This window comes from Ananas comosus, linkage group 7, assembly GCF_001540865.1.
Source record: "Ananas comosus cultivar F153 linkage group 7, ASM154086v1, whole genome shotgun sequence".
Lineage (NCBI taxonomy): Eukaryota > Viridiplantae > Streptophyta > Magnoliopsida > Poales > Bromeliaceae > Ananas > Ananas comosus.
The window spans coordinates 7036597-7108685 of NC_033627.1; the positions used below are offsets into that span (position 1 = coordinate 7036597).

Below are 72089 nucleotides of genomic sequence, written 5' to 3' on the forward strand. Positions count from 1 at the left end.
TCAATTGTATATTGAGACATAGTATCATGATTAATAGAATATCATTGCTATGTTCATGCATTCATGATTACAGAGACATAGTAGCATGTGTATATTTCATTACTATGTAGCAGCTCTTTTCGTACCTATCTATCTATCTGTTGCTTATGCCTGCTTTGACCTAGTGGGAAGATCGGCGGAGTCGGCGGCCGAACCCACTGGGAACTATATTTATATAGTTCTCACCCCACTTTGTTGCAGGGCCTAGCGAGAGAGCACCGGCAGAGGACCGTGGTAAGGGCATAGCGCCCTAGCTAGCTAGTTACCTCCTATATGCATTAGAATCGGGCACCATTTTGAGAGGTTATGTATTATGGTTCGAGCGACTTATGCACTTTGATGGTGAGGTTGCTAGTGATGTATATATTATGAGAAGAATATGTATTCATTTTGGGAGAAGAAAGTTGTAAATCTCTATGTAAATGTTGAATGTTAAATGTGGTGTAATAGTTAGAACTATCTTGCTCTTGTTGGTATAGCACTTGTGGTGGTTCGTTGAATCATGTATGTTATTTGAGTTTATTCTGGGCAACTCTTGTACATGATTGCTTGTTGAGCCATGGGCGGATAGAGGAGGTGATGTCCGTTCGGCGTCTGATCGAATGCCTGGATCCGGCCAAATTGGCGGGTCGCGGGGCGTGACACACACACGCACACACACACATTGGTAGAGAGAGAGGCTCTCTCCTCTCTCTAAATCTCTCCCTCATCTCTCAAGAACTCTCTCCCAAACTTTGGGATTTGGAGGAGAAGGAAGCGAGGAGGTGGAACTTCATCTTCATCTTCTTTTTCCTCGCCATTTGAGCAAGCTGGAGAGGTAAGCCTTTGTGTCCATTAATGGTAGAACTCTAGGGTTTCGATGTTAAGCTCTAGAAATGGACTAGAAGGAATCCTAGCATGCTAAATAGATGGAAAATACTTGATTCATGAATCAATTTGGAGTATTTTACAATAGTAGCATACTAGGGCTCTGAAAGGGGGTTTTTGTAAATAGTTGAGTTTGATCTCAATTGACCCTCCGTAAACCTAATTGCTAGATATTCTGACGCGTTTGCGAAGTCGGTTCGACGATTCGTCGAGCCGGTGCGAAGATATTAAAGAAACAGACTATTTAGCTTTGTTTCCGCCTGGAGGGCCGAGGCGATGACTAAAAATCATGGAAACGAATCTAGAGCGCCGTGGAGGCAAATCGTAGACCTATAATTTTCGGAGCTGCGATTCGGCGCACGGTTGGTGCGCAATTGCAAAATTGGGCCGTGCCGGATACGGGTGCCGTGGGAGGCCGATTGCAAGTGACTACAAGCAATCGGAGAGCGAATCGAGGTGGGTTGTGCTCATCGAAGCAACTAGGTCGCCTCTATGTCTAGGAGAAATGTGAATTCATGTTGATGCATATAAATGGTAGATGAATGCAAGGATTAAATGCTAGGTGAATGCATATTATAATTGCTATGCTATGACTACCATAGAATGCATGATGAGCATGTTATAGAAATGCTAGCTAATTGCATGATGCTAGGAGAAGCATAATAACATAGTGACTCTTAAAGAATGCATGTTGGCATTGAGATGAATGCATGACTATATATATGCATATAAACTAGATCGATAACTCTAGAGTGAGTAGAGAACTCGATATTAGAAATAGAAACACGAGAACTATGAAATACTCGACTGGACAACTAGGATGTCAAGTAGATCGAGTGGTATTGAACCTAATGTTAGTAAACATAGGTCGAACACGAGTGGCATCTAACCTAGTGTTATTAAACATAGGTCGGACACGGATGACATTGAACCTAGTGTTAGTAAACATAGGTTGAACAAGTGAACCTAGAGTCAAGATCTAGGTAGAGATAACATGTGAACCTAGTGTTGTTGAACCTAGGATGAATCATAAGCGGCATCGAACCTAGTGTTAAAGAACATAGGTTATGGATTAAACCTAGAGTTAAAGTAAACCTAGGTTATGTGATAGAGGCGTTGAACCTAGAGTCAGCTAGACCTAGGGTGGAAAGGATGTCGGACCTAGATAGGTCGATACTATAGGGTTTGAGATCAACCTTTGAGTTGTGAAATGGATTCTGGAATCCCTAGTGATGGAAACTTGCAGCAGAGTGCAAGAGATGGCATTTAGAATCATAACTGCAGGTATGTGTGGTTCTCCTCGCCCGGCAATGATTCAACGTGTATGTGTGGTTCTCCTCGCCTGGTATGCCATAAGAATAATGATCCAACGAGTATGTGTGGTTCTCCTCGCCCGGTAAAAGCTCAAATGGGTATGTGCGGTTCTCCTCGCCCATTTAGCTTATTGGATGATGACGCCTAGATTGACTTGAACCATTGCTGGGTAAGGGCGATGTGGTCGCTGCCAGATGACTAAGTCACGGCTTGAGCCATTGTTGGGTGTGATGCGATGAGTTCGCCGCCGGATGGCTAAGTCATGACTTGAGTCGTTGTAGGGTTTGATACGATGAGTTCGCCGCCAGATGGCTAAGTCAAGAGGTGCAGTGGGCTGTGACGGCAGCCAGGCTGGGTGCAGCCAGTGCGCGGACTATCCTCGGATGATTGACTCGAAGCCGAGTCGGGTGGATAGCTTGATTAAGGTAGTGAAAACCTTGAAGGCTAGTGATAGAGGCAAGAACTAAGGTGATAGAGACCTTAGAAGCTAGTTGGACATGAGTTAGTTAGCGTGATAGAAGTAGAATCGATAGATTTACTTCTTTGGTTGCATTGTTGCATAAATTGCATATGGAATGGCATTATTACATTTGTGAGGCAAAGCATGATATATGTTAGTTGCATTTAAATTATGATTTTATATCTATCTATTGCACTAATATGTTGTTGCCTCCCTTGGACCTACTGGTCGAGCTTTTCCCTTAGGTGGCCGTACCCACTGGGAACCATGGAGTTGGTTCTCACCCCACGTTGTTTTGGGGTGTTACAGGTTCGCACATGAGAGGCGCGGCGGCGCAAGACAAGGGTGTAGCTCCATAGATAGCGCCCTACCCCGGAGATCAGGGATAGCGGTACCCCGAGGAGGCATAGTCTAGGGTTATAGGAAAGGGAAAAGAACACAATGTATCAAACTTGTAAATAAATGATGTAGTAACTTGATTGTATTTGGAAGTCATAAAAATGTATTATGCAAGTGTGATGTAAAAATGAATCTAATGGGAATGCTTGTAATAACATAGGATGTGTTATGTTGTTTGATACCTTCCTTATGCAATCATTGTACGAATATTGTTCCTATTTGAAACCTCTTGTATTGTACTGTTTGTTGAGCCNTTCGGGAACCGGTCTCTCCCTGCGCGGGACCGGTCTCTCACTGCGAAGACGCGTTCGGGAACCGGTCTCGCCTGCCAGGGACCGGTTGCCTCAGGCTGCCTCAACACTGCTCACTGGGGGGACCGGTCTCTCCCTCCAGGGACCGGTCCCCGAGAGTAAAAACTCTCAGGACTTGTCCAAAGTTTCAGTTTTCGAACTTTTCGGGTCGGGGAACATTTTACAACCCTCCACCAAGTGTGGAAGAGCTCGAAATACAACCAAACACTCGAACCTCGCAATTTGCAAAGGTCCAGTGTGTTACACGAGGACTTGAGACTTGGGCGTAGTGCTGCGACGGAGGAGCAGATCAAGGAGCTCCATGAGTTGTTGGCACGGCAGGCTGCGGCAGCTGCGCCGGTAGCAACACGCCATGTACCGACAGTAGTGGCGATGGATTCGGGGGCAGTGGCCCCTAGTTCTGTCGAAATGGAGGCGGAGAAAGAGCGGGCTTTGGCGGCCCTTATGACCTTCAAGAGGTTTGATCAGCCTGTCTTTGATGGAGAGAATGTCGATCCGTGGATCGTGGAGATGTGGATTGACTCTATGAAAACGCTCTTCGAGGAGCTGTACACCTTGGAGCGGGACAAGGCGCCCCTAGCTGTGCACTATTTGAAGTTGTCGGCAAAAGTGTGGTGGAAAGGCATTCGACAGAATCGATCGCCTAGTCTCCCTCCTATGGCATGGTATGAGTTTCGGGGATTGGTGTTTTCAACTTACTTCCCCGACACTGAAAAGAGAAAGCTTCAGGACAGGTTCAGGAAGCTGCGACAAGGAAACCGCTCTATGAGGGAATACAAACGGGAGTTTTCCCGCATCGTGAATTGTGTCCCGGATGTGGTACAGGATGACAAGGATAGGGCCGATTGGTTCCTGCGTGAACTTCGACCGGAGATTTACAAGGAGGTGCAAATCTTCAAGCTCACAACCCTTGTGGAGGTGTTGGATCGAGCATTGTGGGCAGAACACGGCGAAGCTTTCGTGCGTGAGGAGCATGAGTCTTTTGAGCATGAGCGGGGAGGGGTGAGCCCACTGTCGAGCAGTTCGGGTGGACAATCAAGCTCTAGACGCCACTCGAAATAATCCTCTACCCGGTTCTCCCTAGGATGCGTGATTTGTGGTGGTCCCCACTGGGCTCGGCAGTGTGTACTCCGCGATGGAAGGTGCATTCGTTGTGGGTAGCCGGGCCATACACGGGACGAGTGTCCGCAAGGCGATAGTCGAGCCTTAACATTGGCGACAGCCTTTTCCTCTCCAGGACAGTCTGTAGGTGTGCCACCTGCGGCATGGTCGGAAGAGCGGCCGTTGAGGATGATGCCACCGAGGGGTTCACGGCGGGCATCAAGTGGCCGTGGATACGCAACCCAGGTGGAGGAACCTACTACTACCGACGATGTTATGGCAGGTATGAGTTAATTAAGCAAGCATATGCTACTACCTGATATCAAGTTGTTGCATAGCATGCATTTTATTAAGTGGTCAGTTGCTACTATTTATACATTGCATAGTAGGCACCCATTGGACGGGTAGGTAGATACCCGGGCATGCTTGCATTATGAGAGTGTGGTGCCTGCTGGAGCAGGTAGAGGGCCATGTGGCACTGACAAATTGTTAGTGATGGTTCCTGGACAAGAAATGGGACTCGTGGTGAACGTGAAATGGTGAAGTGACTCTTGAGGCAGCGAATAGTGGATTTCGAGAGTCGAGTGGTGACAGATAAGTGGTAAGAATACCCGAGTAGTCCAAGGATTCGGATATAGTTTTGGTAGATCAAACAGTGAAGGCGAACCACTGTTGCGAAATTGGTTGATTAGCGCCGAGTTTGGCCTGTGGGCCTAGTAGTACCTCGAATTGAGGTAGGTGAGTAGTGCTCGTATAGTCGGTGTGTATAGGCAAGGTTGCCTAATGCTTGACCTAGTTGGAACGCTATAGGGGCGTGTAGAGCGCTCGAGTGTAGATACTCGTAGAGTGCGGATTTGATTCAGCCGAGAGAGTGAGGTGGTAGTAGCACTGTAGCATTGCTAAGTGTGAAGCGGGCAATGGATCACTCGAAGGGCTGATGGCTCGCACTAGGTGCATAGGAGCCGATAGTAGCGTATGTGTGACTCGGTAGAGCATGTCGTGTAGGACGACGACAGCGGGTATTGCTTGGGGATGACCCGTGCCTAGACCATTTGTGTACTATAGAGCCTGGGCCCTTTGGGCAGGCGCAGTCAGCTGTGAGTGACAGCGGCCCGGTACCTACAGGAAGGGCAGAGTTTTGGTCAGGACGATAGTCCGAGCTTAGACCTGGGAGCGTGGAATGTCACGTGTTGGATCTCGAAATCGAGGATACACCGAGTGTGTAGTGACCTAACCTGAGGATTTGGTGAGGTTTGGGGTCTTGGTTGCTCCTGGTTGGAGTGTGTGCGAATTCCCAAGTGAAAATTTCGCCCAGTGCAAATTGGGTCTACGCCAGTGAGCGAGGGACGCTATGCGTAGTTGTGAGAGGTTTAGGCGGTAGGCCTACGTAGTATTGGTGACCATTGGTCCATCTGTGGAAGCCGACGTAATCGGTTTAGCCGATAACTATGTGGATGAGTTGGGATTAGATTCACGAACGGAGTGTTCATGTGAGCTCGTTGCGACAGCGAAGTTGAGTTGGTCGTGGCTTCTGATGGCAAAGGATGATGTGCTCTTGTGAGACATTGAGCTAGTGGAAGCCACATGAGAATTAGAGCTTGAGGATAATGCTCTTTTGTGGATTGAGATTGGAGATGTGCCGGAGTGTGCCATCTCGTGATAGAGCAGGGATCCAGTTGGGAATTGGAGCACTCGCGATTGGTGTCGAAAAGGATTTACTTCTCAGAACATGATGGCCGCATGCTCGTTTCACCACCAGTTTCTATTTGTATGCACCGGGGGGAGGGTTCTGCAGCTGATATGAGGGTACTGCGATAGTGTTGCGAGAGTGGCGGTTTCGCAGTCCCGGAAGGTAAGTAATGATTTGCAAATTTATGTGTTTCTCAGCTTTTCATTGTTCTAATTTTCATAAAGTGCTCTCTGTGTAAGAAAATATTATCTCGTTGATTTTGGATATGCGAATACTGATCGCTTCCTCGCACCCTATCGAGGGGAACGATATCACTTGAGCCAATTTGATGTAAATGCACAACCCCGAAGGCATCGAGGACCTCGAGATTTATATAATCATCGTCATGCTCAATTGCGAAATGTAGTTGAGAAAGCTTTTGGGATCCTAAAGCGGCGGTTCAAGGTGCTCCGACAAGCAACACCCTTTCCCTACAAGGTGCAATGTCACATTGCCCTCGCATGTTGTGTCATACACAATTTCATCAAAAGGCACCAAGGGACCGATAGGTACTTCAATATGCAAATGGACTCATTGCCGATGGACGACGCACTTGATGAATCATTAGCTCCTGTTGGGCCAGACGAGTCTCGGAGAGGAGACGCCCTTCGCACTATGATAACAGGCCAACTTTGGAACAATAGATAGGAGGAAATATTGAGAATGATGTAAATTTGTTTTTTTACTTCATGCTTTTTCTTTGTTGTATCAACTTATGTGTTGTGTCTTTAAACTGAATTTATTGCGTGTTGTTTTCCAAATCTTTGTAATTGGAAGTTATGTTATGTTCGCACTGATTACTTTAAGTCATAAAATGCTCTGATTTATTTTAATATAGAAACTTTGTTTTAGTTAATTGGTGTGTTTGATCATTGGAGTTGTTTTTTAACATTGGTTCTCTGCATCAGTTTTGCAAACTGATTATGTTAGAATATTTTAAATGAGAATTATTCTTTGTTATTGTCGAATGACATAATTAAAAAATTTCTTCTAGGACCCTGTAGGGTTAGTGGTGTGAGAACTACAACGAAGTTTCCAGTGGGTTTGGCAACCGACCTCGCCGACTTACTCACTAGGTCTATTCAGGCATAAGTATTTCAAAGAAATGGAAACTATAACCAATGCTAATGCTAATACTATGCCTGCAAGAAAGATGTCAGTGGATATATAATCGAATAATGAATGCCCATGCATGCATGCTTGTTCCATACTTTACTTTGGCTTTTACCCAATCTTGCCGGTTAACCTTGTTAACCCCAATAACTCACAATCCGAAATTTCTTAATAACTGGGGACTCGAACCACCCTAGGGACCGTCCTTTGGGGGGACTTTACTACGCCCAATGGTGACCAACTCCGGTGTGCACCGCTCGAGGGGGAGCTACCTCCCTCAAGCCAAGACTTATCGTGAGTATCAATCCAACCCTCAACTTGAGGATACATAGCCACTAATCACAATGCCATTATCATAATAGGTTTCTACCTATTTGTTCATGCTACTCTCCAAGCCATACTTGTCACAATGTCACTATGGTTAGACTATATTTAACAACCAATTTCTCAATGCCAATCATGTCTCTATTGTCAATATCACCTTTGTTTACTATTGTCCAAGTCCAAGTCTCACATTCATACAATTTTAGGGTTCTACCATACATGTCCATTATGGTTCCATCATTCTCTATGTTCAACTACGTTAGAAGCATGTAAATGCAAACAAACTAAGGTTCACATGTAATTTAACCCTACTATGCATGAATGACTATACATCAATATGCTCAACAAAAAGGTGAAATAGACATAAAGGGAAATTCGATGATTCCGGTGTGCAGCTCCCACCTTGAGTGGTAGTAGATGAAGAATATGATGACTCCCGAACTTTACGAACGCCGAATCCGCGTCCTATAACCAAAATAGTGCCAAATTAGGCCCTATATACACAAACTATACTTAGACATTTTCGTAACGTCGAACGGAGTTATCCAACGCATCAGGAATACCCCCGATTAGGTTTCCAAGTGATCAATTTGCCTCGGAAAAATTCTAGGGCAAAAGCCCCAATTTTGAGCCCTAACAATGCCATATGAAGATTGCTCCTAGATTGATCTTGTTGCTAAGCAAAAGATGGCTTAGAATCCACTAGAAAGCATTCTAATAAGGTTTCCAAGCCTTTAAAACCATCCCTAGGGCATCTACCATGAACCCTAGAAGTTCACCATGAGAGCACCTCAAGAAAACCATGCATTTCATGGATTCAAGGTCTCTAGGGGTTTCCTCACTTATAGAGAGATCAAAATCCAAAAATCTAAGGTCTAAACCCAAACCCTAGACTCATGTTTGCATAAGGACTCACCTTTGCCCAAGCTCCTTCAAAGCCTTCTTGTTAGAGAGCTTCTAGGTCTACCAAAACCCTAAAACTCCACCTTCTCCAAGCTCTTCTCCACCTTCCTCAAGCTCTAAGGCTTGCTTCTAGAGAGAGAAAGAGAGAAAATGTGAGAAAGAGAGAATGGAAGTCCCTGCGGTGAAGAGAGGGAAGATGGGCTCCTATATGGTGTGCAACAATTGCAACTAGGCCCTCCAACATTGTATCTCTCAACCTGCCCAGACTGGGCAATTTTCGTGCACGGGGACCGATCTCTCTAGCAGGGGACCGATCCCCGAGAGCACAGCTCTCAGGACTTAGCCGATTTTTTCCACTTCTAGGATTTTACGCGTACGGGAACCGGTCTTCCTACCAGGGACCAGTCTCAGGGGGACCGGTCTCTCAACCAGGGACCGGTTGCATCAAGGGGATTTCCAGCTTCGGGCTGGCTACGCGTACGGGGACCGGTCTCTCCCCACAGGGACTGGTCCCCGAGAGCTCAAAAGCTGCAGTTTGCAGATTTTTGATTCTCTAGCACTCGAAGATCCCCTACAATGCACTTTTGGTCTTTTTGACGCCTTCGGCTTTTTCGAAGCGTACCAACCTTGCACTTTGGTCATTTAGACTAAAGTTCGATGTTCGCTTACCGAGGTTTCGGTATGTTACATATAACTAGCTATTACATCCATTCATTCACAATTTAAGGCTCTTTTACATTTACATCACATTGCCCTTTTTACATCTTTCCCAAAATGAATACATAATCATTTTCCAGATACATAGGTGGCTCTCCCAAAATATAAAGCATCGAGATACATAAGGGTACTCTAATGCAAAAGGGAAGCTACCAATTTGGTCAATTTGCTCTTAACTCGCTCTGATACCATCTTATCTATCACGCCCTGAGATCGCTATCAATTTGGTCCGGCTCGGGTGCGTCGAACAGACGCCGGACGGACGGCACCTCCCCTGTCCGCCCAAGGCTAAACGACATGATCGAGTACAAGAATTTGCCCAGGAAAAGAAATTCAATACATACACGATCAATAAGGAGCACCATAAGTGCTAACAAGTAAGAGCAAGACACAAGTATACAATACCAGTGAAATAAAGAGAGATATAACTAGCTATTACATCCATTCATTCACAATTTAAGGCTCTTTACATTTACATCACATTGCCCTTTTTACATCTTTCCCAAAATGAATACATAATCATTTTCTAGATACATAGGTGGCTCTCCCAAAATATAAAGCATCTTAGATACATAAGGGTCTCTAATGCAAGAGGGAAGCTACTATACTACCTGCGTGGCGCGCTATGCCCTTGCCGCGGTCCTCGCCGGCCGTGCTCGTACTTAGGCCCTGCCAAAAAGTGGGGTGAAAACTATTGTCCATAGTTCCAGTGGGTCTCGGTCGCCGACTCTCGCGATCTCCCCACTAGTCGAGTGGCATAAGCAATAGATAGATAGATAGATAAATTCGAAGCTGTAAATGACATAATAGGAAAGCTATGCTACTATGCCCAATCAATATGTTCATATATGTATGCATCATATATGTAAATGGTTTACATAACATGCCACTATGTCCACTTCCAAGTCCAACAAGCAAATGTTCAAATAACAATGCCATTTCATGTTCAATCAAATCCTTGGCGATCCACTTGGGTTCGCCCATGCTCACCTCAAACCTCGTATGGTAAGGAGACACACCTCGCTCTCAAACCAGAGGCCGCCTAGCAGGCATCAACTCTTGCCCTCTCGCAGCAAACTCCGGAGTGCACGAAGACCTGAGTGGTGCGACCACCACAAGTATGAACAGACTGTGAGTATGATCAATCCTCTCAACTCGAGGATATCCTATCTGGCTAGGGCTACTAAGTCACTCGGGAATCCACCTATCCCAAAGTCCACAATACGAATGTTTGGCTACACTATAGTCGTGTCCAACGAGTCATTTTACAGGAATCACCTCCCTAAGTTCACATGCACTAGTGTCATTTACACTAAGTTATTATGCACTCATTCTTGTTTGTTCAACCGTCAATGCCACTCATTACGTCCGTATTTACATCATCGAGTTCATCTCTGCTTCTCGGCACTATAGAAATTCAATGTCTTAAGACCCAATCCTATCTAACATCATCATTGCATTCAATCTTAGATTACTAAGGGCTACTCTAATGCAAGAGGGAAGTACTATACTACCTGCGTGGCGCGCTATGCCCTTGCCGCGGTCCTCGCCGGCCGTGCTCGTACTTAGGCCCTGCAAAAAGTGGGGTGAAAACTATGTCCATAGTTCCAGTGGGTCTCGGTCGCCGATCCGCGATCTCCCCACTAGGTCGAGTGGCATAAGCAATAGATAGATAGATAGATAAATTCGAAGCTGTAAATGACATAATAGGAAAGCTATGCTACTATGCCCAATCAATATGTTCATATATGTATGCATCATATATGTAAATGGTTTACATAACATGCCACTATGTCCACTATCCAAGTCCAACAAGCAAATGTTCAAATAACAATGCCATTTCATGTTCAATCAATCACTTGGCGATCCACTTGGGTTCGCCATGACTCACCTCAAACCTCGTATGGTAAGGAGACACACCTCGCTCTCAAACCAGAGGCCGCCTAGCAGGCATCAACTCTTGCCCTCTCGCAGCAAACTCCGGAGTGCACGCAAGACCTAGAGTGGTGCGACCACCACAAGTATGAACAGACTGTGAGTATGATCAATCCTCTCAACTCGAGGATATCCTACTGCGCTAGGGCTACTAAGTCACTGGGAATCCACCTATCCCAAAGTCCAAATACGAATGTTTGGCTACACTATAGTCTGTCCAACGATGTCATTTTACAGGGAATCACCTTCCCTAAGTTCACATGCCACTAGTGTCATTTACACTAAGTTATATGCCACTCATTCTTGTTTGTTCAACACGTCAATGCCACTCATTAGTCCGTATTTACATCATCGAGTTCATCTCTGCTTCTCGGCACTATAGAAATTCAATGTCTTAAGACCCAATCCTATCTAACATCATCATTGCATTCAATCAGTACAGGGGAAACCATGTCCGTTCGGCGCTGTCGGCGCCGCGACCTCGGCCAAATAGGCGGGTGGTCGCAGGTCGTGACAACTAAGACACAGAGAGGAACCCGATTGCTTTGGGATGACACCACCCACCTTTCGACAATGTCGGGGTTTTAAGAACGCTATTCGTCACTTGCTTCAATGTCGCTTCGACCTCCTAGGTGGAAACGAAGCTCGATCGGTCTAGTTTTGCCGATAACTTTTTACCAACTCGACGAATCGTCGAACCGTCTTCGCCGACGCGTTTAGACACCTAGCAATTAGGTTCACAACCAACCAAATAAGATCAAACTCATTGATTTCTCAAAGCCCTAAGTTGGAGCCCTAGATTGCAATTAGTGCAAACTACTCCATTCAAACCCTAAATACATGCAATTAGGATACCACTAGCATCATAGGGTTTAACCAAAACCATTTCTAGAGTATACGGATCTAACCCTAGAAATCTACCATGGAAGTTCATTGAGCTCACCTCAATAGCTAGCTACAATAGTGCAAGAGAGGAAGAAGAAGATGAAGATGCCCTCCTTTGCTTCCTTCTCCACCAAAACCCTCTCCTTCTTTACCTTCTAGAGAGAGAGAAAGAGAGCTTAGAGAGAGTGGGAGAGCTCTTTTAGGGCTAACTTGAGAGAAATGAGAGGAAAAGAGAGAAACCTCCTTCTCTTTTAACCCCCATAAGGCAGAATTACATTTAGACCCCTCAACTCTCCAAACATCACCCAGCCCATTTTGGGCATTCTCGTGGTACGGGGTCCGGACCCTAAAGTTAGGGTCCGAGCCCCGAGAGTTGCAAAAGTATGCAATTTGCACACTTGAGGTTCTCAAGCCCAAGAGGGCTTTTTTCGCAGCTACGAGGTCCAGACCCTACAGCTAGGGTCCAGACCCCGAGAGTGGTAAAACATGCAAATTGCAGATTTTGCAAACTCCAACTCTCCAAGGTCCTCCCTCAATGCACTTTTCGCATTTTTGCCACATTCGGACCTTCCGAAGCACGGCCAATCGACAATAAGTCGATTCCAAACGAAGTTCAACTATCGGATTTCGAGAATTCACTTCTTTACATTGTAACAACTAGAATTTATTTTAAAAAACATATTAATTAACTTAACATTATAACCAATTAAATAAAAAAGTTTATCAAATTATCTATTATTCTAAACCAACATGTACTTGTTTGTGTATTATTAACCATATATATGAAATAGCACCCAAGGGCAAAATAGGTATATAAAAAATGTAACAGTCATCTTTTTTTACTATTCTCAACTATTCCACCAAATTAACTAAACACAATTTCAGCTAATCCTTGGAATACCAACTTTACCAACCAAACGGTATTTACATTTAATTCCTAACTTGTCTGGTTGGGGGTTAAGGGGTGGAATAACCCCTTAACCCCATGTTTAATCCCAAATAGCATTTAAATGGGGTGGGGTTGCAAACCCCACCCCATATCGGGTTATCCAGGATAACCAGATAACCCGATATGGGATGGGGTTTGTTAACCCCACCCGCCCTCCCCCCGAATAGCCCTACTCTCCCCAAATACCCTGCATAACACTGTTCCCTTCTCCCCAAATACCCTACGTAATACTGTTCGTAAAATATTAAAATAGTTCGTGAAATGCAAATGTTCGTGAAATTTGAACTTAGCAAAATTTTAAAATAGTTGTTCATAAATTTTAGGTATTTTCAAAGTCACAAAAGAGTTGTGAGAAATATTTTTTGGTACAAAATAACGCTAAAATTAATTTAATTTTACTCCTAAAAAATAATTGCAATCATAGAATTTTAAAAGCCAAAAAAAATAGTTTTTATTTCAATAGTTTAATGTGAGGGTATTTTCATCCTTTTATCTCTTTACCAATCACTATCCTTCTTATCCCACCTACTCCAACCAAACACTATTTTTCTTAATTCTGGACTAACTCCAATTCTCAACCAAACATAAAAATACTCTAACCCCACCTTAACCCTGAACTTAACCCTATCCCTGAAATAACTAGGTTTTTCTTAACCCCGAACCAAACGGTAGCTTTTTAAGTATTCCGGAATAACAAACTATCCTAGGGTTAAAAAAATTTATACCAAAGTTTTTAATTCCCCAACCAAAGGCAACCATAAAAGAAGGCATCAAGAAAATGATTCTTATTCTGAACGTGGTGTGTCTGTTGGGCAACCCCTCTTTTTATTTTTTAGAAAAACTTCAAAAACCCCCCTTATGGTTTCAATTTTTTTCACTTTAGTACCCTGTGGTTTAAAATGTATCAAGTTAGCACCATGTGGTTTCTCACTTTATCACTTTAGTACCCTGTGGTTTAAAGTGTATCAAGTTAATATGTCACGCCCCGAGACCCGCTACCAATTTGGTAAGGTTCGGGCGCGTCGAACAGACACCGAACGGACAAGAACTCCCCTGTCCGCCCAAGGCTAAACAATGAGATCATGTATAACAAGTTTCCAGGAAACCACTTGAATACATACACGATCATACAACAATAGCGAGAGCACAACCAGTGCTAAACAATCGAGAGCAAGCATCACAAGTAAGATACAGACAAGTGAATAAAAGAGAGAGACTTAACTATTACAAACATTCAACCTTATACATTTGATTACATTTAAACTTTCAAAATACCACATAGAGTTTACAATTCTTCACATCACCTCACCCTATACATCATCGACTCTCAAGTACAAAAGGGTGACTACTAATGCAAAAAGAATGTACTACTATAACCTCTAGGGCGCTAAGACCTTACCGCGATCCTCGCCGGGTGTACTCGAGCTCGGTCCTACAACAAAGTGGGGTGAGAACTACGAATAGTTTCCAGTGGGTTCGGCCGCCAACTCCGCCGATCTCCCCACTAGGTCTAAGCAGGCATAGATAGATAAACAGATAGATAGATAACTGGAAAGCGATAACAATAAGTAGATATGAAAGTAATCTACCATGCCTCAATCTGTAAACATGCATGCAACATAAGTAAAGGCTAACTACTAAGCTATCATGCTCAATAATGATGTAATTCATTAGATTACCCAATCATTCGGCTAACTCGAAGGTTCGCCGCCATCTCACGTCTCGAAGTCTCATAGGGGAGGAGATTTTGATCACTCGCTACCTCCGAGACTGCCTGCGGACAGCTAGCTACTGTCCGGGCAGCTCACGACTGCCCCTCTAGTGACCAAAACTCTGGAGTGCACAACTTGTGTGGAGCTACGACTACAAACGCAGACAGGCTATGTGAGTCGATCCAATCCTCGCCAGCTGAGGATACCCTACCAACTAGGGTTATCACCATCAGGGAATCAATGTGTTCCTGTACTCAATCTCATAGTGTTTCAACTACACTAAGGTTCTCATGCCACTCGTTCATGTATTTAACATTAACTAGATGTCACTTATTCTCGTTACATGTTTCCAATACACTAGATTACACTTTACTAGGTTCTCATCTACCTAGGTTCCAATCCATTACATATCATCTCATATAGGGTTCTAAGCCACATCACACTAATTTCATGCATACTAGATTTAAGTACGAAACCAAAGGAGCTACTACTAGCATGCAAGAATAAACACAAGTATTAAAACCCTATGTGCATCATGCTCAATATGCAACATAATCGACAACAACTTAGACATAGGGAGCAGTTCAACTGCTTCGGGATGGTCACCACCCACCTGTTGGTGATGCTACAACTCAAGGAACGGAACTCGGCAATCTTACGACGGCGTCTCGACCTCCTAGGTGAAAACGAAGCTAGGAAGGTTCCTTTTGCCGATAACTTCGCACCAACTCGACAAATCGTCGAACCGTCTTCGCCGACGCATCCAAATACCTAGCAATTAGGTTTACGACCAACTAATTTAGATCAAAACCCTCGATTTCCCAAAACCCCACTTTGGAGCCCTAGGTTTCAACAACGAAAAAATACTCTGACAAAACCCTAGATTCATGCGATTAGGATACCACTAGCATCATAGGGTTCAACCACCACCAATTCTAGAGTATTTAAATCTAACCCTAGAAATCCACCATTAATGGGTTTAGAGCTTACCTCCAAGAACTCCTCCAACTTGAGGAAGAGATGAAGAAGATGATCCTCCTCTTCTTTGTCTTCTTCTCCTTCTACTCCTTCTCCTCCTTCAACCTTAGAGAGAAATAGAGCAAAAGCTTAGAGAGAGAGAAAGAGAGAGAGCTATTAGGGCTCTTGTTGGGAGGAAATGAGAAAAGAGAGAGAGCAAGAGCTCTCATATAGCTCCACTTATGCAACAATTGCATAAAAACCCCTCAACTCTATAAGTATGTAACAGCCTATTCTTGAGCATTTCGAGCTACGGGGACCGGCCCCTCTAAAAGAGGACCAGTCCCCGAGAGCAATTCTTACCAGGTGAGCTTCAGCTCAACCTTTGCACGCATACGGGGACCGGTCCCTCTTAAGGAGGACCGGTCCCCGAGAGCACTTAGGCAGGTTGAGCATGAGCTCAACCTCCACATGCTTACGGGAACCGGTCCCCTCCCAGAGGGACCGGTCCCCGAGAGCACAAAATCTGCCATTTGTGCAGATTTTACACAGCTTGCTCTCGCGGGTCCTCCTCAATGCACTTTATGCATTTTTGATGACTTCGACTTTTCTGAATCACACCAAGTCGACAACAAGTCGATCCTAATTGAAGTCTAACTCTCGGATTTCGAGAATTCACTTTCTTACTTCCTCCCCACCTTAAAAGAGTTTCGTCCTCGAAACGAACTCAGCTTAACTAAACTTAATCTAAACTCAAACTTTAAACCCATACCTCGTCTCAATCCTAAAACAAGTGAGGATGATGTGCCTTCATCTCGGCCTCGAGCTCCCAAGTGGCTTTGCGATCGTCGTGATTGCTCCACCGAACCTTAACATAGGGAATCTCGCGGTTTCTCAACTTACGCACCTCCCGAGCAATAATCATCACAGGGAACTCCTCGTAGCTCATGTCTTCTTGAAGTTCCGGCGGCTCGTACAACAATGCGTGGTCGGGGTCATGAATATACTTACGAAGGTTGGAGACGTAGAATACGTTATGCACATCTGCAAGTTTCGGCGGCAATGCAAGCTGGTAAGCCACCGTTCTAATCCGCTCCAATACCTCGTAGGGTCCAATGTATCGGGGACTCAACTTCTCCCGCACCTCGAACCGCTTCACACATCGCATGGGCGACACCTTCAAAAAGACCTGGTCGCCCACCGCAAACTCCAAGTCTCGCCGGCGCCTATCTGAATAGCTTTTCTGTTGAGACTGCGCCGTGAGCAATCTCTTGCGAGCAAGACGGACCTTTTCTTCCGCCTCCCGCAAAACGTCGAAACCGAATTCCGTATGTTCACCTATATCGCTCCAATGAATGGGAGATCGACACTTCAGCCCATAAAGAGCTTCGAACGGTGCCATCTCCACGCTAGCATGATAACTATTGTTGTAGGCGAACTCAGCCATCGGCAGGTGCTTACACCATCTCCCCTTGTAATCAATGACACACGCCCGCAACATATCCTCCAGGGTTTGAATGGTCTTTTCCGTTTGCCCATCTGTCTGAGGATGAAATGCAGTACTGAAATCGAGCCGTGTGCCCAAAGCTTCCTGCAGGCTCATACAAAAGTATGAAGTAAACCGGGGGTCTCGATCCGACACAATTGACTTCGGTACCCTGTGCAGCCTCACTATCTCGTCAAGGTATACCTGTGCTAGTTTATCACTTGCCCATGTAGTGTGGATCGGCAAAAAGTGTGCCGACTTCGTTAAACGATCCACAATAACCCAAATTGCGTCGTGGCCACCTATCGAGCGAGGCAAGCCAACCACGAAATCCATTGAGATATCCTCCCATTTCCAAACGGGGATAGGTAAACTTTGAAATTTTTCCGCTGAGAATCGACGCTCCGCTTTCACCTGTTGGCATACTAAACACTTCGCCACGAAGTGCTCAATATTAGCCTTCATTCCCGGCCACCAATACTGCATCGTTAGATCATGATACATCTTGGTGCCGCTCGGGTGAAGACTATAAGGAGACCAACAAGCTTCTTGCTGAATCAGCTTGCGAAGCTCCTCATTCTCGGGTACACACCACCGGTTTCGAAACCGGAGTGCACCATCGGCGTCTACACCAAAATCTCCGCCACGTCCCTTTTAAGGAGGACCGGTCCCCGAGAGCACTTGGGCAGGTTGAGCATGAGCTCAACCTCCATATGCTTACGGGAACCGGTCCCCTCCCAGAGGGACCAGTCCCCGAGAGCACAAAATCTGCCATTTGTGTAGATTTTACACAGCTTGCTCTCGCGGGTCATTCTCAATGCACTTTATCCATTTTTGATGACTTCGGCTTTTCTGAAGCACACCAAGTCGACAACAAGTCGATCATAGACGAAGTCTAACCCTGTGGTTTTGCACTTTATCACTTTAGTACCCTGTGGTTTCACACTTTATCATTTTAGTACCCTGTGATTTAAAAGCCACAGGTACTAACTTGATACAAATTGAAACCACAGGGTACTAAAGTGATAAAGTGCAAAACCAAAGGGTACTAACTTGATACACTTTAAACTATAGGATACAAAAGTGATAATGTGAGAAACTACAGGGTACTAACTTGATACACTTTAAACCACATGATACTAAAATGAAAAAGTGTGAAACCACATGGGTTTTTTTTTGAAGTTTTCCTATTTTTTAAGTTCCTGCGGCCTCTTCGATGTTCGCCGACGCGTCTGTTCATTGCCTGACATTCAGCGCTCTAGTCTCCGTCCTCCCGTCGCCATTTTTTTACTTATTCCAGTCCAAATAGCCGAAGGCCGGCGGAGCGGCAGAGCCCGTGCATAATAAGTAATAAAAATAAATATTAAAGGGAGAGAGAGCCGAAGGCCGGCAGAGCGGCAGAGCGAAAGAAGATAAGATGAAGGTGATGCTAAAGGGCAAGTACGGGACAGACAAGTCGGCGGCGGCGTCGGCCTCCGCCACGCTCTCCGCCGCACCCGCTGGCGACCTCCGCCTCAAGGCCTCCGTCACTGACGCCACCTTCCTCCGCTGTGCCTCCTTGGACGGTCTCTCCTTCTCCCTCGAAAAGCCCGGCTCCTTAATCCTCGACTTCAACGTCCCCAAAAGGGTAATCCATTCCTTCCGTCCCTCTTCCCCAGATCTCGTTTCTCTTTTAGTCATCAATATTATTATTGTTGTTGTGCGGAGGCCTGGAATTACTAGTTCCGCAGGATGTGACGTTCCAATTCATGAACTCCGTGTGCCTGGCGGAGAAGCTGGTGAGCCTGACCTACAGGCACGCGTGGCGGGAGAACCGCACCGCGCTGGACTGCTCCGTGGAGTTCGACCCGGCCAACAAGCTCGCTGTGAACTACGCCCTCCCAACGGGCTGCAAGGTCAAGTACGTGTACGCCCATGGGGAGATGCCGCGGCGGACGGTGCTAGAGCCGTCCTACGACCTTTCCAAGAACGCCTGGGACTTTGCGGTCTCGCGCAAGTTCGACGGTGGGGACTCCCTCAAGGCCACCTACCTGACCTCCACCAAGATCCTCGGCGTCGAGTGGAGCAGGGACTCCAAGATCAACGGATCTTTCAAGGTGACTGATTCACTTCTTGAATTTCTCTCTTTGTTTTTCTGGGTCTTTTGTTATTGTTTTTGTTTTTTTGTTGTGTTGGGGGGGTGGGAATCGATTGTTTTTTGCTTTTTGTTGCTTGTTTGTTGGAAAGAAGATATTGCAGACTGTAGGAGGTCAAAAAATTTTGAGGATGATGAGAGAAAGAATGCTATAGGAGATGGATTAATATAATAAGGTTAGTATGCGAATCCCAAAGTTTCTTTACGTTGTTTAGCTCAAATTTGGCACAAATTAAGACTTTATAAAATCCTTATTAGTAGTGATTGTATGAAGGCTTGTATTGTAAATAAATTTATATTTCAAAAACTAATATCAGATCCTATGGCTTTGGTACCCTCTGAATCTGTGGCATCAGGACATTCTTTGAGTGGTCTTACTCACCTGGTAATACCGGCTTGCCACAGCTGACTGATGTTCCGTTCTTCTACTAGGGCTTACATTATCCTGCTTCTTCATGCTATGATGTTATCGTGATGCAATTTCAATTTAGAATTTGAATTTTAAATTTGTTTAAATTTTGAATTTTTAGATAGTTTGTTAGTGTTGAAGTAATAGGGCGGTGAAAACTTAAAACTGGATGGTCAATGTATCCGGAAATTGAAATTGGGTTGGATTACTTGTTTTACAAGCCTTCTTGTATCGTTCTTGCCTTTAATGCTTTTGGATTTTCTATATATCTCGTCTTCTCTTACGCATTGCAGATTAGGTGTGAATCGGATTGCTTGTTTTACAATCGTTCTTGGATCGTTCTTGCCTATGATGCTTTTGGATTTTCCATGTATCTCATCTCCTCTTACGCATTGCTGATTGCTTTGAAACTTGAAAATAAAGAGAGGAAGAAAGAAGGAATTTTTTATTTTCTCTTTTCGTATATTTTCATGTCTCTCCAAACAAATCTAGTAGGTACATATAGAGCCGAAGGAGGTCTATATAGAGCCGAATGAATAGGCTTTTGAGTTCAAATCTATTTGAATTCAATCTTGTTTATATCTTCCTAAACAAATCAAGAAGAAATATGATAAACGAAGAGATAGGTATGAATTTGAACTCAATCTTATCCACTCTTCGCTTCGCTCAACCTTATCCGGAATATAGTTGATCCCGATATGGACGAAGCATATTGGGTCAAATCCAAATCGATTTGGTTTTATCGAATTGATGTGGACATACACCAGATAGCATTATCTCCCACTTGGCCACATTGGCTATCTGTCTCTCTCATATTCTACTCTTCATACAATTAATGTTGTGTGACTTGACGAAAAGCACCACACAACTCAGGTCATCACCAAACTGACATAACACATCACTAACTTGATCGTCTATGCGCTAGATGTTTTAACACGCTCCGGATCAAGCAATGTCCTTTTTCTGTAATAACAGGGTTCGACCTTACAATCATTTCTTCGTACTCATAATTATTTCAAGTAATACAACCGAGTTAACCACCAAGAGAACGGGTCATAAGCTTACATGGTGTGTTATCTAAACATCTTTCTCAACCCTTTACATTAATTTGTATCGGTACACGCACTTTATTAGACATGCTTCGTAAGCAGTGTTTGAAAAGGCGCAAGGCGCAAAAAAGCGCAAAGGCCTTCTGGAGCCTAGGCGCGAGGCGCACCGCGAGGCGCACCGCGAGGCGTGTGCTTCAAGAAGGCGAGGCGCACATTTAAAAAAAATAAAACACTCTTAACAAGACTAATTTAAATGGATGTTTTATGTTAAAAAAATTCAAAATAGCTATACAAAAACCAAATAATCATAAAAAGTAATGAAATCATATATATATAAATGTTCTCAAACTAAAAGGAAAAAAATATATTTCAACTTTCAACTTAAAAGTGCTTGTTGCTGGTTCTTGCTTTTTGTTTCTTGCTTTTTTATAGCGGCTGCTTATTGCCATTAGAGGGTGGAAGAGAGAACGACCAAGAGAAAAGGAGAAAAAAGCCGTTCAAATTAGGAATCTTCTTTTCAATTCCTTAACATTTTAAAATATATTGAAAAATCCAAAACCCCAAAACCCAAACCCTAGACACATTAAACGTAAGTATCATGAGGCGCGTCTGAGGCGCGCGCTTCACTTCCTGAGGCGCTGAGACCTGTGCCTCACGCCTAGGCGCTGAGACCTGTGCCTCGCGACTAGGCGCTGAGTCGCGCCTAGGTGCTGAGGCGCGCCTTTTCAAACACTGTCCACAAGATAGTATTTTATCATGATCTTGAGATACATGCTAAGTTATACCCTCTATTTCATAATGTAGTTCTAAGTCAAAGGCAAAAAGGGGTTGGTGTGCACACAGTGACATAGAGGGATAAACATATGTCACTGTACTAACTGATCGACAAACATATGTCACTCTACTAACTGGTCGACAATCACATACAGTATAATATGTATACTATGGCAGAGCCCGCATTCCATGGGTCCTGTGATGCTCTCTAACGCCATACAAATCTTGGTCGCAGCACCACTAAGGTACCTAATCCTTGCAAAACTCGGGTCATCTCTCTAACCCAATTACTTAGATTCGACTACTGTACAAGCTCGATATGGAATTTCAGAAAAGACTTCTCACATCCAACTCATAATCTCATCTTAAACTAACTAAGGCGACTTTAAAATTATGTCAAAACTTTATTTATAACGTACATGAACAAAGCAATTTATTACAACTATCAAGGTTTAATATGATTATCTAGCCTCATGATTATGTAGTCTCATCCTGCTCACCATCTAGGTGCCAAGGCGGCAAACCGTCGTGAAATTATCGCAATATATGCCTATTAGTATCAATTATGCAATCACATAATGGAAAAGTATATTTCCATTAAGAAACTATAAGATACAAAAGTATTAATAATGTCCATACATCAAAATTTGTGAAAATTCAAACTCCTAATATAGGTTTGGAACACATTCCTAGCTATCGGTTTGGTCAACGGATCAGCCACCATCCTAGTAGAGATGTCTATAGGTGACCTCTCGTAGCCTAAAATCTCTTGAGTGTAGTAAAAACGAATATCTATATGCTTGGTCCTACTATGATATTTAGGATTCTTTAAGTACTCCAGGGCAGTCATCCTGTTGGAGAATATCTCAATAGGCTCTGCTCAAGTCACAACATCGAGGTGCTGGAGAAATCTCCTCAGCCAAAGAGCCTCCTGAGCAGCTGCCGAACAAATAATGTGCTCCACNTATCTATATGCTTGGTCCTACTATGATATTTAGGATTCTTTAAGTACTCCAGGGCAGTTATCCTGTTGGAGAATATCTCAATAGGCTCTGCTCAAGTCACAACATCGAGGTGCTGGAGAAATCTCCTCAGCCAAAGAGCCTCCTGATCAGCTGCCGAACAAATAATGTGCTCCACCTCAACCAGCTCTGTTTCTTACTACACTAGGAAATTGCCAACCTCCAAACAAAAACATATAACTTGAATTGGACTTGCGCTCATCTCTATCACAGTCCTAATCAGCATCACCATATCCTTTTAATCTCGTCCCTAACTTGAAAGTGGAGAACAAGATCATTGGTTCCCTCTAGGTATCGAAGGATCCTTTTGATTGCTTGCTAATAAGCATGTCGTGAGTTGCTTTACTAATGACTTACCAAGCCAACAACGAAGTAGATGTCGGGGCGAATATACATCATAGCTTACATCAACCTGCCAACTTTATTTGGCGCGTAAGGAACCCTACTCATTTGCTCTTTCTCTTTATCCGTTTTAGAGCATTGATCAAGACTCAGGAGATGATTTTTCTCCACTGGAGTGTCAATGGGTTTACAATTATGCATCCTATTGCTCCAGGACTTTCGTAGTACAAGTTTCTTGAGACAAATCAAGAAATCTCCTAGAGACCGCTTTGATGATCTTCACTTGGAGCACATAGCTCGCCTTACCCATCTTTTATCTCAAAGTTGAGAGACGACGACTCCTTAGTGGTATGATCAACTTTATGTCATTTTTAGCAAATAGTATGTTGTCGACATATAGGGAAGAACAGAATCCCTTTCTCTATCTTCTTAACATATACGCAGTTGTCTTTCTTTATTATGGATACACCAATAAAAGTGATGGCTTCATGAAATCTGAAATACCATTGCTTCGTCGACAGCTTGAGACCATCAATGGATCTTTAGAGACGATAAACTTGGTCTTCTTGACCTTTAAGTGCAAAACCCTTGGGATGATTTCTGCTAATTCTCCATTAAGGAAAGTTGTCTTGACATTCATTTGGAATAATTCTAAATTCGGATGTACTATTAAGGTTAAAATCAGACGTATAGAGGCAAATCTCATAACTGGGGCAAATACTTTTGTAATTAACCTCTTGCTTTTGAGTGTAGCCTTTGGCCACAAGTCGAGCCTTATATGTGTCGATTGACCCATTCGCTTTGCGCTTAACCTTTAAAATTCATTTATTTTCAATAGACTTGCACCGAGGTGGAAGGCCAACCAACTCCAACACTTTGTTCTTCCTCAGAGTCCATTTCATTTCTCATAGCAGCCATCCATTTACTGCAAGCTGGCATTTACGACGTTTTTTTAAGAAGTTGACTCATCATCATTGAGCGGAATACACATGAAAACATCCCCTTCAATCCCGAAATACCGACGGGGAATATTTCCACATTCACTTCTACGCAATTGAGGGCCTAGACTGTTAGCTTTCAAGGGTATGCTCCCGCTCATGGAAGCGCTCCCACTAGTAGGAGAATCGCTACCACTTTAGCAATTTTAAGAAGTGACCGATCGCCCTCACCAACAGATTGGGTGGGCTCATCATGTAACCACTGTTTAAAAAAGCGCGCCTAGGCGCTGCGCCTAGGCGCCTAGGCTCTAGGCGCACAGGCCAGCGCCTAGAGCAGCTCTAGGTGGGCGACATGACTCAGGCGCGCGCCTAGGCAGCCTAGGCGCGCGCCTGGGCCTAGGCGCAAGGTGCCCTCAAGGCGCGCCTAGGTAATATTTATAGTAATGGGTTTGGATCCAGATTTTATTGGTCTAACGGGTTAAAATATTTAAAATAAACCCAATACCCTAAACTAAACCCTAAATAATCATCAATTATCTCTCTATTCCCCTCTCCCTGTCCGCTCTTCCCTCTCCCTGTCCGCTCGGCCCCTCTCCCTGTCCGCTCGCCCCCTCAGCCATCTCTCTCTCTCCGGCGCTCCCTCTCCGGTTGTCCTTGCTTCCGGCACTTCCTCCTTGCTTCTTCAACTCAATCGCCTCTTCTTGTAAGGTTTTTTGTCTCTCCCTTGGCCTCTCTCTAGTTTCTCTTTTAATTTTTTGTGCGCCCGACCTCTCTTGGGCGCGCGCCTGCGCCTTGCGCCTTGCGCCTAGGCTCCAACAGGCCTTTGCGCCTAGGTGCGCCTTGGGCTTTTTTAAACACTGCATGTAACTTACAAAATCGGATGTCTCTCCGCACCAATGCTTGAAAATTCCTTCTCAAGGAATGTCACATTACACTATCTTGAATTCTCGATCATCCCACCATCTGGGTGTTCACGATACATCACATTGCAATTTGAGTTTTTAAGGTACCTGATGAACATATGTTTGCTTGCTTTAGGGCCAATTTTTTTGAATCTATGTGAAAAGCTGTGAACATATCCAACCCCAAGGATGTAAGTAGTGTAAATTTAGTTTCCTACTACTCCACAACTTATATGGGATAGAAGGCACTGATTTACTAGGGACTTGATTAAGGATGTAAGCTACAGTCAAAAAGTATCTTCCCCAAAACTTATGGGAAGATGAGCCTGTGCCATTACCGACCTAGTCATGTCCAATAGGCAACACCATTTTATTGCGGAGTATCAGGGATATTGAGTTGTCTACTAATGTTGTTTTGCGCACAGTATGTCTTGAAATAATTAGACAAGTACTCACGATCTTGATCAGTACGAAGCGCCTCAATATTTCTTTTTGTTTGATTCTTAGCCTTCGCAACAATGTGTTTAAAGCAATGTAAAAGCTTTAGAGCGGCGAAAAAGCAAATGCATATAACTTGAGATAATAGCACGCATTATGTCGGGTCCTCACATTCACTGACCAACAAATGTCCAAGTGAATAAGCTCTAGGGGATGAGAGGTATAAGTAGCCTTACCAAAAGGCTTTTCACATGCCTTCCCAGCCAGACAAGGCTCACAGACAGATAAGTCAACTTTGGTGAGAGACTCCAAGCACCGGTTTGGTTCGGGGTTAAGGGGTGGAATAACCCTTAACCCCGAAGTTATTCCCAAACACCCAATTTGGGGGGTGGGGTCCCCACCCCACCCCACTACTCCAACCAAACAAAACACTATTTTACCCACTATCCTTCTTATCCTATCTACTCCAACCAAACACTATTTTACCTATATCTGGACTAAACCCAATTCTCAACCAAACACAAAATTACTCTAACCCCGCCTTAACCCTGAACTTAACTCTATCCCTGGAATAACAAGTTTTTACTTAACCCCGAACCAAACGGTGGCCAAAAGGCTTTCTCGATCCAATCTATTCATTCTTTCTTTATCTATATGGCATAATCTGACATGCTATTTAACGGATTCATCACAGATATTAGAAAAAAGAAGAAATAGAAGCAAATACAAACAAATCATCTTCCAAATCCAAGTTAAGAAACCATCCTCTGATGTACCATATTCAAATAAAATACTATAAAATGAAATGTCTAGACGGTCATTGTAAAAATTGAAAGGAATAGCCTAAACGTAGTAAAGCTAAAACTGAATATAGATTATATTGAATTCCGGGTGCATATAGCGCTTTTCGAAGAAGTGTGGCCGCCACATAACTTGAGTCGGCCCGAACCAACTCCGAGGACTTCCTCTGTCATGCCCCGGATCCGTTTGCTCGGATCTGAACTACAACAACCGGCCACGAATCCGGAGGAAGAACCCCCGAAAATGGAAGGCCTTAAATAGATCCAAAGCCACCATCTCAATTAAAGACTAAATAAAATAATTTATTAAGTAAAAATAAAACCGAGCGATAACCACAACAATTGGCCACGAATCCGGAGGAAGAACCCCCGAAGATGGAAGGCCGTAAATAAATCCAAAGCCTCTCAATTAAAGACTAAATAAAATAATTTATTAAGTAAAAATAAAACCGAGCAATAACTACTAGATGTCCAATTAATCAAATCTCAAATCAAAATAAACTATATGTCCAAAAGATAAAATCTATCTAATGAGTCCTCATTGACTAATTGTCTCACAAGCCCCAACTCTCGGTACATGAAACGGTAGACAACAAAAGTAAAGCGCAATGTTTAACAAAAAATCTAATTCAAAGGATAACGATAATTTTTAATTTGAAATCACAACAGTCATAATTTGGAGCATCTCCGCCAAGGTTTTAAGTGCCCGTCAGCACGGGTAGTATCCACCATGCTGTACCGTGCCAACAAGATATCGACATGATACAGACCCCATGCCGATGACACAGCTCAAAACCCTCTATTCTTTAAATTAGTAAGTAATTTTCTCAATAAAGTTCAAAAGATGTGATAAAAAGACATAATAAATAGTTAGAATATTTTGTTGCTAAAGAAAATAAATATTTCATGCTATTACGTGTCGGCACACAAGAATTTTTTTGACCGACATCCATCGGCACGGCTCGGCACACACCGTGCCGTACCGTGCCGGCAAGTTTCCGGCACAACCCGTGCCACGGCACTTAAATGCTTGATCTCTGCTCCCTCGCTGTAACCATGAGAGCTACAATTACTCATCGTTCCTCCTCCCGAACAGTGTACAGAATAAATTCCTCTCCTCCGAGGTATCCGACCGAAACGGTCGTGGACGGTAGATTATTTTAACAACAATAAGAATATGCAAATAAATAAGCCATACCCAACAATAATTATAAAACCCACTCGGCTGTATTGGCAACTAGTAAATAAAATAGATAATTATGGTGCCTCGGACCCACTCGGATTTGCACAATTTTTACTGTTTACGAAAAAGTAGCTTAACCATTAAGTGCTTCGGATTCTTTGTGCTTTGCTGAAACTTCAAATTTAAAGCCCAGAGCCTTGTAGTTGAAGTTTGCCCAAGACTAATATTCAGGTTGTCCTACATGTCCTTCGTAGTTTTGTAAGTCTCAAATTGTCCAATAAGGTCATCTTGCATGGCACACAACATAATGTACCTAACAATTCGATCCTCATTGAACCACTTATCATAGACCTCCCTATCACATCGGAGCTGTGTAGAGTGCCTATCAAAGGCACAATGAGGGTTTCCATTAATCCTTTGTTCGTTTAGCAGGTATTGTATTTTCCTGTGACGAAAGTCATTGTACTTTTTGTCTAGCTTATTTTCTCTGGTGCGATCAATTGTGACGTTTTTGGAAGCCATTTCACTACATTCAAAAGTAGGTTTGGACATTAGGCACATTTCAAAAATTAGTAAGATTGAAACATTATCCCAAAAACTTTGCCAGGCTCGTGATCATCATCCATTGTTGGTTTAAAAATTACATTCTTGTTAATTTTTCTATTAATTGCGAAACTTATCCAATATGTATATGTAATTTTTAAAAATAGGAACATGTCCATTTTAAAGGAACACATCTTTAATCATGTATAAGAATTTATCCTGATAAAACCATCACGCAGATAAAAAAAAGGTACTCGTGCCAAAATTTAATTCGAATAACATTGATGATGCGCGAAAACATTTTCTCTTATATAACTTTAATTATTATTATGTCACTTTTTGCAGAATAAAATCTACTACACCATTACAAAAGATGCACAAATAAAAAAGAACAAGAAAATACCGTACACGTTGAATCCGTTTTTCCAAAATTAAATTTTGTTAAAAAATGCCGAAAGAACACAAGTACTTAAGTGCCATACAACACATAAAAAAAACGAACTTTTTTTTAAAAAAGTAGGAAGCAGCCCACTGTCCGGTCCAGCGCATGAGCTAGGCCGCCGTACGGGCATGACCTGCCTACTTGCTCGCCTTACTTTATTTTTGGGATTGTAAGAGGCGAAAAGCCACAACAGATGTAAAAAAAGAGTAAAAAATATATTTGCTGGCGATATTTGTATTTGGGAAGTTCCTAAGATGACCTCGCTTTCTCTTTCTTTCTTTCTTTCTCTCTCTTTTTCTCACTCATTCTTTTTTTTTCTTTTCTTATCTTGTGCTGCAATACCATGGTGCTGGAATATTGTTGCAGGAATTGTGCTACATACCTGCACTACAGTACTGCAACAATATTGCTATATCACTACTTGCATCAATTTAGTATCAGAGCAAGTTAGAAACCTAGGACTTCTGCCGCCATGATTTTAATCCTGAATTAAATAGTCGATTTGGAAGTTTTCCCCAATATTAGAGAAACACTGGACATGCTGTCCAAAAATTGAATGAATGTGTGTAACTTTTGGAGAAGCCAACTCTATTCTCTATACAAGCTATGTGATTCAGGATGACCGAAATTCTGGATAAGATGGTTTTAGTTCCAACTGTTGCAGATAGGATGGAGGTGGTTCCAACTACTTCGGTTTTGGATAAGGATCAAGAAGATGGTTTCAGCTGATCGGAAGAAGGATCAAACTGTTTAATCAATTTGGATAAAGATAAAACCAAACTTGACCGAAATCAAAGGATAATGTTTGTATCAAACCGAACTCTTGAAACTTGACTGGGTCAAGCTGTTGACTGAGTCAAAAGTGCCCTTGAAGTTGTGTCTCGGCTCTCGAACGACCCTCGAATGCGCCACAATCAAGCGATTTGGTTGAGGGGTCAGCTCAACTGGGTTCTTCCTCAACTATTAAACTTAGAAAACTTAAACAAACAGACTCGGCTGAATGCTCGAGCCGAATTGATTATGTTTGATTATGTTTCACTAATAAAATAGGATCTCCAGGGATTAAAGAAAACTAAAGTTTGGATTACCAGAAATTAAAAACTACACCACAAGCTGAGGGCTAACAACTACTCCTAGAAAGCTATTAAATGCTGGAAATGGAAAGACAAAATAAAGGCAGTGGTCTTTTATGTGGGAAAAGACTTATTGTGGGCAACCTTTCACTATTTATAGTGGTTTTCAGTTAGCCTACGGTTTTCGAATGGCTAACGTTGTGGAGAGTGCTCTAGCTACATTCCTGTTGGTTACGGCACTGTTCCCACATTCTCAACCGTTCCCGCTCAAAGCTCATTCATCTTTGGGTGTTTCTTTATCAGCTCCTAGTGCACCATCTGTTATCTTTTCATTCGCCCATGAGAGCAAGTCATGTGAGCCGAGCCGTCTATCAGTTGGCGCTATTTCTCCTGCGCCAACTATGACTCCCCAGTAGTTTTTCTAATAGACGTTCGGATGACTAGCGATGTCAAATCCACGGCTATGATCAAACTGTGTCTTCTTACCTAGTCATTTCACAATTAATACTGCCGTCATTATTAAAACCCTTTCGACGGCAAAACCCTTCGTCTTCTCAAAACACTTCGTCTCCTCTGTTACTTTTAAATTTTCGAGTTCTCTTTTATTCCATTAGAATTCTCCGGCCTATTGCTTTTTTCCTTCTAATGGCCCCTACTCGGATTCCCCTTTTTTATTAAACCTCTAAGATCGCCTTCCGTCTTCTTAAACGTTGGAGGCAGACTCTTCTTGCTTCATCTTAGGTCCTTCCATAGAAAATTCGGATAAAGACATTTTCCCTTTTTTAGTCGATGGCATTCCCCTGACAGCAGATATCTTCTTTTTACAGTCTTGATCCTCTTCCAAGTCCTCAAGAAAGAGCCTTCACACCTGGCCCACAATTTCAGATGCATACATTACTTGGCTCGACTGGTTCCAAGAGGTTTATGATGTCGTATGGAAGAAGATTAGGATTTTCGAGGTGATACAACTTTTCAGGACGCCTCTTCAAGCTAATAACCTTTTTTTTTTCTCCGCCTTAAGCTTTTGGTCTTCTTCAGCTTCGAACACCTTCCTCTTCAAATCAAGGCCCTTTACTTCGATACTGTTTGATATTTGCTGTGATTATCGGACTTTGCTCTCATGGCACTATTATCTCTTTGGCTCTCAGCTTGGCCGTGTAGTCGATTTTGACCTAATCCTAGACCCGAAAGTGGATCTCGCATTGGTAATTCATGAAAAGCTTTGTGCGCAAGGGTCGAACACTATAGAATATGGTGCGTAAATAGGAGCACATTGCCTTTCTGCTTTATTGGCTATACTGCAGTTTTTTCTACATGGTCCCAAAAGATCAATTGAGACTTTGTGCTAATTGCCCTTGCTCTGGCTAACGACGAAAAACTCTCTCTCGATCCTTACTTTCCTTTTTATATCAGGAGAATTTTTAATTGATCAAGTCGTTGCACAAGAAGGTAAGCGACGTGGTCATTAGTGCTAGTTGCAGGATATTTTGGTTTCTCCAGATTTGCCTCTAGCTATGCTACCCTATCTTTACCGAGCGCTCCCCCTTTCGAGTCCGCTTCAACGATTCAATACCTACGGGCTCGCCCTCTGTTGTTAAGACCGTTCACCCAAGGTCAACCCTCACACTTCCCCACATACTTCCAAGTCTTCTACTCCGAGGAGAGCCGACCTTTAGACTGCTGGGCGCTCCCCGAAAACCGATCAGTTGGTCCTGACTCGTTCAAGGAACACTTTGAATATATCCGGAATCAGATTGACTCGTTGGAGGTTTCCAAACACATTGAGATGTGGTGTTTCTTTCTGGCCACCTGAAATATTCACATCGGCTTGAAGAGCCAATCGAAACTTGCGTTGAGCACAGAGGTTTATTGCCCGTATTTGTAGCTCGGCAATTCGTTTTGATAAAAGCGCTACCGGCCTTGCGAAAATTGTTCACCGCTAACACCTCTCGGTCTCGCCCAACTACTAAAAGGGTGGCCAAGGTTTATTGGATAACGGCTATGGGGAGCTTGAAGTGCGATTTCATCCCGTCATGTTTCAACCCACTAGACGGGGATTGTCTCATAACTTTTACAAACGGTCATGGAGGGATCTCTATAATATTCTATTTATGTTGATCCCGAGGAGGTGCCTTTGTAAGCTCGACTTCGATTCAAATCCCATTCTTAAGAAAGGCAAATCTGAAGGTACCACTTAGGTTTCTTTCTTTCGGCTTCTCATACTCATGTATAACTCGCATTTCATTTTATCTCAGCCGAACCGTACAAAGGAAAAAAGGCTGATGCACTCAAGAGTGAGGCCTTAGGTGAATGCTCAGATGAAAAGGCGACTCCTTCGCCCAAATCTTTACCAATAAGCTTCTCATATTTTTCATTTTTTTAAGCATACAAAGCTTTTATTATTATGTTTGTATACCAACCGACTCGTATCTATGACCAGTTGGTTTGGATTTTCCATGGCAGGCTGCCAAACGAGCTGAGGAAATTGCTCTATCCCCACCAACCTCCAAGAAGCAACAAATTACAACTGCCGATCCTTCTTGGCAAGCTTCAAAATAGAAAATTCATGCCTGAGAGCGGTGAGAAGCCCAAGCTTTAGTCGATCGGCTCCTACCAGAGAGCCCAAAGCAAAGGGAAAAAAACTCCCTCTCAAGTTTTGACTAGGGATAGCCCAAGGTTAACTCTGACAGAAATGGTGGCTCAACAACAAAGGCTAGAAGCCGAGCGGTACCAAGTCAAGAAGGAGGTTGAAACATCCAGCAAAACCCAGGAGGAGATTACTGAGGCTGAGCTTGGCATGAAAACTCGAGAAAAACTCCACATAAAGGAGTAGTGGGCTCGACAAGAAGCTCAAAAACTGGAAAAGAAAAAAAAAGAAACGTTAAAGAAAAGGAGGAACAAGCGGAGGCTAGAAAGAAGGAAGAAAAAAAAAGAAAAGAAAAATGAAGGAAGAGGAAGCTAAGATGAGAAAAGAGGAGGAAAAAACAAAAAAAGAAGAAGAGAAGAAGTAAAGGAAGAAGAGCAGAGAAGGATGATGGAATAAGAAGACAGAAGAAAAACAGAAGAGAAAGAGAGAAGGAAAGAAGTAGAAGAGGCCTTGGCTGCAGCACCTTCAGCCAAGGTTTTAAGCAAGCAATTAACTGCCGCCCCGTGCCGTACGGGACGAGTTGTGCCGTATCGTGCCCCCAAGAAAGGGGCACGGTACAGGGGGGGTTTCGCACCCCCTAGAGTCTCGCGGCACGCTGGTGCATGCTGCTCGAGACAAAGTGGCACGTATCGGCGTGCTGCCTTTGTTTTTTTGGCGTTTTTTTGGTTCTCTTTTTTTTTTTTGTGGCTCTGGGATACAGAAGCGCCTCCGCCCCCCTCCCCGCCCGCCGCCCCCGCCCCCCGCCCGCCGGCCTCATGCTATTTCGCATTTTTTTTTTTCACTTCTTCTCTTATTTCTATTGACATCCGTGTAGTCTTTTTTGTGTCAACTTTTTTTTTTTTTTGGCTTTTTGGCTGATGCTTTGATGCCTTTTTATTTTGCCTTTTGGCTTTTTCTTTTGTCGAATTAAAAATTTATAATTTAACTTCTTATTTATTAATATAAAAGCAAATTTTTAGTTGACATATCCAATCCATTCCGCGGGGGGCGAAGCCCCCCGCACCCCTCTCGGATGTTAGTGGTGGGCTACGGGCTCGGGGCCCTATCGACCCGAGCCCTTCGCTTCCACCACAGACATCTATTTTTTTTTTCGCAAATTATTTTGTCAAAATTTGTCGCACCGCGAAGCTTTCAGTGAATCAAGGAAGATCAAATATTTTTTAAAAGAATAAAAAAAAATATGGATGTAATTGCGGTACTATTCTGGTTGTTCTAGTCATTATATGCTTCTTAATCGAGTCAATATATAGATCTTGAAATATTTTTAGAAAAAATAAAATTTTCTATCATTTTATCTGTTATAATTTTTTTGATTCTAAAAAAAAATAAAAACAAAAGAATTTTCAAATGTTACAACATGGATAGTTGTATTTTTCAAATAAAAACAAAAAATAAAACAAAAGAATTTTAATTTCTATTCTACATCAGATATAGTTGTACTTTATATCAAGGATTTAAGTGCCGTGGCATGGGGTGGTGCTGGAAACTTGTCGGCACGGTACTGCACGGTGCGTGCCGAGTCGTGCGGATGTGTGCCGGTCAAAAAAATTCTTGTGTGCCGACACATAATAACATGAAATACTTATTTTCTTTCGCAACAAAATATTCTAACTATTTATTATATCTTTTTATCACATCTTTTGAATTTTATTGAGGAAATTACTTACTAATTTAAAGAATATTGGGTTTTGAGCTGTGCCATCGGCACGGGGTCTATATCGTGCCAGTATCTTGTTGGCACAGTACGACACGGTGGATACGGCCCGTGCCGACGGGCACATAAAAGGCTTCAGCCGAAGCAGTAGAGACCGCACCTACTGTTGAAGTACCTTCGCATTGTCGTTCGGCCCAAGTGGTCATTGGTTCGAGGTCTTCTTCAGAGGAGACTTCTTCTACTTTTGAACCAGAAGAGTGTCCAATAGCGGCTCTACAAGAACTAGTCGCTCGAAGCCCTTTGACTGATGACTCGATCTCCTATTGTTGAAGTATCAGCCTAGATGAAGGGGAAAATGGAGGCTCAAATATGCCATGGGCCTTCCTGTAGAATAGGCTTAAAAGGTTGGAAAACCTTTTATGATCCTGCGGCTTCATCTGATCGGCTATCTTTCCCTCTAGAGTGATGCTTCGTGGTTGACTTTCAGTTCGCCTATTGGCATTCATTTCTTGGCAACAAACTCTTCTAGCTGAGAGCAACAATTTGGACATGCATTTTTGTTGATCAGTTCTTACAAGACGAAGGCCACCAAATTGATCGACCCTTTCGCTGACCTCCAAAAACAAAGCGATGTCCTGAAGCAACAAGAGACAACCTTTCGGTAGAGAGTTAACTTTCTTCGACAGTAATTGGCTGAAGTAGACTAAGCCTTCGCCAATACTTCCGATCAGCTTAAAGTTGTTCGAAGCCAATATAAGGCTATGGCAAATGAAGGGGAGGAAATTTATATTGAACTTTCTAATCTCTTGAAAGCCCATTCCATAGAATGAAGTAAGTTGTTTGCCAAGCAAGCCCAAGCTGCGTTGGAAACCGAATGGCGACAACTTAAAGATCTTCTATCTTAGTCATTCGGATTATGTATATTCGGCTTTGTAACATAACTGTCACGATCTGACGCCTCCAATTTGGATAGCTCGGGCCCCAAAACAGACCTGCCGAACGGACAGAGTTTCCCTTGTCTGCCCGATGCGTAACAAAGTCTATCCATACATATCCAAGTAATAGATATAAGAATCAAACATTAAGAGAGGCAATCACAGATACAAGAGAATTTAAACTATCTATTACATTTCTTTTACATATGAAACATTGCATTCTTTTTAACATGTTACAACTCCTTTATGCACAAAAGGGTAATCTCACATTTCATACAAAATGACCACCTCACATATATATACATCACATATCCCAAAATGGCTTTACATTTCATTAACAAAAGGGTTTTACATTCTTTTCTTGCTATATACGAGGGTAGTGAGCTAATGCCGGTGGTCCAGTCTATCTAGGGCTCGATGCCCTTGCCGCGATCCTCGACGTAAGCGCTCGTGCTGGGCTCTACAAAACAGGGTGTGAGAACTAAACAAAGTTTCCAGTAGGTTCGACCGCCGACCCCGCTGATTTTTCCACTAGGTCTAAAAAGAGATAGAAACAATAGATAGGTCAATATGACAACGAAATGATAGATAGAACAATAAGCCTAACATGCTTCAAATGATAGATAGGCATATACTTCTATATCATGCTTCAAATGTGTAGCTATTTCTTTACCAAACATATTAACAAGTATAAGTTTTACTATGTCTTTAACAATGTCATCTATCAATGTTCTACTATGTATGCATATATATGAAATGCCATGCTCATGCCTTGATCCAAATCCAATCGGTTCGCCCAAAGGTCGAACCACAACTCGCTACACACACTGTCACGCCACCGTGACCGTACCTCCCGTCACTATCTCACTGTGATACAACCCCGGAGCTCACAACATGGCATGGGAGGCGCGACCTCCACAACCACAACAGACGACGCGAGTATGATCATAGTCCTCCCGCCCGAGGACCGCAGGAATCCCACATCCCTATCCATCACAAGGCATGTAATGCTCACCATAGGCTACATATGTAATATGCTCAAGTCCTCCCGCCCGAGGACCGCGGGAATCCCACTCCCTAATTCTCATAATGCCATAAGTTCACAATTCTCATGAGTGAGGATATGCTACATATGCAATAATTTTCAATTATCATAATAGGTCCACATACATATGCCTTCTAGCATCTCATGCACATATCTAGCATATTCTCACAACATGTCCACATGCACATATCCAAGTGGCCATAAGCCCACATATCTAGTTAACATGAATCTAGCATATTCTCACAATATGTCAACATGTATATATCCTCTAGCATTTCATGCATACACATATATACATCTATCTCAACATCATGCAATAATGCACCTACAAGTATCATGCAACATGGATCATCATCCCTCTCACTAAGCATGAATTTACCAAGACTCATAGGTGTCCCACATAACTCAATGCATGATGATATATGATCATATAAGTAGAACTTAGACATAGAATGACATCCGGCTATTTCGGATAACATGGATTAATAATCGTCGTGGCGTCGTCACGAAGCGGGTAGCCAAGCAGCGCGATTTATAATCGTCGATTTTACCCGACTATGGCAAACGAAGATAAAACGACAACTTCTTGCAATTGACCACCACCGGCTCAACGAAATCTCAATCCAAGCGATCCTCCGCGTCGGTTTCACCTTCAATTGCAGAAACATAGGATCAATTGAGATCAAAACCTATCATGATAAAAAATCCTCTTCTGAAACCCTAAAATCCCTTATATTGCAATAAATCCAAATCTCATGATAGTTTATGCAATAACATGGATTAAACTCATCTAGGGTTCCATTTATAGTCATTTCTAAGGGATTTATACACAACCCTAACCATAAGCCCTCAAATCTCTTGAAGCTTACCTCTAAACCAAGCTTCTCCTCAAGCCAATGGTGAAGAAGAAGGAAGCTTTACCTCCAAGCAAGTTTCTCTCCACCAAACTCCACTTCTTGGAGCAACCCTAAGAGAGAGAGAGGTTTCTCTTTGTTGGTTCAAGTGGAGAGGAATGAGGGAAATGACATAACACCCTCATTATATACACTTCCATTTGCAACATTTACACTTTAGCCCCTCACATAACAGGGTTTAGCTGAACCTACGCTTTCACGCGTACGGGGTTCGGACCCTACATGCAGGGTCCGGACCCTGAGAGCATTTCTAACGCGACAATTTTCGAAAATCTCACATCTTGCTCTCCAAGGTCCTTTGTACCCCTATAAGCCATTCCGATCACTCGGAACACTCAACGGACCTCTCTAAAGCGTCCAATACCACACTTTGGTCAATTTCGACTAAAGTTTGGTTTAGCGCACCGAGGACTCGGTACACTACATCCTCCCCTCCTTTAAAGAAGTTTCGTCCTCGAAATTTGAAATCATACCTTAATTAGATTCCGGGAAGAGGTAATGATACTTGTCACGCATCTTGCTCTCGAGCTCCCAAGTAGCCTCTCATTCGTCATGATTACTCTATTGGACTTTGACATACGGAATCGAACGATTCCGTAGCTCTTTTTCCTCACGAGCTAGTAGGCACACCGGGAACTCGTACGTCATATCCTCCCGAAGTTCGGGTGGCTCGTATTGGAGCACATGCGTGGAATTGGAAACATACTTGCGGAGTGTCTACGCATAGAACACATTGTGCACTCTCGCAAGTCGAGGTGGCAACGCTAACCGATAAGCCACGGGGCCAACCCGATCCAAAATCTCATACGGTCCAACATAGCGAGGACTTAACTTTCCTCGCATTTCGAACCGCTTAACGCCTCGCATAGGGGAGGCCTTTAAGAATACCTTGTCTCCAATTGCAAACTCGAGGCTGCGACGACGCTTGTCGGCATAACTCTTTTGCTGAGACTGTGCCGTCAACATCCTCTGTCGAGCAATGCGAACTTTGTCCTCGGCTTCGCGTAGCACATCCGAACCCAACTCAAGTCGTTCTCCGACCTCACCCTAATGTATCGGGGACACTTTCGTCCATACAAGGCCTCGAACAGAGCCATTCCGATGCTCACTTGATAACTATTATTGTAGGCGAACTCCGCCATAGGCAAATAACTATGCCAACCTCCCTTGAAGTCAAGAACACACGCTTGCAACATATCCTCAAGGATTTGAATTGTCCTCTCCGACTGACTATCGCTTTGAGGATGAAACGCGGTACTGAACTTGAGTCATGTGCCAAGAGCACTTTGCAAGTTCTTCCAAAACTGGGAAGTAAATCGAGGGTCCGGATCTGACACAATTAATACCGGAACTCCATGTAGTTGGACGACCTTATCCAAATAAACTTGCGCTAGTTTGTCACCTGACTATGTGATGTGAATTGGCATGAAATGCGCAGAGTTTGTAAGGTGATCCACCACTACCCATATTGCTTGCATCGTGACTACCTTGGGAACGGGGTAACCCCATGACCAAGTCCATAGTCACGTCCTCCCATTTCCACACGGGGACTCGTAAACTTTGCAACTTTCCCACTGGGAGTTGATGTTCAGCCTTAACTTGTTGGCACACTAAACATTGCGCTACAAAGCGACCAATGTCTCTCTTCACCCCGGGCCACCAATAATGGATCCTCAAATCCTTATACATCTTGGTGCCACCCGGATGTATGCTATAAGGGGATTGATGCGCTTCTTGCATGATCTCGCTCCGCATTCCCTCATCACTAGGAACACATAATCGGCCTCGAAACCGGATTGTGCCATCGGAGCCAATGCTGAAATCACTCGCACGTCCACCCTCAACGTCACGTCGCACCTTTTGGAGATAAGGATTTTGTAACTGTTGAGTCTTAATTCTCTCCAACAAGGTCGGTTGCACTACTAGGCTTGCAAGAACAATTGGGACGTCCGGAGCTACCACCTCCAAATCAAAACGCCGTAATTCTTCAAGCAATGGCGGTTGGTTAGTAACCAACATCGCAAGATTTTTTGCCGACTTCCAACTTAGTGCATCGGCAACCACATTAGCTTTTTTCGAATGGCAAAGAATTGTGACATTATAGTCTTTCAACAGTTCTAACCATCGGCAATGCCTCAGATTCAACTCTTTCTGTGTAAACAGATACTTGAGGCTCTTGTGGTCGGTGTAGACTTCGCAACGCTCGCCATACAAATAATGTCTACACAACTTGAGTGCGAAGACCACAGCAGCTAACTCTAGGTCATGAGTGGGATAATTTTTCTCATAGCTTTTCAATTGCCGGGAAGCATACGCAATGACTCGCCCGCGTTGCATTAATACACACCCAAGACCCAGTCGTGAAGCATCACTATACACCACAAAACTCTCACCGGGAGTGGGTAAAGCAAGGACCGGAGTTGTAGTCAATCTCTTCTTTAATTCTTCAAAGCCCCGAGCACAATCCTCGCTCCACGCAAACTTAACTCCTTTCTGAGTAAGGCTCGTGAGTGGAAGAGAGATCTTAGCAAATCCTTCCACAAACCGTCGATAATAGCCGGTAAGGCCCAAAAAGCTTCTGACCTCGGTCACATTCGTCGGGTGAGGCCAATTCCTTATTGCCTCCACTTTTCCCGAATCAACCGAAACTCCATCAGCCGAGATCACATGCCCTAAGAAAGCAACTTTCCAAAGCCAAAAGTCACATTTCTTTAACATGGCATAAAGCTTCTCCTGAAGTAGCTGTAGCACAACTCTCAAGTGCTCTATATACTCATCGTCGCTCCGAGAGTAGACCAAGATGTCGTCTATAAAGATTACGACAAATCGGTCCAAATACGACTTGAAAACACGGTTCATTAAGTCCATTAAAGCCGCCGGGGCATTCGTAAGTCCAAATGGCATAACCGTGAATTCAGTGCCCATACCGTGTTCGAAACGCGGTCTTATGCACATCCTCCGGTTTGATCTTCAATTGATGATAGCCCGATTGGAGATCAATCTTGGAATACACCTGCGACCCTTGCAACTGATCAAACAAGTCGTCGATACGGGGCAACAGGTACTTGTTCTTAATTGTGACCTTGTTCAACTCGCGATAATCTACGCAGAGTCGAAACGATCCGTCTTTCTTCTTCACAAACAACACCGGGGTTCCCCACGGGGATACACTTGGCTTAACAAAGCCCTTATCGAGAAGGTCTTGCAACTGTGCCTTCAATTCTCTCAATTCCGCTGGTGCCATATGGTATGGAGCTTTAGAAATCGGTGCCGTTCCGGGAACTAAGTCTATCACAAACTCGATCTCCCGGTCCGGTGGAAATCCCGGTAATTCCGCGGGAAATACATCCGAAAATTCACATACTACCGAAATGTCCCTAAGAGCTGGGAGCTCCTTCTGAGTCTCCACCACCGATGCCAAATAAGCTACACATCCACTCTTGATCAACCTTCTCGCTCTTGACGTCGACACCGTCATAGCAAAGAGCGAACTCTTGCATGCACGATAAACCACTTCTTTCTGACCAGGCTCACGAAAAGTGATCACCTTGCTTTTGCAATCTATGGTGGCATAATACTTCGAGAGCCAATCAATTCCAAGGACTATGTCGAAGCCTTTCATCCGGCTCAACACAAGCAAGTTCATTGGCAAAATCCAATCGCCAATTTGCACTGGATAAGCTATACACGCTCATCCTTGATACTAAAGGTGTGCTCAGGTGTATCCACCCACTAAGAATCTGCACACAACGAAATCTCAATGTCATGAGCTTTAGCGAAAGACATGCTAACAAACGAGTTTGGTGCGCCAATGTCAAATAATGCTCTAGCTCTAGTACTATTAACTAGGACAATACTTGCCACGACATTGTCGGCTATGGCAGGCTCCTCCACTTGAGCAGCAAAAACTTGTCCACTTGGCGCCGCACGAGATCCCTCGGCCTGACGCGGCACCATGGCGCGTCGAGTAGACATCGCGGGCGGATGTCCCTCAAACTGTCCTGCTTGCCCACATTGGAAACATTTATCACGCTGACCACATTCGTGGGGTGGATGATTTCCCCCACAAATGTAGCAGTGAGGAGGTCCACGATCCTTCCACGGCTTCCGCGGATACTTCGGAGGCTTCTTGAACTTCGATGGCCCACCGGGGCCACTAGCCGTTCGCTTCTTCTTCGCACCCTTATCACTTGGCTCGCACTCCGCGTGCATCTTAACAATTCCTTGCTCCACCCAAAGAGCTCTATCAAACACCTTGGTAAAAGTCTTTAACTTTAAGGGTTGCATCGCCGCAGACTTACCGCCGAAGTCCACGCTCGATGCATCCCGCCTTGTCCTCATCATTCCGAACCACATGCGGAACGCAATTCATGATATGAGAGAACTCCCTCTCGTATTCTCGAACAGTGCAATTCCCTTGCTTAAGACCTCGAAATTGCTCTTCCATCTTTTTCTTATCATTGTCCGGGAAATTAACGCCATAAAGCAACCCTCGGAACTCCTTCCACATCATCGGGGGTAATGTAGGGGAGTGATTCCGAAGAGTCGCCTTCCACCACACATGGGCGGACTTCTCAAGGCAATGCACATCTACCTTGCACCTTATCTTGCTCAAGGGTGTAAAGATCCTCGAACAATTTCTCCATAGTATCCACTCACGACTCCATTTCCCACGGGTCACCCGACTCCCCGTTTATGATGGGCGGATTGAACTTCTTGAAGGCGGTGAGGCAAGCGAGAGCTCGATCCTTCTCGGCCTCCAATGTCAGATCAATAGGAGTCGAAGTACTTGACATCGCTGGACAAGTGCCCGCCGCAACACCTGGCAGCGCGGGATATGTCGTCGGCGGTGCTGCCGTCGCACCCTCCCTCTCTGCTCCAGAAAGGGCGCGCACAGGTAAGGCGGGCGGCTGCTGGGTGACAGGTGTCGCCGCTACCTGTCGGGATACCAACTCCCGAAGTAGCGCCACCTGTCTTTCTGTCGCTGGGAGACCTCAGCCAACTACTGAGAAGCTTCAGCTTGCCTCCGCACCACTCCAACAAAAGCGGCAACTTGATCCCGCAAGTCCTGAATCTCGACGGACATCGACGACTCAGGCACCTCAGGAGGCGGTGCCGGATCAGGAGTAGGTACCATTGGAGGTGGCCTTCCACGTCTCATAACGTCCTGAAAGAAAATAACAACCCCTGGTTACACTCCACGAATTCGCAACTAACATAAGTTAGCAACACAAACAGGACAACCCAATTAGGCGAAAATAAGACAAGGGTGCTTATTCTCATCTCTCGGCATCATGTTGTCCGACGCCAACATTACCTCCTCAAGTTTAAGAATAAATCACACTTGAATCCGTCTCTAAGGCCCATTAGAGACACAACACCACTTGACCTAATTATTTCACTTCCGCCAATACCATAAGTCATCGTCTCTCACGTCCCTAAATCCTTAAGGCCACAAGTCCTAAGGTTTCCTAGGTCCTCCTAGACCGTTCTCCGCTCTAATACCACCTCAATCTGTCACGACCCGATGCCCGCCAATTTGGACAGCTCGGGCCCCAAAACAGACCCGCCGAACGGACAGAGTTTCCCCTGCCCGCCCGAAGCGTAACAAAGTCTATGCATACATATCCAAGCAATAGATATAAGCATCAACATTGAGAGAGGCAATCACAGACACAAGAGAATTTAAATTATCTATTACATTTCTTTTACATATGAAATATTGCATTCTTTTTAACATGTTACAACTCCTTTATGCACAAAAGGGTAATCTCACATTTTCATACAAAATGATCACCTCACATATATATACATCACATATCCCAAAATGGCTTTACATTTCATTCACGAAAGGGATTTACATTCTTTTATTGCTATATACGAGGGTAGTGAGCTAATGCCGGTGGTACACTCTATCTAGGGCTCGATGCCCTTGCCGCGATCCTCGACGTAAGCGCTCGTGCTTGGCTCTACAAAACAGTGTGTGAGAACTAAACAGAGTTTTCAGTGGGTTCGGCCGCAGACCTCGCCGATTTTTCCTCTAGGTCTAAAAAGGCATAGAAACAATAGATAGGTTAATATGACAACGAAATGATAGATAGAACAATAAGCCTAACATGCTCATATACTTCTATATCATGCTTCAAATGTGTAGCTATGTCTTTACCAAATATATTAACAAGTATAAGTTTTACTATGTCTTTAACAATGTTATCTATCAATGTTCTACTATGTATGCATCTATATGAAATGCCATGCTCATGCCTTGATCCAAATCCAATCGGTTCGCCCAAAGGTCGAACCACAACTCGCCACACACACTGTCACGCCACCATGACCGTCTGCCGGGGATGCACTGTCGCGCCTTACCCCCCGTCACTATCTCACTGTGATACAACCCCGGAGCTTGCCGGGGATGCACCGTCGCGCCTTACCCCCCGTCACTATCTCACTGTGATACAACCCCGGAGCTCACAACATGGCATGGGAGGCGCGACCTCCACAACTACAATAGACGACGCGAGTATGATCATAGTCCTCCCGCTCGAGGACTGCGGGAATCCCACATCCTTATCCATCACAATGCATGTAATGCTCACCATAGGCCACATATACAATATGTGTCACGCCCCGCCCCGAGACCGCTACCAATTTGGCACGGTTCGGGCGCATTGGACGGACGCCGAACGGGCAGCAACTCCCCTGCCCGCCCAAGGCTCACAACCTGATCATGTACAAGAATTTACCCAGGAACATTAAATTCATACATACACGATCAACGGGGCACAAATAGTGCCAACAACGAAGAGCAAGTAATCCACAAGATACACGAGTGAAATAAAGAGAGAACTATTAACTATTACATCACATTTGCATTCTTTATACAATTACATTTTTCATGAAACGAAAACATGTCTTCTAATTTCATCAAATACATAGCTCTCCGAATCCTCACCTATATAAATCTCTCTCAAATACATAGGTGTGCTAATGCAAAAGGAAAGCTACTACATACTACTGCTCGGGCGCGATGCCCTTGCCGCGGTCCTCGCCCGGCGAACTGGTACTAGGCTCTGAAATAAAGTGGGGTGAGAACTATCTTCCATAGTTCCCAGTGGGTTCGGCCACCGACTCCGCCGATCTCCCCACTAGGTCCGAGTGGGCAAAAGCAGATAGATAGATAGATATTAAAGCTGTAAATGCAATAGTAGGAAAGCTATGCTACTATGCCCAATCATATGTCATATATGCATGCATGAATCATATAGTGAAATGTCAACTACTATGCTACCATGTCCAACCATAATGTCCAATAAGCAATGTTCAATTAACGATGCTATACTCTTGTTCAATCAATCCTTGGCCATCCACTTGGGTTCGCCCATGACTCGCCTCAAACCTCGTATGATAAGGAGACGCACCTCGCTCTCAAACCCGGGGCCGTCTGCAGGACATCAACTCGTCCCTCTCGTACCAAACTCCGGAGTGCACGAAGACTCGGGTGGAGCGACCACCACAAGTAAAAATAGACTGTGAGTATGATCAATCCTCTCAACTCGAGGATACCCTATCAACTCTAGGTTTACAAGTCACTCGGGAATCCACCTATCCCAATGTCCAAATACTATGTTTGGCCTCATCATGTGTTTATGCAACAAGTCATTTTCTAGAGAATCCATCTATCCCTAAGTTCACATGTCTCTAGTGTTATTTACACTAAGCCATATACTATTTTTCATGTCTTTACATTCATCGAGTTCATCTCTTTTCCTTGGCACTATAGGATTCAAATGTCAAGACCCAATCCTCATCTAGCCATAATCATGCACTTCTACTCATACATCGATATCAATAGTAAGCATAAGAAATGGAAACTACAATGCAATCCTACAATGCAACAATGCAAGAGATGCAATCATAAATGCTATGACATAGAAAGGAGTCCGGTTGCTTAGGGATGACACCATCTACCTTTTGAGGGTACGAAGGTTCTAGAAATGCTTCTCGCCGAACGTTACGACGAGGTCTCAACCTCCTTGGTCCAAAACGGTGCTCAATCGGCTATATTTCACCGATAGCTCTTCACCCGCTCGACGAATCGAAAATCCAACTTCGCCCCCGCGTTTAGACACCTATCAATTAGGTTTACAAGCCACTAAATGAGATCAATCTCATCATTTATCAAAAACCTCCATTTGGGTGCCCTAAGGTTCACATCTTGCAATTTGCACCATGAAACCCTAGCCTCTAGCTCTAATCCACCATTAATGGTGCTAGAGGTCTATTTGACCTCATTTCCAAAGCTCAAAACCCAAAACCCTAGGTTCTACCATTGTTAGGGCTCAAGAGCTTACCTCTAGGTTAGCTCCAATGAAGAGGAAGAGGGAGAGGAAGATGCTCCAAGCCTTCTCTAGCTTGCTCTTCTCCTTCTTCTTCTTCTCATTCCTTTCTTCTTCTTCTTCTCCTTCTTCTTCTCCTTCTAGAGAGAGAGGGAGAGAGAAATGAGAGAGTGTGAGAGTGAGGGGTGACAGAGAGGAAAGGGGTCAGTCCCTCTATACCCCTCTAACTAATGGCATTTTTGCAAAAAACTCCACTTTATTTCTCTCAACCCAGGCTGCCTGGGCAAATTTCGCACGGAGGGACCGGTCCCTGGTCGGGAGGACTGGTCCCCGAGACAATTCCTCCAATTCTCACGTACGGGAACCGGTCCCTGCCCGAGAGACCGGTCCCTGGGAGACCGGTCCTTGCCTGAGAGACCGGTTCCCGAAAGTGGGATTTTCAGGACTTAGCCAAATTTTCCTCTGCTCGTTGATTTCACCTACGGGGACCGGTCCTTCAGCCCTGGGGACCGGTTGCATCAAGCATTTCCGCAACCACCAGCTACGGGGACCGGTCCTTCCCTGCCAGGGACCGGTCCCCGAGAGCAGAATCTGCCAAGTGCCAGATTTTGCACTATTTGCTCTCGTAGACTCGACTCCAAAGCACTTTTTGTGTTTTGGACATCTTTAGCTTCTCCAAAGCATACCCACTCGACAATTAGTCGATTCTGGACGAAGTACAACTCGGGTTTCGAGAATTCACTTCCTTACAATATGCTCCAGTCCTCTCGCCAGAGGACCGCGGGAATCCCATATCCCTAATTCTCATAATGCCATAAGTTCATAATTATCATGAGTGAGGATATGTTACATATGCAATAATTTCCAATTATCATTATAGGTCCACATACATATGCCTTCTAGCATCTCATGCACATATCTAGCATATTCTCACAACATGTCCACATGCACATATCCAAATGCCATAAGTCCACATCTAGTTCACATGAATCTAGCTATTCTCACAATATGTCAACATGCATATATCCTCTAGCATTTTATGCATTCACATATATACATCTATCTCAACATCATGCAATAATGCACTTACAAGTATCATGCAACATGGATCATCATCCCTCTCACTAAGCATGAATTTACCAAGACTCATAGGTTTCCCACATAACTCAATGCATGATGATATATGATCAATATAAGTAGAACTTAGACATAGAATGAAATCCGGCTATTTCGGATAGTACCCCCCACCTTTTGGCGTCGTCACGAAGTGGGTAGCCAAGCAGCGCGATTTATAATCGTCGATTTCACTCGACTGCGGCAAACGAAACTAAAACGGCAACTTCTTGCAATTGACCACCACCGGCTCAACGGAATCTCAATCCAAGTGATCCTCCGCGTCGGTTTCACCTTCAATTGCGGAAACATAGGATCAATTGAGATCAAAACCTATCATGATCAAAAACCTTCTTCTGAAACCCTAAAATCCCTTATATTGCAATAAATCCAAATCTCATGATAATTTATGCAATAACATGGATTAAACTCATCTAGGGTTCCATTTATAGTCATTTTTAAGGGATTTATACACAACCCTAACCATAAACCCTCAAATCTCTTGGCTAGTGTTTGGTTGGGGGTTAAGGGGTGGAATAACCCCTTAACCCCCAACTTATTTCCAAACACATCAAATAAGGGGTGGGGTTAGCAAACCCCATCCCAAATAGGCTATCCCGGAATAGCCCATTTTGGGGGGTGGGGTTAGCTAACCCCACCCTATCCCTATCACGCCCCAAGACCGCTACCAATTTGGTCCCGTCCGTGTGCGTCGAACAGACGCCGAACGGACAGGACCTCCCCTGTCCGGCCAAGGCCAAGCAAACTGATCATGTATAAGAATTTATCCAGGAGTCCATTCATAAATACACGATCACAAGGAGCACCACCAGTGCTGACCAATAAGAGCAAGATACAAGTATGAAGCATACTAGTAAATCAAGAGAGAAAGTTCTATCTATTACATTCATTCAACCTCTTTGATACATCGATTACTTCAAGCATAAACATAAATAAAACATGCTTTTACATCCTTCAAAAAGCCTCACACCTATACATCATCTACTCTCAAATACAAAGGGTGACAGCTAATGCAAAAGGAAGTAAAGCTAGCTATGTACATATACCAATAGGGTGCTATGCCCTTGCCACGATCCTCGCACTCGCCGGGGACACTCGAACTGAGACCTGAAAAGAGTGGGGTGAGAACTATCTTCCATAGTTCCCAGTGGGTTCGACTGCCGACTCCGCCGGTCTCCCAACTAGGTCCAAGTGGGCACAAGTAGATAAACAGATAGATAGATATGGAAAGCTGTAATGACAGAATAGTAAAGCTACACTACTGTGCTCGAATCATGAATATGGAGAATGCATGCACAATGAAGTAGATAATCAACTAGCTCGTCATATGTCCAAGAAGTAAGGCTATTTACTTGTTCATTAACCCCGTGGCTCACTCAAGGATTCGCCTACTACTCACATAGCCATCTCGACGCGTAGGGAGACTAGACTCAAACTACGAATCCGAGACCGTCTGCGGGACCCCACATAGGCCATCCCTCGAGACCCCAAATAGGCCATCCCCATCCCACGGGACCCCAAATAGGCCATCCCTCGTGACCGACTCCGGAGCGCACTACTTGTGTGGAGCGACCATCACAAGTCGAGAACAGACAATGAGTATGATCCAATTCTCCCACATCAAGGGTACCCTGTCCTCTAGGGTTACTATCACCATAGTCAATGGGTTTCATATACGCTACGACTCACATATGCCACTCGTTCTTTGTTTAATTAACAACTAGATGCCACTCGTTCTTTTGTTTCAACCATTGCGTCATTCTTTTACCGCTGCACTATAGGATTACAAGTCTCGACCCAATCCTCATCAATCCCCTATATCCAGCAACTAATACATAATATGATATCAGCTAGGAAAACATAAGGAAAGGCAATGCACAATTATCCTACAATGCATGTGAACACAAGATGCAAGGTCTCAAAATACTAAGACATAAGAGGGAGCCCGATTGCTTCGGGATGGTCACCACCCACCTTTGGTGATGCCGCAATGGTAGAAACTCGACTTCGTAGTCCTTGGTCGACGCTTTGGCTCCTCGGGCTGATTCGAACCCTTAAGCGCTTGATTCGGCGATATCTTCACACCCGCTCGTCGTATCAACGAACCGTCTTCACCGACGCGTTCCGAGACCTAGCAATTAGGTTTACAACCCGTCGAAATAGATCAAGACCTCACATATCCAAAAATCCCAAAATGTGCCCTAAAATGGCAACGAGGGAGAAATCCGTGGTGCGAGCTTCAAATGCGAGCTCGAACCATCACCCTAGCCTCCATAGGTTCCATTCGAACCACCTCTAAGCAATAAAACCCAATCTCAAGAAATCCACCATGGATGGGTTTGAAGCTTACCTCTATACCAAGCTCCAAGCTTGTTCTAGCTTGAAGGAGAGAGGGAAGAAGATGATCCTCTTCTTCTTCTTGGTCTTCTCCTTCCTCTTTCTCTTCTTTTCCTTCTTTCCCTTCTCTTCTTCTTTTCCTTTCGTTCTAGAGAGAGAGAGGGAAAGAGTGTGAGAGGGATAGAGAGCAAATGAGAGGGAGAGAGAGGTCCCCCACCTCTCATATAGGCCATTTTATAGATAGCCCCCTCAACTTTCCATCCTCTGCAGCAGCCCTCACTGGGCATTTTCGCAGTGAGGGACCGGTCCCAGATCGGGGAGACCGGTCCCCGAGAGCCTTCCATCTCGGGCAGAGGGGATTTCGCGTTCGGGAACCGGTCCCTGCCTGAGAGACCGGTCCCCGGGAGACCGGTCCTTGTCCTGAGAGACCGGTTCCCGAGAGTTAGATTTTCGGGACTTAGCCAAATTTCGGCCATTTCTCGCTGGGCTAACGTTCGGGGACCGGTCCTCCCCTGCCAGGGACCGGTTGCATCAAGGATCCCCGCAAGCCCAGCCTGATGGGACCGGTCCCTCCCTGCAAGGGACCGGTCCCAGAGAGCAAATCTGCTCCAGTGCAGATTTTGCAATGCTGCTCTCGCAGACCCTTCCTTAATGCACTTCATGCATTTTAATCACCTCCGGACTTTCCGAAGCCTACACACTCGACAATTAGTCGATTCTAAACGAAGTCAAATCCTCGGATTTCGAGAATTCACTTCCTAACAATCCCACTACTCCAACCAAACAAAACACTATTTTACCCACTATCCTTCTTATCCCACCTACTTCAACCAAACACTATTTTCCTTAATCCTGGACTAACTCTAATTCTCAACCAAACACAAAAAATACTCTAACCCCACCTTAACCCTGAACTTAACCCTATCCTTGGAATAACTAGTTTTTTTTTAACCCCGAACCAAAAGCTTACCTCTAAACCAAGCTCCTTCTCAAGCCAATGGTGAAGAAGAAGGAAGCTTCACCTCCAAGCAAGCTTCTCTCCACAAAACTCCACTTCTTGAAGCAACCCTAGGAGAGAAAGAGAGGTTTAGAGAGAGAGAGAGGTTTCTCTTTGTTGGTTCAAGTGGAGAGGAATGAGGGAAATGACATAACACCCTCATATATACACTTCCACTTGCAACATTTACACTTTAGCCCCTCACATAATAGGGTTAAGCTGAACCCACGCTTTCACGCGTACGGGGTCCGGACCCCGAGAGCATTTTTAACACGAAAATTTTTGGAAATCTCACATCGTGCTCTCCAAGGTCCCTCCCTTGTACCCCTATAAGCCCTTCCGATCACTCGGAACACTCAACGGACCTCTCTAAAGTGTCCAATACCACACTTTGGTCAATTTCGACTGAAGTTCGGTTTTGCGCACCGAGGACTCGGTACACGACAATAACTTTTGTATATAAAGTATTCATTTTATGCATTTTTCCATATAGTGGGATAGTACATTTTTAAATATGTTTCATTGATTGACTTGTCATTTTTCAATTCTTCTAATGTCTTTGGATAATACACATTTCCTCTCATGACTCTAGTTACTTGAAATGGTCCTTCCCGATTTGGAGACCACTTTCCATGCATTCGGCTCTTTTTTTCAATTGGCAATATTAGTCTTAGTAGTAAGTCCCCAACCCAAAGTCTTAGATTTCACTCTTTTGTTGTATGCTCTCACGACTTGGTTTTGATCAGCACTTAGATGATCAAGTGTCTCTAACAGAGTTTCATTTACTTAATCAAGCCCATCATATATTAAGAGTTTGTATTTTTCGGGTGATAGCTTTTCTTAATTTTCCACTCTTAAGGATGTGATAATGATTTCGGCCGGTAATACCGCCCTTATGCCCATAAACCAACCAAAAGGAGTCGTTCAAGTCGCAGTCTTAATAGACGTACGACATACCCATAATACCTCCGACAGCTTGTCATCCCATTTTCTCTGATGTTTCTCAATGTGCTGCTTTATCATGTATTAATAATAATCTTGTTTATCGCCTCGGCCTGTCCATTGGCCTGAGCATAGTAGGTGTAATAGTTTTCGGAATTATGAAGCGATGTATAAGGGAATCCTCAACAAAGTTAATTATATCTTTTTTAGTGTCCTATCTTGTTGGTTTGGCTTCCACCATTTACTAAAATAGTCAACGACCAAACCCTCTATTTAATATTTATGACCTGCCGATGAATTCAGTTGAATCTCTTCAATTAAATCTATGGCCCAAATCCTAAAAGGCCAAGTTTGAGTATTGTAGGCATTTTGGACGTTGGAGCCCTCTGAACCAGCCCATGGAGTTGACATTCTTGACAACCCTTCATATATTTTATATAATCCTCATGCATGGTCAGCCAATAATATCCTAGGTGCTGAACTGTCCACCTCAACTTTCTTTGGCCAAGTGTGCTCCACACAACCCCTCATGAATCTCTCACATAACTAACAGAGATTCTTCAGGTCCTAGACACTTTAGAAGTACTTCTTCAGTAGTCTTTTTATATAATTGTTTCATCTAATGGACAGTAATCAACTGCCTTCTTTTGAATCTGATAGTTAACTCGGCTGTTTGGATTATTTAAATAATCAATTAAAGTTTTCCTCCAATCGCTTTCTGCTATTACTGGCGCAACCATCATTGGTTCCGCAAGTGAACTGATGGTAGTAATTTTCTCTGAATTTCAACTTGGCTTTTTCTCATCGGATCCTTGTACCCCGAAGCCACTTGAGCCAACTCATTAGACATCTTCTCTCCACAGGTGCGCTAGTTACACATCTTTAAACCTACTAAGCAAATATATCGTTTATGTAGATAACTCCGAAGATTAGGACTTTCACATCGGTATTCTCCTGTCACTTGTTTTATCACCACTTGTGAATCACTGATTGCCTTTATGTAGTTTGTGCTCCTAATTCATTCAAGATTTCAAGGCCGATTATCAAAGCCTCAAACTCGGCCTAATTGTTTGAACACTCGAAATCCAATTCAAAAGAGAATTGTAAACTCCTAGCTTCAGGCAATTTTACCACAATCCTAGCTCCCGTCGAATTGGATGTTCTAGACCCATCAAAATATAATGTCCACCACGGTTGAAGACTGACAAAACTCAAAGTCGGTTCCTCGACCTCGACCTCGACGCATGGGTAATCGGCTAGAAAGTTGAGTATAGCCTGACCCTTAACAGCTCTAGCTGGAACATAGTTGAGAGAGAGCATGGATAACGCCAAAACCCATTGCCCTATTCTTCTGCTTAAAATTGGTTTTGACAACATATGTTTGATAAGATCGGTCTTGCAAACAACTAATACTTCAACCATTAACATGTAATATCTTAACTTGACAGCTCTTGCTGGAACATAGTTGAGAGAGAGCATGGACAATGCCAAAACCCTTTGCCCTATTCTTCCGCTTAAAATTGGTTTTGACAACATATGTTTTGATAAGATCGGTCTTGCAAACAACTAATACTTCAACCATTAACATGTAATATCTTAACTTAGTGCAGGCGTAGAACAATGCTAAACAATTTTTCTATTGCCGAGTAACGTTTCTAGGTGTCAAGTAAACGCCAATTTAAATAATAAATTGTTTGCTTTTCTTTATGCTCATTCTTCTGAGTCAGCAAACACCCCAAATTCTATTTTGCGGGCGAAACGTATAATTTTAATGGCTGACTGCGTCGACGTGGGATAAAAACTGGAGGCTTTACCAAATGTTCCTTGATGTTTGAGGATTCATTTTAAGATTATACTTCCTCATCCATTTGAAGGCTAATTCTAAATTAGTCCAATGATCGACTTTAGACTTAGATTTGACTACGATATCGTCTATGTATACTTCTAAGATTCTACCGATCAAATCATGAAAAATAAAATTCATTGCCCTCTGGTAGGTGGCCCTGACATTCTTTAAGCTGAAGGGCATCACTACCCATTTGAAGGTTCCAATCGAACTTGGGCATCTAAAAGCTGTTTTGATATATCTTCTTCGGCTATGAAAATCTAGTTATAATCAGTATGCCCATTTGGGAAAGATAGGATTTCATGACGGACTGCGGCATCTATTAACATATTGGCTGTCGGTATAAGATATTTATCCTTCGACATAGCTGTATCTAAGTTTCTAAAATCAATGCAAATTCCTAGTTATTCATTTTTCTTATGTACAGGAACTACATTAGTAATCCAATCAACATAACGAGCCACTCTAACAAATCCGGTTCTTAAATGATTTTTAATTTTTATTCTTAATTTGCATTACAATATCTGGCTTAAACATATGAGTCGGTTCTTTATAAGGCCTAATTCCTTTTGCCCATAAGAATTTCGTGGGTTAGAAACTTTTAAACCTTTCCAATACACAAAAATCCTAATTTTATCTGGGATTCCCAAAAACTATGGCAAAATCCAAATCCAATAGCCAATCTTTATAATTTGTGGTCTAGATTAGCTTAGGACTTGATAAAAATTCATTTGTAAGGGTTAAATCCAAAACCCTAACTCAAAACCCTAAAAATTCACCAATGCCCTGGCTTCCTCTAACTTTTTCTTGCTCCAAGAAGCTTACCACCTCCAAAGCTCTCTCAAGCTTGATTTCCACAAATCTCCTCGTGTTGGAGATGATCTAGAGTGAGAGAGGAGCAAAGAGTGAGAGGGAGAGAACGGTGTGTTTTCCTCTTGTGCACAAGTGAGGGGAAATGGCTGAGGTTTCCCCAATATAAAGGGGTTGCAACAATTGCAAGAAACTCTCCTACATTTTTCTATTTGCGACCGGTCAAAATTGGACTTTCACAGCATTGAGTACCGGTACTCGAACTTTAGTACCGGTATATGGGTTTTTAGTTCCGGTATCACAAGCCTAGTTCTGCAAAACCTGAACGATAGTTTTTTGAGTTTTCTACTGCGTACCAGTATTCACCCAAATCAGTACCGGTACTCAAATGAATCAATGCCGGTACTCGAGAAGAGTTCCGCAAAACCCGAATGTTAGTTTTCTGTCCTTTCAACAGAGTTCCAGTACTCAATTTTAGTGCTGATATTCAATATAAAATTTGTTGTTTCCAGCAGATTAACTTCCCGAAGTCTGTTTTTGCACTGAGTTCGCATCGAAAACACTCGACTTGTCCCCAAATCTCGCTGAAACTATTCAAATAGCCTTCTAAGCTACTTTCCACTAAAACTCCATAATTTGCAGAATTCAATGCACTACAAATTAGATTTAATATACAAGCATTGCATGTTGTTAGATTTTTTGGCTTGCTTGTATGAAAGTTAAAGTCCCTTACATTACTAATTGCTTGTGAAAAGTCTTATTTTGTGAATATACTCTTTCTTTTCATCAACAAATTGTGGGACCCTCATCTTTTTGTTGCTTTGTTCTTGTGGTATCGAATAGATAATAACTTTGATACTCCTGCACATACACTTATATTTGGGTTTGCTTGGTCTAGTTGTTGTTCTTACACTGCTAAAATTGTATACTTATAGAAATATCATTAGTATCATGTATCTCGAACAACTCCAGCTATTTGGTCGTAATTTTTGGAAACTCCGGTGGACTTCCCATTTGTCATTGCTGCAGTTTTTAACATTAATTATGATGACTGAATTTGGGCCTTCACAAGCTTTTATTACTGATTATCTTACGAAAATCACTGATCTAAGCAAGTTTTTCTATTTATTTTGAATTATAGGATGGCTCGTAATATTGTCTATATTTTGTTAATCTTTTTAAGTTGCTTGGTTGATTTTACTTATTTTTTTCAGCGTATGAAGATGGATAAACTTTTCTAAATGAGAATCTGGCTTGATTAGTAAACCATCGTTTTCTAATATGAACAACATGACATTGAAATGAGCTTAAGTGCTTTTATAAATTGTTTGTTCTTAATGTCTTTTTTCAATGTTCATTTCCTTTCAATCCGAAGCAAATGTGATAGGTAGGGAAGGAGTTACTTTTTGAGACAATATTTTGGTAAAATGAGTGTAGCAAGATTGAAGATCATCATTTGCACTTTGATAACATTTATATCTAGGTTTGAATTAAGTGGACAGCTAAGTTTCATCATTTATAGATGCCATCTTTATACTACTTCGCACTGTATTGATTACTTTATACATAAGTCAACCTTGTTATTAGTTTTTTTTTTTATTCAAAATCATATGCATTTTCTATAAGAAACATAAATATATTAAGTAGTTTTTTGTGAAACTTGCTATGGGTTTATATCGCCCTCTATGGCATCGCTGTCCACTTTCTGCTATGAGACACCTCAAATGCTATGTACTCGCTATCCGCTATTTATAACCGTACTCATTTGTATTCTGAATGACTGCCATTGCTTATTTAGGTTTCTTTTATCCATATATTGTTTTCTTTGGGCAAATTGCACCACTATGAAGTTTCAGTCAATTTTGATTTTGGTCCTCGAATTTGTAAGTTTGACATTAGAGACCTTAAACTGTTAAATAACTTTCACTTTAGTGTTTGTACATATTTACTATTGCGGGGCAAATCATTGCCACGCTTAGTGAATTTGTGCACCAGTGCCTACACACTGCATTTTTACACTACGTTATATGTATTTATTTACTTCCTATTCCATCTTGTAATTGACCCTCTCATGTAGTAAGTTACACTCTTTTCTCTAGTTAGAAATTGGGCCATTGGGTTAAAAATGTGACATGGTTGAAAGACTAGTGTACTTGTCATGTACTGATTTATAAATGAACAAGGTACTCAAATTTCAGGGAGTAGTACTGCAATTTGCCCTATATTATCTAAAACGCCATTTGGGCATTGTGCATTACCTGTGTTTAAATCACCTTAAATGAAAACGTGGTATTGAAAAGAGTAGTGAAATCCTTGCACTTAAGAATCCGAAGAGAATGGTCGCTAACCACAGAAAACAGAAACTTCAATTACACAGAAAATGTACTAAATTGTATTTCTAACTATTGGAAATCGAAGGTGCCCGAGGAGTATATACTGTGAACTCTGGGGAAAGAGTTGAAGAACGTTTAGAACAATCCACTAAGACAAACATCCCTCGCTGGAGGAAGGATTTTTTTTTTTAATTTTTATTTTTTATTATTACTCTTATAGTCATCTCAAAAGCTCTTGTGGTCTTACCATCTTGTTTTACTCTTTCTATGTCTGGACAAAGTTTGTCCTACTTTTTGGCTGCTTCCATAATGTTTTTGTTTTTTCTGTAAAATTGCTGCATTTGATATCCTGGGAAATTGTGTATGAAACTTGAATGACAGCTATAATGGGGCATTTGTTTTGGCATAACTAAATAGCAGAGGTGGTAATTTAATGTTAGTCCTCTGTTTCAGTTGAAATTTAGTGTTGAGTCCTCTGTTTCGGCTGTTTTGTTTAACAGCAGTGCGTCAAGTTGGCATAATCCGGTGCTGTTAGCCCCTCAAGGTAGTGTAACTTACTTTGTCTGTTCATAGATCTGAATTCATTTACACCAAATTTAGGTATGAATAACTAACATAATATTGAACAGATTAAATAAAGCGAGTCTATGATTTTCTTTTTATTTTATTTTTTTATTTTTTCAGTATGTGAACTTTCTTTCAAATAAGCTAAGCTGAAAGAGATACTGCTTTTTTACTTCCTCTAAGATAACCTCTTCTGGTGATTGGTGACTTCACCCACTTACATTGTGTTGGTTCCTCACTCTACTACTCTTCTCAGCGTAGTGTTGTGAACGTGGTGCTTCACCATTTGTATTAGGATGATGTATTTACAGGTTCTGCTGCCTAGTTCTTCTCACCTTATCTCATCATCCACTGGTGGAGAGATTAGGAACATCTTTCACCTTTTATTCCGCACCTCAGCCCCCACATAATAATGTGTGTAAAATGATATTATCTGCCGGTGGTGCTTGAGGTTAAGAAAGGTGGAATATCTCATTTGAGAAGTGTCATTTGTGAAAAACTTTTGAAATCTCTTTCCTTTAATATTATCCTCACATTTTTAGCTATTTTAAATACAAAAAGTGTGAGGTGGTACTGACATGTCAATTTTGTACAAAGATTCTTAAATTCTCAAAAATGTTAAATTGCTAGCCAATGCATAGAAGTACATTAAATATATATTAGGAGTATGTCTCATGTGGAATGTGCATATATCAGTTGTAAATACAGTGTTGCTGTATAACTGGACTAAGGAAATGTGATCAGTGCTATGATAATTTAATTTCTTATCTAGCTAGTGATAGAACGTAATGAGCGCTTGTGAACTGTGAATTAAGAGTATTGTCTTGTGAACTTTGAATTAAGAGTATTGTCCACTTTACCTCTGTTTGAAGAGCTACCTTATGAAATAGACAAAACTTGTGGGTTTTTTAGTATTTAAAAAAATAGGGGTATGATAAGACTCGCATGGAAATATTGACCTTGGATGGGTAGTAAGGTGGACGATTACGCCCACTTTTAGATGTATAGGTGGCACTGCTATGTGAAATAATAAAGAGCATAATCATGCAAATCTTTCATATTAATTTTACTATTTAGCTAATCATGGTAAATCTTTTGTATCTTACGGTTCAATGTTTTCTACAGGTTTCTGCTTCACTTAATCTGGCAGAACAAAAGAAAAATCCAAAATTAATAGCTGAGAGTACCTGGAATTTTGAAATATGAGACAGGTGAACAGGTGAGCAAATACCGCTTGCAATATGAGATGTTGCTTTAAACATCAATTGTTGTTTTAATTTGCTATATTGCATTCTTGGCCATGAGAGGCTGTTCCGAACAAACTAAGTCTATTGTCCAAAATGTTCATCTTGTAACAGAATTGCCGCGTATAATTTAATGAGGTTATAACAAGGCAACTGGCATTTGATCATTTAGTTTTCAATATTTGAATACTCAAAACACTTTCGTTTTGCGTCTCCTTTCAATTACTTTCTTGCTCAGTATGGATTTCCAGGATAATTGCCTCCTGAGCGAGACCTCTGTACTGGCAGGGAAATTGCCCCCTTCTTTTTATCTTTTCAGTTTTAGGTAAAGTGAGCTTTCACGAGAAGATTATGATTTTCTTATTTTTATATGAATAGAAAATTGGATGTGTAAGTTGACAAAACTGAAATATGATTATGATTTTCTTCTTCTAGCTTTTGCTTTTGGCATGCGGAGTACTTTGTTCTTAACGATTCATTTTGTGGCATTTTGATGCACTCAATGATAATTTTCGAAAATTATCATATTTAATTTTTAGATGTTTCAAATATTACGGATTGTGTTTAACATTATATTTCATGGTGTCGATCTCGATCCAAAATTTTTCATTGTCAAAAAATATGTTTTAGAATGGAGGGCTTCGTCCTATTTGTGGCTATATAATGTGCGTTGTAGATTGTTTGTCTGATAGATGAACAATGTCACGCTCCAGGCTATAGCGGAAGCTTCGGGTGCTAGGGATGTCAATAGATTGGATTCGGGGTGGATTTTCAAAATTCGAACCCAAACATGACTGCCAAAGCCGATCTCAAATCCAAATCCGATAGATTTTAAAAATTCTTTTCCGAACCTGAACCAACCAAAATTTCGAAACTTGATCCTGAAATAATTATTTCTCTTTACCATATTGTACAATATATTATATTAAATTTAAATTTTTAAAATACAAATTCAAATAAAACATCGCACATTTATATATAGAATAGAGCTCCTATGTTTTTAAAAGTATCAACTTGTAAGTTTTAGGCTCAGATTAAGGGATGTGCGGTTATGATGATAGTGGTTTCTTAGGGTTGAGTGGGTGGTTGAACAGTATGATCTAATAAGTGTATGATCTAATAAGTGAAAATGATCAAATGGTAGATATAACGGTGAAAAACTTAAAAGCGTCAAGTGCTTGGTGCTTTTAAAAGCACCATAGCCGAACTCTTTATATATATTATATGATGTAAAATCTATATTATATGATGTAAAATCAATACGTGTTTGGATTTTGGTTGGGTTCGGGTTGGGTACAAATAAATCCATACTCGAAGCCAAATCCGTCGGTATTTTCATTTTTTATATTTATATATGAAACTATATCCGTTTGGTATTGGGTAAATTCGCTCTGTTGGAGTTCAGATTCGGAAAAATTTTTTTGGGTGTCCGTATACATTGACATCCCTGCTGGGTGCACCAACGGACCCGTCTTAGGCACGAAGTGTCTAAACAAATCCATAACAAAACAACATGAAACAAGAGTGTTGAACTAAAACAAGTATCAGAATCTACGAATAATAATATAACAGGTTTAGTAAACATGTACATACAACATTCTCACAACTCCAAAATAAAATATTCATACAACTTCTAACAACTCCAAAATAAAATATTCATATACAACTTCTATTAGTCTCGCCGGTTCATACTTCATACATGTACAAGCTGCTGTACAAAAATAAACATATACTGGTGGTGGTCCTCCTCTAGCCCGAATACCACAGGAAGGAGATGGTAACATAGTATAAACTGAGTTGAAATAAAGAATAACAACCATGCATCTATACTAACTAATGAAATCAAAACTAGATATCTGCATCAACTAGCATACTAGAAAAAGGAATGCTGCATAACCCAATCATAACAACTAATTCATAAGTCCAGTCAAGCTTGCATTCGCCAAGTGCCCGGTGTAACGACCCGACCCCTAGCAATAATAACTCGTCGGACCCAAAACTACTAGCTGAAAACGCTTAAGCTTAGTTATTATTACTACTGTGTTCGTCATTTATAAATCTCTCTTCCGTATTATCCGATGTAGGACTATTGTGATGTTTCCCCTCGTTTAGGCCTTGACGTCCTCGTCATCCCGACCCAATCATACACAGTCCTAGATTCACCAGGCGATGTGAGATCCATCTCACACTTCCGACTGGTTATCAGGCTCTGATACCAAATGGGAGAAAGATTTATAAGTAACAGACACTAGTAATAATAACTAGGTTAAAGCATTTTGGGCTAGTGATTTGGGCCCAACGAGTTATTCTTACTAGGGGATTGGGTCGTTACATTAGGTATCAGAGCCTCATAACTAGCCAGAAGTGTGAGATGGATTTCACATTGCCTGACGAATTTGGGACTGTGTATGATTGGGCAGGACTGACAAGGATGTTAGGGCCTAAACGAGGGGAGTATGTGACATCCAATAGTCCTACATCGGATAATATGAGAGAGAGATTTATAAGTGATAGACACTGTAGTAAATTGAACTTTGGCAAATTGCGAAGTTTGAGTGTGGGAATATCAATTGAAACTATTCCACATTTTTTGAGGGGTTGTAGAGAGGTTTTCGGCAAGTTAGTGGAGTGATCAAATGGCCGAAAGCGCAAAAGTGCATTGCAAAATACAATTTCAGCACTTTGCATTGAGTACCAGTACCAGCGCGGGTACCGGTACCCAGCACAGCAGCAGCTGCATAGCAGTAAGGCTGTTTTGGTCACTTGGCATTCAATACTTATCTCTTAAGGGTTAGCACGACTCCTGCATCTGGTTAGGAGGTGTTGGAGCATAGAGAACCAGGTTTGAGCCTTTCCCTTTCTCTCTCTAGGGTTTTGGAGATTTGAGAAGTAGGAAGTTGTGGATTTGAGTTCATTTTCTTCCCCTCTCTTGTAGCTAGCTGATTTGGAGGGCTTGGGGGCTGTTGTTTGTTGTTGGAGAGAGAGATTTGGAAGTATTTTGCAGACTAAACTGTGAGGAAGTGAATTCTCGAAATGCGAGAGTTAGACTTCATGCAAAATCGACCAAGGGTCATGTTGGTGAGCTTTAGAAAAGCCAAAGATGTCAAAATCACCAAAAGTGCATTGGAAATGAGTCCATGCGAGCAAACAGTGCAAAACATGCACTGGAGCAAAATTGCTCTCGGGGACTGGTCCCTGGCAGGGAGGGACCGGTCCCATCGGCTGGGGTTGCGGGGATCTTTGATGCAACCGGTCCCTGGCAGGGAGAGACCGATCCCCGAGCGTGATCCCAGCGAGAAAAGCCAAAAATTTGGCTAAGTTTCGAAAATCCTACTCTTGGGAACCGGTCTCTCAGGAAGGAACCGGTCTCCCGAGGACCGGTCTCTCTGGGAGAGACCGGTACCCGAACGCGTGACCCGAGCTGAAGCTCTCGGGGACCGGTCCCAAGTCGGGGAGACCGGTCCCTCTGGGTGCAGAATGCCCAGTGAGGGGCAGTGCACAGAGTGAAAAGGTGAGGAGCCTACTGGGATATTGTTACAATATGAGGCATATGGGACCCCTCCTCTCTCTCATCCCCTCATTTCCCTCTCTCCCTCTCTCACACTCCCTTGCTCTCTCTCTCTCTAGAAGAGAAGAAGAAAAAGAAGAAGAAGAAGAAGAAGAAAAGAGAAGGAAAAGAAGGAAGAAAAGGAAGGAGAAGAAGAAGGAGATCAAGGAAAAGAAGCTTTTGGATTTCTCCCTCTTCCTCTCTTCTCTCTATTAAGCTAACCTAGAGGTAAGCTTTTAATCCTAGCTTATGAAATTTAGGGTTTTTGGGTTTTAGCTCTTTGGATGGGATCAAATGAATCCCTAGCACCATGAATGGTAAGATTAGAGCTAGAATCTAGGGTTTTGAGATGGGTTTAACTTGGTGCTAATCCTAGGGCTCCAAAATAGGGTTTTTGGTAAAGTATGAGATTGATCTCATTTGAGACCATGTAAACCTGATTGCTAGGTAACGAAACGCGGGGGCGAAGTCGGAATTTCGATTCGTCGAGCGGATCAAGAGCTATCGGCAAAATAAGGCCGATTGAGCATCATTTGGACCAAGAAGACCGAGGCTTCGTCGTAAAGAACGCCGAAGCACATTTCTAGAGCCTCCGTATACACAAAAGGTGGGGGGTGTCGTCCCGAAACATCCGGGGTTCTTTTTATGTCTAAGTTAATTATGTTGATCATATTGCGTTATAGGAGTAGTAGTTGTACATTTCCATTTCCTTGCATGCTTTCTTGGTAGTGTAGCGGGGTGAGCTTGACACGTGGACTAGGATAGTATGAGGATTGGGTTTTGTGACATAGAATCCTATAGCGGCATAAAGAGCCGAACTTGGACATAGCCTAGTAGAGTGGCATTGAACTAGTGTGGTAGAAGCACTATGACATGAACGAGTGACATGTAGAATAACCGAGACATTTACTACAGTGACTGAATGAGTGGCATCGAGTCTAGTGTAGTAAACTTGACCTGAACCTAGGGATAGTTGTAAGGAGGTGAATTCTCGAAAATCGAGGATTGTACTTCGCCCAGGATCGACTAACTGTCGAGAGTGTACCCTTTGTGGGAGTTGGAGATGTCCAAAACACAAAAAGTGCTTTGGAGTTGAGTCCGCGAGAGCAAATAGGCAAATCTGGACTCAGCAGATTTTTGCTCTCGGGGACCGGTCCCTGGAGGGAAGGACCGGTCCCCGTAGCTGATGGTCGCGGGGGAGGTCGATCGACCGGTCCCTGGCTGAGGGGACCGGTCCCCGTGCGCGACACCCGCAGGAGAAAGCCAAAATTTGGCTAAGTCCTGAAGGTTCCCCGTTGGGGAACCGGTCTCTTAGGAGAGACCGGTCTCCCAGGGACGGGTCCCTCAGGTGAGGACCGGTTCTCGAATGCGAAAAGTCCCCAGACTGCAGGGAGAGCTCTCGGGGACCGGTCTCCCCGACCAGGGACCGGTTCCTCTGGGCGAAAACTGCCCAGTGACAGCTGCGTGAGAGATGAAAAGCTGAGGGGTCTAAATGCAAAATGGCCTTTATTAGAGTGGGCTGGGCCCTCTCTCTCCCTCACACCCTCTCATTCTCTCTCTTTCTTACACTCTCTCTTTCTCACACTCTCTCTTGCTCCCCCTCTCTCTCTCTAGGAAAGAAAGAATAAAAGAGAGGGGGAAGAAGAAAGAGAAGAAGAAGAAGGAGGAGTAGAGGAAGAAGAAGGAGGAGAACAAGATAGAGAAGGCTTGGACCATCTTCCTCTCTTTCTTTCCTCTCTGTTGGTGTAGCTCAAGGGGTAAGCTACAAACCCTAGCTTGTAGAACTTAGGGTTTTGGGTTTTTATGCTTTGGANTGTTTACTATTCTAGTCAAAGTCCAAGTAATATTCTAAGTCAGTATCTGTCCACATGTCATGATGAATGCTCAAGTCAAATCTAAAGAGACCCACCCGAAGGCTGTCTATGGCCCTGAGACCCACCCGAAGGCTGTCTGGCCGGTGCCGAGCCTAATGGCCCCGTGGTAGTCAACATCCCCACCCTAGGAATGAGCCTGGCCCACGGCAATCCACTTCGGCGCCCAATCCCGCACGGCGAATATGTATCGCGATGGCTATCTCCGGAGTGCCGGCTTTTAGGGAGCGGCCCTCACAAGCATGTGCGAATGAGCACAATGGCAAGTAGTCAAACGAGCTGTCGCAAGTACCAAGTCCTCATGTCTAATAACATGGAACGTATCGAATGTCTCAAAGGCCTATCTCTACGTCATCATGTCTCTAACATGGAATATATATAGTAGATGTACAATGGCCTATCATCATGTCTCTAAGTTGCATTTTATAGTTTACTAATTCCAAGTGCCTCTTTATGACACTTTTGTTCAACGAGTCCCAAGCATGGCATTAACATGTTCATAATGCATAGTTCTCTCAATTCTAGCATGGAGACATGTTCTCAACTTGCGAAACCAAGTACTGTCCACAATGCATGCAATCTACACATATAGCTCTACTATATGGAGTACAAATTTTTTTACGATACATGAGGCATGCATGTTAAGTGTTCTAAAATTCATATAAATCATGTTTAGCATGAATTTGCATTCAAAAATACTTTACAAACGTTTAGAAGGCATAGGGGCCATTTTGCCCCATTTTCATGAAGTCAAACCCACCAAAAGAATCGACTTATTCGTTTCGCCGAACGAAGATATCCATAAGCTCCCTAGTACCCTAGAAACATCAAAAATAGGGTCACCCAAACGAAACGAAGAGCGAATAGCTCAAACATTAACCAACTCAAGCTAAGGTTGGGGAAGACTCACCTCAAGTGGAAAACCCTCTCTAAATCCTCAAATGGAAGGTAGAGGTCTTCCAATCTAACTTATATAACGGTTCCAAACCCATCAAAAGAGATCAAGAAGCCTCAAATCCAAAACCCCCAAAATAAATCCTAAATTCCAAAATCTAGGGTTTCATCTAGTAAAACCTAGAGAATTAAGTATGCAACAAATGGGGATTACAAGCTACCAACCTCAAGAGAAACCCCAATCCAAGCTCAAAACCAAGTAGGGTTGAAGTTTGATCCTTCACAATACTCCAACCGCAAGTTCAAAGCCACCGAAGGTGAGAAATGAGGAAGAAGATGATGCTCCAAGGCCTCTATGCAAGCTCCTTCTCCTCTTCTTTTCCTTCTTCTCCTTCCCTTTCTCTCTCTAGAAGTGTAGGAAGAGTGTGAGGGAGAGAAAATGAGAGTGAGAGGGGAGGAGAGGCTGCTTATAGCCTCTAAAGTAACAAAATCCACATAAGCCCCTCAAAAACTCAAATTTACATCAGCCCGGACTTGGCAGTTTTCGCCCAGAGGGACCGGTCTCCCCGACCTGGGACCGGTCTCTCAGCCTGCCCCCGAAAATCCAACGTTCGGGAACCGGTCTCTCCCTGCGCGGGACCGGTCTCTCCCCGCGCAGACGCGCTCGGGGACCGGTCTCAACTGCTAGGGACCGGTTGCCTCGCCTGCTACGCAGCACTGTTCATTGGGGGACCTGTAATATACTGAATCTGGGCCTATTGACAAGTTCGAGGGTTGGAATAGTGATTGGAACTTTTCTACAACTTTTGTAGGATTCTTGAGAGGCTTCAACAAATTACTGGAGCAAGCAGATAACTGGAAATGGAAAAGTGCATTGAAATTGCATTATTCTATTGCAATGTTCTGAAATTGGTCAATTACGAATTTCGATTGTGGGAAATGGTAAATGAAACTACCCTACACATTCTAAAGGGTTTGGACAAATTTCTGGATAAGTTAGAGGGTGATTGGAAGGTAAAAAGCAAGAAAGTGCATTGAATGGCGAAATTCAGCATTTTTGCATTGTGTACCGGTACAGACATTACCCTGTACCGGTACAGCAAGCAGCAGCAGCAGCAGCTGCGTGGCAGCAGGCCTATTTTAGTCTTTTGACACTCAGCCTTATCTCCAAATGACCCAGCTCGACTCCTGAAGCTGCTGGAGGGTCCATGGAGCTCAGAGGAAGGGTTTTGCACCTTCCCCACTTTCTCTCTCTAGGTTTTCTCTCTCTTCGAGTAGAAATTGTTGATTTGCGCCTATTTCTCGCCGTTCGTCGCGCTAGCTGGTTTGTGGACTTCGGAGCAGCTACGAGTGGGTGGAAAGGACTCGCATGAGAGGTATTTTCGCAGCTCCAACTTTCAGGGAACCTGAATTGAAGTCTAGTGAGGTAAACAAGCTAGTTTCTCTCTTTAGGTTGAGATTAGTGATAGTTTTTGATGTTGGTTCTCAATTCTTGCTACCAGCTGGTTTGAGATGGTTTAAAGCACCAATTGAGGAGTGGTTTTGCTGTAATTCTTCACCCCAAAGTCAGAGTTAAAGCCTTCGAGGTAATTAATGAGTTTTTCTCTATTTCGATGATGAAAACGATGATATTAGCGAAGTCATGATGCGATTTTGGGATGTTTGCTCACAGCAGGTTTCCAAATTAATTTGAGCTGAATTTGTGACCTTGGGGACTGGTTTAGAAGGTGTTTCAACCTGGGGTAAGTTGAAATTTCAGTTAGAAATTGGATTATGTAAGATTCCGACAATACTACCTAGTATACGAGTATGTTGATGTCGTTTTGATGAATGTTCACAGCGAGGCTGCGATTGACTTTCAGATTATCTTTGGCTGATATGTGAGGGCAATTAGAGGCTTAACTTGAGGTACTAAACTAGCCCAAAACAGGGATTCAAACTATTATTTTGTACTAAGTGCAATTTGTGCCGAAATTGGACATTTCGGTCGTAGTTTTGATACGCTTTTCGTGTTTCGGTTTCAGCAGAGTGGGGCACCGTTGAGTTGAGTTTCGGGACTTCTTGTGGCTGGATTGAGCTTAGGGATAGGTGGGTTTGACCTTCTCGAAATGGGCGAATTTCCTCTATGTTTCCTTTGACATCTGAGTTGAAGTTATTCCATATTCATGTGAATATATGTATAGTTCAAGGCATTGAGATGTGCATTAATGTGTAGGTCATATTGGATATGGCTATGCAATGTTATATAGCAAGTATAGTTGCTATACTTTGAAAGATCAGGTAAAGGCCTTTGTTTGGCATATGCAATTCTAATTGTGGAATGAATGGCATAGAGATCATGTGAAGAGTGTTTTATCGCTTGTTTTACTTGCTTGCATTACCCTGTTAGTTTCTACTTTCACATGGTAGACTTGTATTATGGTATATGTTCTAGTAAGTAACTAGAATTTCATATGATGGCATAATTTGAATGATTATTCAACTGAAGATAATCTAGCAAATAACTAGATTTGGATATGATAACATACTTGTATAGTCAAGTAGAGATTTATATTGGACTAAAGGATATGTGCCATGAGTTTATGAACAGAACCTTAGTAAACCACTTTCTTTATGTGTAAGGAGTAGTGAGAGATTGTGAGTGACTGACCAGGTATAGCCTGATAGAATCACTAGTGTGGTGTAAAGCTTTAACTTGTTAAGTTATATTGAATCTTGTCAACAAGTTGTTGATAGTGATTTGTGATTGGGTACTACAATGTCGACTTTGGGTCGAGTTGAGATTCCATGTCAGAGACATGATGCTGTTTAGATATTTGTACCCTGGACTATAGCTAGCATGCCATTATGCTCTTTCGTACATGCTTGCGGGGGTCGCGCCCTCCCAAGCCCCGCGTTCCGGAGTGGCTTGAGTTAAGATCCCATGTCAGGGACATGATGTTGTTGTGAGATTGGTACTGTGGACTACGGCTTGCATGCCATTGTGTGCGTTTGCACACACTTGCGGGGTCGCTTCCCCCAAGCCAGAACTCCCGAACAGCTTAGCGACAGATGCTCGCAAATGTACGAAGTGAGCGCCGAAATGGAATGCCGTGGGGGAGGCTCATCCCTAGAGTGGGGATGTTGACTACCACGGGGCCATTAGGCACGGTGCGGCTTGAATTTTCCTTGTGTAAATCCATTGGAAATTGGGTTATGTCAAGTACTTTAACCTTAGCTGGACAGAGTAGTAAAGTTACTATATGTCTTGGGTTAAGTGAACTGATTGATGAACAGACTAGAAAGTTGACATCTAAAGTGAGCTTAGTGCGGAATAACCTAGAAGTTGACATCATGTTTGACTAGCGACAAAAAGAACGTTTCATTCTTGCTAATGTAGAAGGTAATTAGATGATAGTACATGCTATTATCTGTAATTCCGGTAAGAATGAATTATCTTGCTTGCAATCTGCTATATGTTTGGTTAAATTGCCAAGAATATGATTGATAGAATTCATCGTGATAATTGATACCTGCAGTCTATTGACATTTATTGATTGTTGAGCAAATAGCATGAGCAGTTTACTTTTACATTTGCTTATTGCATTGACTAGCTTATTGCACTTACTTGCTTATTGCATTTACTTGCTTACTTATTACTATCTACTCATGCCACAGTTGACCTAGTGGTGTACTTCGCCACTCTTGGCGGCTTACCTACTGGGAACTATTGTTTAATAGTTCTCACGCCCTCTTTGTTGTTGTTTTTACAGAGCCTTCCACAGCGGGAAAGGCTAGGGTTCCTGGCGAGGGGTCAGCGGCTAGCTAGAGCCTTTTTGGACGTGTACTACATCACCTTCAACAGTTTATATAGTTTAGCACAGAGATGTATATTAAGTTTTTTGTTAATTGTACGCTCTTCTTATTTCTTGTATTAAGGTTTGGTTTGTATAAGTTTAACTTAAAGACTTGCTCTGATTACCTGGTTAGAATTGAATGTTTTCACTATATGGTTTGTAGACGCCTTGTGTATACTTGAGTTGTGGTATACACGGCGGGTCTGTGCACAAGCCCGGATATGCTTCCGCTGGTACCCGGGCGTGACAGGACCGGTCTCTCCTATCAGGGACCGGTCCCCGAGAGTAAAACTCTCAGGACTCTGCCAAAACTCTCGAGATCGAACTTTTAGACCGGTATACCATCGACGGCCCTCCACCAAGTGTGGAAAAGTTCGGAATACAAATCGAACACTCGAACCTCGCAATTTACAAAGGTCCAGTGTGCTACAGAAGAAGAAAAAGAAGAAGAAGAAGAAAAGAGAAGGAAAAGAAGGAAGAAAAGGAAGGAGAAGAAGAAGGAGATCAAGGAAAAGAAGCTTTTGGATTTCTCTCTCTTCCTCTCTTCTCTCTATTAAGCTAACCTAGAGGTAAGCTTTTAACCCTAGCTTATGAAATTTAGGATTTTTGGGTTTTAGCTCTTTGGATGGGATCAAATGAATCCCTAGCACCATAAATGGTAAGATTAGAGCTAGAATATAGGGTTTTGAGATGGGTTTAACTTGGTGCTAATCCTAGGGCTCCAAAATAGGATTTTTGGTAAAGTATGAGATTGATCTCATTTGAGACCATGTAAACCTGATTGCTAGGTAACGAAACGCGGGGGCGAAGTCGGAATTTTGATTCGTCTAGCGGATCAAGAGCTATCGGCAAAATAAGGCCGATTGAGCATCATTTGGACCAAGAAGACCGATGCTTCATCGTAAAGAACGCCGAAACACATTTCTAGAGCCTCCGTATACACAAAAGGTGGGGGGTGTCATCCCGAAGCATCCGGGGTTCTTTTTATGTCTAAGTTAATTATGTTGATCATATTGCGCTATAGGAGTAGTAGTTGTACATTTCCATTTCCTTGCATGCTTTTTTGGTAGTGTCACGCCCCGGGACCCAGCGGAAGCCCGCCCGGCGCGTGCCCAGACCCGCCATATGTCTACAACATATAAGGCGTCTAAAAACAACAATAATAAAAGCAATAATAAAAGACATCTAGGAGTATCAGAGCATAGTAAATGTCTAATTGCTACAACAAGGGATAAAGTTAAAACTGTAAATCCTCTAAATAAAATATAAAGTAAGTACAATAGGGATCCCAAATACAAGTGCTATAAGTAGGTACACAGGTGGTCTCTATACAAGGATACAAAAGCCTCACACTCTCTCAAAAGATAAAATGGAGAAGAAGCAACCACCTAGCGCAAAAGAAACTCTCCCGGGCTAGCTACGCGACACCCTTGCCGCGATCCCGTGCCTCCGCCGGTGCCGAAGGCTCTGAAAAGGAAATAAGAAACAGGGGCGTGAGAACTATTAAATCTAGTTCCCAGTGGGCAAATTTCTGACTCAGTGAAAGTGCACCACAAGCCCAAAAAGTACAAAAGATGTCCGTGACTATAATATGATAAAAGCGAAAGTAAGTAAAATGTAACTTACTACAGACATGATATCTCTACTTAACCTAAATAACATAAGTAGAAAAACAACTATTGCAATGAAGTAAAAGTCTCAACTAATCATAATTTAAACAATGCGAATACGTATAAGTTCCGTTGTTTTACTATTCTAGTCAATGTCCCAAATAATACTCTAGTCATTATCTGTCCACCTATGGTCATAATGAAATACTCCCAGTTCAAATCTGAAGAGATCCACCCGAAGGCTGTCTATGGCCCTGAGACCCACCCGAAGTGTCTGGGCCGGTGCCCGGAGATAATGGCCCCGTGGTAGTCACAGCCCCCCTAGAAGTGAAGCCTGGCGCCACGGCAAATCGCACTTGGCGGCGCCCAACCGCACGGCGAATATGTTATCGGCGATGGACCAATCTCGTGAGTGCCGGCTTTAGGGAGGCGTACCCTGCACAAGCATGTGCGAATGAAGCACAATTGGCAAGTAATCAAACGATAGTCGCACAGTACCAAATTCTCATGTTCATAATCATGTATTATAGCAATGTCCTGCGTGGCGCAATCACTATTTCATCATATCTCAAATATGGAATATAGTGTGTCAATGGCCTATTATCATAGTCTCTATGTTGCATTTAATAATCTGCTAGGTCCAAGTGCCTCTTTATGACACGTATGGCTTCATTTGTCCCAACATGGATACTTAAGTTCAAGAACTTATAAATTTCTAGTCAAAATCGAGGCATGAAACTTTATTTCTATCATTCTTCATAGAATATTCGTTCATACTAGCATTATTAACAAGTCACATTTGTCTCTCTACTTATATAAGTAACTTTCTGATGCATAATATAATGAGTTTCAAGCAATTCAAAATTCCCATAGATCTACTAAACATTGAAATATGCCTGAATTTGCACAAATAAAGCATTTAACACACTAGGAGGAATTTCCTCGCGATTTCGAAGAGCCCAACCCACTCGTCGTCAACGAAAGGCTCATCGTTTTGTCACGCGAAGGGCGTCCACCACACTCCTAGTCCCGATTGCGAAGGCAGCTCTCGACCAATCTCCAATGAGCTAGAGTCCTCCAAAATCTAACCTAAACAAAGGTTCAAACCCATCAATATTGGTACATAAACCCTCAAAACGAAATCCCCAAATTTAACTCAAAAAATTCCAAATCTAGGGTTTGAATCTAGTAAAATTCAACAAAAATTAGATCCTAGAGGAAAGGATCTAGTTACTAACCTCTATAGAACTCCAAACTAGGCCCCAATACCAAATGGGGTTTGAAGATTTTCGCCTCCCACAAAGCTGCCCAATCCCAGACTCAAAGACTTCTCTCATGAGAAACCAAAAAGAACAAGAAAAGCAAGGAGGAGCAAGATCAAAAAACTCACCAAAAAATCCCATCAAAAATGGAAGAGAACTCAAGAAAGGGAGTTTTACCTTGTCTCCTCAGGTTAGGGCTCAAAGGACTCTCAAAGGGCTGGGTTGTTAGAAAGGGTTGTAACAAGTTCTGCAAAAAACAGCACGTAGGCTAGCCCTCCACGAAAACAGCACCGCTCTGCACTGTGTAGCCGGTACACGGGTTTGTGTACCGGTACACCACCCACGAAAGAGCCCAAACCCGAGCCTCGGTTTGCTGAAAATGTCTGGTGTACCGTACACTACCACGTACGCGTACAGCAATCGATCAACCTACGGTACATGCAAGCTGATAACGCCGTACGGTTACGAACAGCCGCAGCTGAAGGCAAACCCGAGAGCTATACAATAAATCCAACTTTTTGATTTTGGTAACCGTTCAAACCACAATTCTCGACTTTGTCGAACCCATGGGTCGGAAACACGTTTACGACCGCTGGTCAGAAAGTCTGACGAAAATGGCTCGTCACACCAGATCAACAACTCGAACCTCGCAATTTGGCAAAAGGTCGCAGTTGGGCGGCCCCCCGCCCGTCACATTCACGCCCTCCTAAAAAGGAGTTTTCGTGCCGCGAAACTCGAAAGCAACGTCATAGCCCCAGAACTCGCATCTGAAAAAAGATGGGGATAACGTGTCTCTGCCAAGCGCTCTCCAGCTGTCCCACGTGGCCTCCGCTCCCCGTTGGTTGCTCCAAAGGATCGCTTACATACGGAATATCCGCGATTCCGCATGCTTCTTCACCTCCGCGTAGCCAAAATCTTCACGGGTTGCTCCTCGAAGCTCAAATCCGTCGCCGCAGTTCCACTGTAACAGCTTTTCCAAAACATGAGCTGGATCAATGAAAATGTACCTCCGAAGGAAAACTCGATACCTGAAGACGTTTGTGCAGCGCCAGATAGAGGTTTCGTGTAGAGCCAATCGATAACGCTACCCGACTACACGCTCCAAGAAAATCTCATACGGTCTCAATGAAACGGGGGCTCAACTTTCCCCGAATCACCCTGAATCCTTGATTCTCTCTAGTCCGGGCGAGACTATCGAAAGAAAACATGTCCCCAACTGGAACTCCAAGTCTCGGCCCGTCTGTCGACTTCGGCGTAGCTGCTCTGTATACTCTGCGGCCGTCAAAAGTCGCATCCTAAGGAGCATTCGAACCTTGTCCTCAAGCTCCTGGAGAACATCGGGGGCTAAAGCCAAACTCTCGGCCAACTCGCTCCAGATGAAGTGGCGATCTACACTTCCGTCCATCAGAGTGCTTGCGAAGGCGCCATCTTGATGCTTGCTTGATAACGTTGTTATAAAGCAAACTTCTGGCCATAGGTAGGTCTGGCGAGCCATCCTCCCTGGACAGTCTATCACACATGCCCGGAGGCATATCCTCCAAGTCTGGATAGTACCTCCGACTGCCATCACTTCTGCGGGTGAATGCTGTAACTGAAATCCAATCGGGTGCTAAGGCGTCCCTGCAGACTCCTCCAAAATGAGACGACGAAGAAAACGTGTCGCGATCCAGATAAAATGAGGTAGGCACTCCATGAATTCGCATCCCAATCCATCAAAGGATACACTTGTGCGAGCTTCTCGTCCGGCCAATCGATGAATAGGTATGAAAGCTGCCGCGCGACTTCGTCAACCTATCCACAATCACCCAAATACGTCATGCCCACGCCTGTGACTTGTAATCCTGTTCACAAAATCCATGGTGATCTTCTCCACTTCCACACGGGAATAGTACCAGTGAAGTTTTCACGGCGGAAACTCGGGTGAGCTCGCTTTCACATCGTTGCAAGTTAAGCATTAGCGACCAACTCGCCACATTCCTTTTTCATAACCCGGCCACCAATAAGCAACTTCCAAGTTCTTGTAGCATCTTGGTGCCTCCGGATGTATAGCATACGGTGGTCTCGTGTGCTTCGTTTGA

The 72089-nt window shown here is 43.1% G+C and overlaps 1 protein-coding gene and 1 long non-coding RNA gene across 5 annotated transcripts; both read left to right on the forward strand.

Annotated features, from left to right (window-relative positions):
* On the forward strand, window positions 18399–57423 carry LOC109713317 (outer envelope pore protein 24, chloroplastic-like). 4 transcript variants are annotated; one of them, XM_020237328.1, is made up of 4 exons: window positions 18399–18828; window positions 18932–19297; window positions 19431–19511; window positions 56873–57423. In XM_020237328.1, the coding sequence occupies exons 1-3, from the start codon at window positions 18619–18621 to the stop codon at window positions 19488–19490; spliced, it is 636 nt and encodes a 211-aa protein (XP_020092917.1). In that variant the 5' UTR covers window positions 18399–18618; the 3' UTR covers window positions 19491–19511; window positions 56873–57423. The 4 variants fall into 4 exon arrangements, with proteins under 4 accessions (XP_020092917.1, XP_020092919.1, XP_020092918.1 ...); XM_020237330.1 differs by having other exon boundaries at window positions 19440–19511; XM_020237329.1 differs by lacking the exon at window positions 56873–57423 and adding an exon at window positions 19653–19991.
* Window positions 65019–65385, forward strand: LOC109712431. Its single transcript, XR_002216844.1, has 3 exons — window positions 65019–65045; window positions 65144–65211; window positions 65328–65385. It is a non-coding gene; the product is annotated as an uncharacterized LOC109712431 (long non-coding RNA).

What these genes read in the sequence shown, in the direction of transcription:
- LOC109713317 (XM_020237327.1), top strand. Translation starts at nt 18,619, where the DNA reads ATGAAGGTGATGCTAAAGGGCAAGTACGGGACAGACAAGTCGGCGGCG. An exon ending in ACTTCAACGTCCCCAAAAGG is followed by an intron (nt 18,829 to 18,931) that starts GTAATCCATTCC and finishes CTAGTTCCGCAG; the next exon opens with GATGTGACGTTCCAATTCAT. An exon ending in AGATCAACGGATCTTTCAAG is followed by an intron (nt 19,298 to 56,872) that starts GTGACTGATTCA and finishes TGTTTTCTACAG; the next exon opens with GTTTCTGCTTCACTTAATCT.